The following is a 72089-nucleotide window of genomic DNA, read 5'->3' as shown; positions in this document are numbered from 1 at the left end:
ACTTTTTTTTTTTTTAATGTTTATTCATTTTTTGAGAGACAGAGACAGCATGAGCAGGGCAGAGAGGGAGGGAGACACAGAATCTGAAGCAGGCTCCAGGCTCCTAGCTGTCAGCACAGAGCCCGACGCGGGGCTTGAACTCACGAACCATGAGATCATGACCTGAGCCGAAGTCAGATGCCAACTGACTGAACCACCCAGGTGCCCCAAGATTTAGTGCAAATTTAAAGTGTGATTGAGAATATTAGTAAAATCTAGGCTATCTGAAAATCAGAAAATTAAAAAAAGCAATCCATCACTTTGGATAGGTGAGTTTTTTTATATTACTAAGTCACATTTCTTTAAGTGCCAAAATTTCCAAAAACTATTTGTTATATGATTCCCTGCTTACTAGAGTATCCCTGGGCAGGATTTTGATGTTTTGAGTTAGGGTCATCAATATAAAAACAAGGGATTAGACTCTGCTTGCTCTTGGTGATTTGAATGTGCTATAAAAGTATTAATTGCCATTCATTCATCCCATGTGTTTATTGAGTGCCTACTCTGTGCCAAATAGTTTATGAAAGTTAATTTTGATTATTTCAGGAACTCTGCCCCTGCAAAAAGTTTAGCTTTTTCAAGATCACAAAGTTGTTAAGTGGAGTCTGATAAACTGATTTCTCTCTCTTTTATTCCGACATGGCTCTGTGGCTGCACCTTCAACAATCAGTTATATGAGCTGGATATAATTTTAATCTTAAGTTATCAAAAAGTTAAATAATATGCCAGATATTCTATTTCAGGCCCCAGATTTTTGTTTTTAAGTACCTGGAAGTATTTTTTTTACTTTTGCAAGTTAGTGGGTGATCAGACCAGCTGTCAATTCTCACAGATATCAGCACGACTTACACGCTTACTCCACCTTGCTCCATTATGTTACAATTGACACTTGGGAATGAAAGAGCTTAGCTTGCCAGAATTGTGTGGCACCTAAGACTAAACCAGGTACAAAGTGGAGTCTTGCAGGATCCCACTGGAAGTAAAGTAAATAACCTTTATCTCGTATATGGACTTTGTGTTGTATATTTTGAATGCTTAGGATCCTTTTAAGGTTACTTCTTGGTTCTGGGGCTGTGTTCCTGCTTTGGAGTTACGAGGCACTCTTCAGGCTACTGGTATACACAGCTATGGGATACTGCATTATCGTCTTCCTGGCATGTGCCGAAAAAGTAAAAATGTCCTTGGTATTCTCATTTTTAAAAAACCTAACAGCACTGATTTGTAACTCAAGTTTTCTTCATTTGTTCCATAAAATTATGCTGTTAGGTTATAATTACAGTCCTAATATACACCAACTGCTGACACCTTTTTGCCTTAAATTTTCCATATAAAATTTTGTCTAATAGCACGAACTTTGTTCTCTTGGAATGAGGTCAATTCTAAATAATAGTAGAGCCTGGTCATAGTAGGTGGACAGTAAATATTGATTGACTCAATGAATGGAAAGATAGATTGAAGGAGGAATGGGTGAATAAATGAATGAATATGATTGCTATAATACATATGAATATGTAATAAATATATGAATATGATTGCTATAATTGACTTAGGTATTAGATATGGTAGTATCTGGCTTTTTTATAGCCACAGCTGGAAAAGTATCTTTGCTGCGTTTGCCTAGTCCTAGATGGTGTCATCTGTAGGGACCTAAGAAATCCTGTAGACAGCATACCTTAACTGTCACTGTTTTCTTTTTATATCTCACCCTTACTTGCCATGCTTATTCTGCTACAATGTAGCCCAAATTATTATTCCAAATGCAAACTTTCTAGATAATTTAAATAGGTAAAAATATCATGATTTATCTCAGATATTGATAATTAACCAGGGGAAAAATTATAGAGAAGGTAAACCTTATAATTCTTAGAATGGGGAGGATAGAGAAATGTTTGATGGCTAGAATAAGATGTGAGGAAAGTATAAAATGTTAATTTATGTTGATTCCATCACCTCCATCTTTTTTATATACTCTTTGTCTCTTCCACTAGCTCTAAGGCTCTTTGAAGACTGAAGTATGTCACTTATTTCTTTATATCATTTCATGGTGCCTACATACTTCTCTACAGTATATTCTCAATCAATGGTTTTCTTTTTTTTTTTTCAACGTTTATTTATTTGTGGGACAGAGAGAGACAGAGCATGAACGGGGGAGGGGCAGAGAGAGAGGGAGACACAGAATCGGAAACAGGCTCCAGGCTCTGAGCCTTCAGCCCAGAGCCTGACGCGGGGCTCGAACTCCCGGACTGCGAGATCGTGACCTGGCTGAAGTCGGACCCTTAACCGACTGCGCTACCCAGGCGCCCCTCAATCAATGGTTTTCAATGACTACTCTCTGTAACCTTATAGCTTCAAGATTAGATGAAGTGTCAGATGTATAAACTCACCTTTCCATAATTATAGCATTTCTGCTTTAAGGGAGGTGCCCTTGATTCCTAGCTTTCCCAAATATAAAAAAAAATAAAATGTACTGGATAACAAATCAGAGAAAATGTATCTAATATATAGTTCAAGAAGAATTTTTTTTGGACAAATATGCAGATTTTGGAAGTAAATTGATTGCAACAAGTATGTAGGTGTAACTTTTAGGTGTAATATTTTGGAGTTTCAAAGTGTAACACTGTTATATGTATTTCTAGAATATATTGTGAGGATAAACAGACCTTCTTACAGGACTGTGAGGACGATGGGGAGACAGCAGCTGGCGGGCGTCTTCTCCATCTCATGGAGGTAAGTGTAAGTTAAACCCTGGTAATCCTGCTCTCTGAGCTATAAAATTTTTCAATGAAACAGAGCCCCATTTAGGAATAAGTAAATCAGTTAGGCTACATGACATGAGATATATTTGGGATAACTAGTAGTTAATTTTTAAACCTTGAGAGAAACGTTTAACCACTTGATGCAGGGCAGAAAGCCCAAGGTTAATAACAAGTGCTGTGCTTGGAAGGTCTGGCAGTCATAAATGATAGAAGATTGTCTTCAACTCTAAAAAAGCACCTCCCTTTTGTTTTTCAACAATGTCGTCCCTGTATTTTCTCTGTTCTGTCTTTGTGCATTTCTTGTTAGTTGGGTATTATTGGACCATCTGGATAGACCCAGAATATTGCTTTTTTCATTAACTTGTCCATCTCCTCACCTTATGTTCTAAGACATTTTCTTACCTGTCTTCTAAGATTTCTGTTGAATTAAAATTTTTTTTTTAGCAATCATGTATTTAAGTTTTAACAGTTCTTTCTTCTTGGGGCATCTGACTGGCTCAGTCAGAAAAGCATGTGACTCTTGACCTTGGGGTCATGAGGTTTGAGCCCTTTTTTATAATATATTGTTTTGGCTTTATGAATGCAATTTCTCTGAGAATAGTAATTAGAGGATTTTTTTTAGATGTTCTCCCCCTTTAAATTTTTCCTGGTCCATTTTAGTTTGTTTATCTTGTCCTTTCTCTTTCATGCTGCTGGATTTTCTTCATCTGTATGGTGATCATTGATCTTAATTGTCTGTTAATTTTAAGAATAGATTGGTTTTTTTCCTAAGGTAGTTGTTATAGTTTCTTCTGTTTCCGTATGTGGAGGTTTGTTTTCTAACCAGGCCATTTCCATGATAGGAACTCTGTGTGGTCAGGCCTGTAGCCTGGTGGGCTTCATGTTAAGAACAGCATTTGACAGATACCCAACTGAGGAAGACCTTGCTGGTAGGCCCCAGCAGTTACCCATGCAGCCCGAGTTCTTTCCAGTGTTTTGTTCAGAAGCATGTTTTGGTTGTTGTTTGGCCTAGGGGCAAAAGACTGCTTAAACTGAGCTATTTTGGTTGAATTCATGAAGAACTGGGACACTACCTGCATGAGTTCCCCTTCATTCTTCCCAGTTGCCCCACAATTTGGAATTCGAGGACACTGTGGAGCACAGTGTTTGATTTCTAAATTCTGTCGCCTGAATTTTAGGAATCTCACTCTGCTCACTCGGGTGGTTCTGCCATTCAAGTCATAGGGAAATTGTATGTGCAGTTTAGAACTTGAATTTGTACATGTCTATGTGTATATCTAATTATGCTTCTGAAAATAACAGATTTTGAATGTGAGAAATGTCATGGTGGTAGTATCACGCTGGTACGGAGGAATTCTACTAGGACCAGATCGCTTTAAACATATCAACAACTGTGCCAGAAACATACTGGTGGAGAGAAACTACACAAATTCACCGGTGAGTGCTTATTGATACTATATAGAGTTTCTCACCATTGCCTGTGAAAGTAAAAAAAAAACAAACCCAGACAGAAAATTAAGAATGAATCAGAGTGTTTGTGGTACACTGGGAAAACCTTTGGACTAGGAAATTGTAGACTTAGGTTCTAGTAAAAACAGTGTGGCCAGTTAGTTGTGTAACCTTGGGCAGATCACTCCATCCCTTTGAGCCTTAATTTCATAAATTCATACAGAATTTTATAAAAACTTTTAAGACCCAATTATTCTTCAGTCCCTAAATTGAGGCCAGGGGAGGTTGTGTAGCTAATGCTATGAACTAGCTGTTCTTTAAACGTATGTGAAGTTCCGGGGCGCCTGGGTGGCTCAGTCTGTTAGGCGTCCGACTTTGGCTCAGGTCATGATCTCACGGTCCCCCGCATCAGGCTCTGTGCTGACAGCTCAGAGCCTAGAACCTCCTTCAGATTCTGTGTCTCCCTGTCTCTGTGTCCCTCCCCACTTGTACTCTGTGTCTCAAAAATAAATAAACATTAAAAAAAAAAAATTAAACATATGTAAAATTCTGATATTCACTGTTAGTGTCAGAGTCCCTTCCCTCTCCCCTGGCATGCATTTGGATGTCTGCCCTTAAACTTTGAATTTTTTTGTTTCATATTTTATAAACATGTTTATTTTATTTAAAGTTTTCTACCTTAACTTTGAAAAGTGCACAATAGATTAAATAGATTCAAACATAAATCTGTTAGATGAGTGTTTTCCTTGACTATCCTTGATTATTTTGGAAATATTAAAATAGACTATAAGTAAAAATGTCCCATAAAACAGAAAGATGATGTACAATGGAAGTAATTATATTTTCACTATTCTGTTTATTCTATATGATTAGACTTAAGGTTCCTAAGCCAGTATCTTGATATAAACTGGGAGATACTACATTGATTTATATCTTTTTTAGGAGGAATCATCTAAGGCTTTGGGAAAAAACAAAAAAGTAAAAAAAGACAAGAAGAGGAGTGAACATTAATACCTAAAATTATACAACAGGTTAATTTGCCTATAATTATACACAAATTCCACAGTCATCAAGGAATATTGTGCAGAGAGGATCCTGGACTGCTCAAGTCAGCCAATCCATTGTGGACACCAACGTTACCTTTTCTTCTTTGGTTATATCATCTGCCAAAAATAGAGAATTTGTGATATATTCATGTGTATTTCAGGCTGCTTCAGAAGAATTAATTTGAACTTAATTGCCACTTCATCTAATCTTAGGAAGGTAACAGTTGTCCAGGGCAGTACCTGAATTAACTGTCCATTTCAGTACATGTCAAGTGCCTTTGTTAGGTGGGGAAGAAATGTCTCGAGAGGAATATAAATACCTGATATCTTGTCATCGGGATTCTCATAATGTTAAATGAATATTGCCTTTTACTGCTCTTTATGGCTTATTGGAATAGGAGCTCATTGCAGATTGATCTTGGAGAGTTTCTTCTTGTGATTTTGGTTCATAGGAAGTCACCTTGCATTTCATAGTGTTCATCACTGAGTAATGATTAAGCAAAAATCCAGGAGTATCCATCTGCAGTTATGTGCTGAAGTGATAATTCATCTGACATATTTGTTAGCACAAGTGTTATGCTTTGATTTCTGTCGCAAATTGGTGATTGTGAAATTTCAAAATGTGGTTTTTTGGCTTTTACTTTTTTTGATTCTTGTAATGCAAACCAGTAGATATGGGGTGTCAGTAGTCTCTTGCCCCTGAAACGTGTTAGTGTAATATTCAAGTTTTGGGTCTTTTCATATCCTGGGAGTACCTTTCTTGTGATCTTCATTGAGGAATTAGGACTACTGTAGAAGCTCTTCTGCAGTTAACGGGGCCTTTCTAGAAGAGGATAGAGGTAGGAAAACAACACTGGTATGGGGTGGAGTGCATCATCGCATAGTTATGTAGGTATGCTCCAGCTGTCGTTCTCAACTCCTTGACTTTGGGGCGAAAAGGAGCAAACATTTTGGTTGGGAAAACAAAGAAAATCCCTCTTGTCCATTCTTACCAGATCTTCCTTAAGATCAATGTTTTATGTTCCTTTCATCTGCAAGTTATGCTGTTTACCTCTAGACAATACATTTATCTTTGAGATCTAACAGTAAGTCATTAACTGTTCCCCTTCAGATATGATTGCAAACAATTATTGAGAGTCATTAATTGATTGCAGATTTGCCCGAGATTCTCTTCCAAAGGAAGGGGCAGAAATTAGGAGGCAACTTGGAATGGTGCTTGCATTATGGAAAGCATTGCAGAAAAGCAGACGCAGATAGATAGCCTTTTCTGTTCTCTTGATGTCTTACCTTTAAAAGATCCAACAACCTTATTTGGTGTTTTTAATAAAAATTGAGTAAATAGCTTTCCACTAGGATGGATTCTGAGAAATAAAATCCAAGTCATATTTGTTGTAAATATGTCTGATGTTGCCAGTGATCAACAGTCATCGGAGGATATGCTATATATATTTAGAACACCTAGGTCAGATTCCATGAAAAGTATATCCAGTGTTATTAACTGTTAACTAAAGAAGTTGAAGACCATTAATTAACACTAAAATAATTTCACAATTTTAACACATTCTAACCTGTGAACAAAGGTATAAAATAGGAAGAATTTGGTGCTGCAGAAAAATTGAATTAATTTTTCTGTAACACCAAATGTGAATTTCTTTCTTGCTGTTCATCTCAGTTGTTTAGGTCTTTATGGAAGACCTTTAATATCTGTGATCTCATTTTCCCTTATTTAAAAAAAATCTTATTTTTGCATCTTTCTATAAAATTATTAATCACATTTTCCTGACTAAAAAACCTAATCTCCTTTGCCTAAAGTCAGTTAGCTGGGAAGAAGAGATCCCAAAGTCTCTAATTCTGGAACCTTAGTTATTTACACCCAACCATTGTGGACCCCTAGCTAATGAGAGCATCTTTTTCTCTATTTAAAATTTCTCTCTAGTAGAGGATTTTCAGATTCTCCATACAATAATTTTCTATAGCCAGATCTATGCTGTGGCATATTTTGTAGTATATTGTGTTAGTTAAAAATATTCTCCATATGCCAGTTATGTAAGAGCAAGTAGCATCTACTTTTTATGTGGAAAAGCAGTATGGTTTGGAGGTACATATCATGAAGCAGTCTGTTTGAAAAGAGTTACATCAAGCTAATCACACCCAAGAAAGAATAGCATGAAGCAGATACTGTTTGGCGGCAGGTGAAATTTACTGAGAAAATTGTATAATCACCTCTAATTGTACTATCTAGAGATAACCATTATTAACATTTACTATGTACATCCTTCTATTTTTTTCCTGTGCATGGTTTTGTATATATGGCTATTTTTCTTTCCATAAAAATGGTATTAAACTGTATATACTGTTTTGTATCCTGAATATTTCATATAGAAGCATATTGTTATCATTTTCCCATGTCAATAAATATTCTTCTATGGCTTAATTTCTTATGACTACATTGTATTCTGTCTTCTGAGTGTATCGTACTATACTAACTGTTCTCCCATGTTTCCAATGTTTAAGTTTTTTTCAATTTTTTCGCTTAAATATTTACGAAAAACTAAATCATCGTGTGCAGATTTTTTGGTATTTGTCTCTGATTATTAGGAAAAATTCCTAGAAATAGAATTTCTTGGTCAAACATTTATACATTCTAATAGCTTGATTGGTTTAGCCAAATTGCTCTCTAGGAAACGTTTATTGGTTAGACCTACATTAGCATTGTGTTAGAAGATACTTAGGATACCAAAGATGTGGGACAGTAGGGATTCTGGTAGAAAAAAATACCAGTATATTTTTAAATTGATCTTTTTTTGTTTTGAAATAATTATGGATTCACTAGAAGTTGAAAAATGCTCTCCCTACTAGTAACATCTTCTATAGCTATAGTATATTTATCAAAACCAAGAAACATATTCTGGATACAAGTTCTTTGTCAGGTAATTTGCAAATAATCTCCCATTTTGTTGCTTGTCTTTTCATTCTCTTGACTGTTTTTCACAGAGTAAAAGTATTTAATTTTGATGAGACAAAATTGACCTTTTGTTTTGTTTTTGTTTTTTTTTAATTTTTTTTTCAACGTTTTTTATTTATTTTTGGGACAGAGAGAGACAGAGCATGAACGGGGGAGGGGCAGAAAGAGAGGGAGACACAGAATCGGAAACAGGCTCCAGGCTCTGAGCCATCAGCCCAGAGCCCGACGCGGGGCTCGAACTCACGGACCGCGAGATCGTGACCTGGCTAAAGTCGGACGCTCAACCGACTGCGCCACCCAGGCGCCCCTTTTGTTTTGTTTTTAATCAAGAGTTTGGTGTTAGGTCTAAAGACTTTGCCCAAACCCAGGTCATAAAGATTTTTTTCTGTTCTCTTTTTAAAGTTTTAGAGGTTTTTTGTTTGTTTTTCATTCAGATCTGTTATCCATTTTTTGTTAATTTTTGTATAAGAGCTTTAATTTGCAGTTCATTTCCATATGGATATCCAGTTATGAGGGTGACTATTAAAAAAAAAAAAATTTTTTTTTAACATTTATTCATTTTTGAGAGACAGAGAGAGACAGAGCACCAGCAGGGGAGGAGGAAAGAGAGAGGGAGACAACAGAATCCAAAGCAGGGTCCATGCTCCGAGCTGTCAGCACAGAGCCTGAAACAGGGCTCAAACTCACAGAGTGCGAGATCGTGACCTGAGCTGAAGTCAGACGTTTAACCGACTGAGCCACCCAGGCGCCCCAGGAGTGACTAAGTTTTTAAATTGAACTTCTTAATGAGTTTTCATAAAATAAAGTTATATAACCAGCACTTAGGTTGGAAGGACACTACCAGCACTGCAGAATCCCCTTGCATCTCCTCCCACATTAGCTCCTCTCCCCCTCTGCCACCTAACCATCTCCCTGACTTCTGACCCCAGAGGTTAATTTGGTCTGTTTCGACTTTAACATGAAGTGGAGTCACACAGTATGTATTCTTAACGTTTATTTATTTTTGAGAGCCAGAACGAGCAGGGGAACGAGCCAGAACAGAGAGAGAGGGAGACACAGAATCCGAAGCAGGCTCCAGGCTCTGAGCTGTCAGCACGGAGACCAACGCGGGGCTCAACCCACGAACTGTGAGATCATGACCTCAGCCGAAGTCAGTTGCTTAACCGACTGAGCCACCCAGCCTCCCCTACACAGTATGTACTCTTGTTTGGACTCCTTTTGTTCCAACATTTTTTTAAATTCATCTGATTCTTGTATGTAGCAGTTATTTTATTCTTACCACTGTATAATATTCCATTGAGTGAGCATGGCAGTTTATCAATTTGTTTATGAGTATTTGGGTCTCCAGTCTGAGGCTGTTACAATTAGTGCTGTTACGATTATGCTCGTGCATGGCTTGTAGTCAACACATATACACATTTCTGAAACATATATACCTGGAAATGAATTTGCCAAGTCAGGATCCACGTATGTAGAGCTTTATTTATTTTTTTTTTAATTTTTTTTTTCAACGTTTATTTATTTTTGGGACAGAGAGAGACAGAGCACGAACGGGGGAGGGGCAGAGAGAGAGGGAGACACAGAATCGGAAACAGGCTCCAGGCTCTGAGCCGTCAGCCCAGAGCCTGACGCGGGGCTCGAACTCACGGACCGCAAGATCGTGACCTGGCTGAAGTCGGACGCTTAACCGACTGCGCCACCCAGGCGCCCCTGTAGAGCTTTAGAGTACGCCGCCCCAAGGTGTGCTGGTAAATTTTTTAACTCTCTCTGGGGTGGTTGCTCATCAATAACATTTGCCAGTTCCTGTGGTGTATATACTCCCACACCGTTCAATTCCAAGCTACCAATGTGAAATCAACCTGCGGCAAACTTCCTGAAAACCTAGCAATCGCTTCTTTGTGAGTTCCGGCACACATCACTCATGCTCCCAAGCAGTTTTCCAAAGCAGTTAAACCTGTTTACACTCCTACCAGTAGTGAACAAAGTTCTAGTTGCTGCACATCCACATTTGGTATTACCTGACTTTCAATTTGATTATGCTGTGTGGTACATTGTGCCTTCAGTTTGTGGTCTTAATTTGCATTCCCCTGATGACTAATGAAATTGAATGCCTTTGGTTACTATAATTTATACCTGAAATGACTGAGTAATCTTAAATGACACATGTCCCCCCTGCCAGCAGTGGAAATATTGGGGCTTGTTACCAAGTTGGTTCAGATACAGAGAAATCAGTTTACAGTTTTGCGTACCTGTGACATATTCTGTAAATTTCAGTACTCCAACACTGTCCCACTGGTATATTCTCTGTGAATTTATCAGGGAACTTCATCTTTTTTGCTCTTAGATTCCTAATTTATAAACATGTAGATTATGATTCTTCCCTGACTGGGATATTATGGAGATGGGATATTATGGATATTAAATGGGATGCCTTCCACAGTGCTTAGTATGTGATAAGCATAATATCACAACATATAAAAACTATTCTTAGCTCAGGGGCCAGACTATGGTCTGTGAGCAATGGTTTGCCAACCCCCTGGTGTAGACCAGGTAAAAAAGAGAAAGAAAGGCAAGTCAAAAATTGTAACGCTTACAGATAGGATTTTGGTTTTTGAACCTAGGGAAGAGTTTTTTTGTTTCATTTTGTTTTCCCATTTAGCCCCACTTTTGAGTTACATACTGTTTAGGGTCATGATAAAGTTAATTCATATATCAGGACCCACCAAATGGGGACTGCCCCAGTAGCACAACCCATGTCATAGATCTAAACATAGGTCTGTCTGCACTTACGGGAAATGCCTCTCAAGGAAACTCAGCTTATATCAATCATAGTCCTCCAACTCAGCTTTGGCTATCTTACCCTACTCTAAACAGTAGGGCCTGCTGGCCTTATAAGGAATCGGACCTCCTAGCCATGTTTCTGTCTTACCTCTCCTAATATTCTATAAACTCACTCTTGCCCAAAATTCCTTGCCAAGAATGCTTTACTGGTTGTCAGGCAGTGTACTCCCCTAATCTGTGGATTGTTCTTCTTTGAATAAAGGACATCAAACTCATTACCAGATTGTAGTATTGTCATTCGACAGTCAAGAGATAAATCCCAACTATGTGTTTGTAATTAAGGAGAATTAGATTTGCAAGTCAGAGTTGGATTTAAATTTTGGTTCTGTTCCTTGGGCATGGAAGCCATCTTGGACGGACAACTTACTTAACTTCTTTGAGCTTTATTTTTCTCATCTGTAAAATGGGGCAAATAATCCTTCCTCAAGGACTTTTGGAGGGTTGAATGAAATAAGATCGTGTGTGAAATGCCACTAAAGTTTCACACAAAGGAGGAGCTTAATAGATGTTTCTTGTAAAAGAAGTGAAATCAGATTTATCTGAAATCAGTAAGATATTGGTGCTGAAGTGTAGCTGAATATGCCACCCGAAATATGCCTCTTTGGCATAAGGATTAGTTTGAGCCAATTATTTCAGGAAACTGCAGACATAGCAGAAGTTCTGAAAACTAAGAAAAAGTTACCTTTTTGTAATGGAAATCTACATTTATAAAGGAAATTTACATTAGAAAGGGGGCCTGTACCAGAAAGAGAGCTGTTACCATATACAACTTTTCACCTGTGTCTTATCTGCATGTCTACCTTGCAAAGGGCAACCTTTGCTTACCAATCATTTCCTCCTCCCACCTTCCCGTAAATTACCTCCTCTCCCCTCTCCCCCCCAACATCTTTTTTGTCTTTAGATAAAGATGGCATTTAAGATAGTGGCTTGGATCGTCTTGGGAGTTTTATTTATTTTTCCTGGGTATCTCCCACACATATGTGAGGCGTACATGTTAATAAACTTCTGCTTGTTTTTCTTTTGTCAATCTGTTTTTTTATTACAGGAAGCAAAGTACTTGAACAGATATTTATCCAAAGAATATATACAAATGGCACATGAACAGATGCTCAATATCATTAATCATTAGGGAAATGCAAATCAAAATCATAATGAGAAATCTCATCATACCCATTAAGATGGCTGCTATGAAAAAAACAAACAAACACAAAGTAACAAGTGTTGGCAAAGGTGTGGAGATATTGGAACCCTTGTGCCCTGCTGGTAGGAATGTAAAATGGTACAGCCACCAGGGATAACAATATAGTGATTCCTCAAAAAATTAAAACAATTACCATACAATACCCCAATTTCAATTCTGGGTATATACCTCAAGAAACTGAAAGCAGGGTCTTGAAGAAATACTTGTACATCTATGATCATAGCAGTATTATTTACAAAAGCCAAAAGGTAAAAGCAACCCAAATGTCCATCAACAGATAAATAGATACACAAAATGTGTTATATACATTCAGTGGTATATTATTCATCCTTAGAAAGGAAGGCAATTCTGACATGTGCTACAACATAGATAAAACTTGAGGATATTATACTAAGTGAGTGAAATAATCCAGTCACAAAAGGACAAATACTGTATGATTCTACTTACATGAGGTACCTACAGTCATTGAATTCATAGAGACACAAAGTAGAATGGTGGTTGCCAGGGGCTGAGAAGAAGGGAAAATGGGAAATTGTTGGTAATGGGTGTAGAGTTTCAGTTTTGCATGACGAAGAGTTCTGGAGATGGGTTGGTACAACAGTATGAATATACTTAACACCACTGAATGGCACACTTAAAAATGGTTAACATAGCAAATCTTAAGTTATGTGTCTTTTGCCACAATTAAAAAAAAAATAGTAATAGGACCCTATATAGTATAGGGTAGACTTCACTTTGTTCTAACTGTTGTAAGGTGATGTGGAAAGCAGGAAGAAAGCTGCAGTGGGAGTAGCTGATGGAAGTTGTCCGGAGGCATGCACAGGGCTGATCGATGTAAGAAAAAAATACCAACTGAAATAAACGTTCTGGGGAATTGCATTGGTGGGAGGACCTACCCTTTATAGTTCATTGTTTTACTATAAGTTTATTGAAAACGTTTGTTTAGAGGAAATGAAAGGTTGGTGTGTGGGGTGCAGGGGACTGGAGAAAGAATCTTATGAGATGAAACAGAAAAGGTAGGCAAAATGAGTCAGGTAGAATCTTGTAGACCTTGATAAGATCTTTTTTTTTTTTTTTTCTTTTCTTTTTTTTTTTTTAAACATGAAATTTATTGTCAAATTGGTTTCCATACAACACCCAGTGCTCATCCCAACAGGTGCCCTCCTCAATACCCATCACCCACCCTCTCCTCCCTCCCACCCCCCATCAACCCTCAGATTGTTCTCAGTTTTTAAGAGTCTCTTATGGTTTGGCTCTCTCCCTCTCTAACTTTTTTTTTTTCCTTCCCTTCCCCCATGGTCTTCTGTTAAGTTTCTCAGGATCCACACAAGAGTGAAAACATATGGTATCTGTCTTTCTTTGTATGACTTATTTCACTTAGCATCACACTCTCCAGTTCCATCCACGTTGCTACAAAAGGCCATATTTCATTCTTTCTCATTGCCACGTAGTATTCCATTGTGTATATAAACCACAATTTCTTCCCTGATAAGATCTTAAAAAGAGCAACAACGAAAGTGAAACAACGAAAGGATTTTAAGCAGAAGAGTGACTCAATCAGATTTGTCTTTCAAGAAGAGAACCTTAGTTGCTCTGGTAGAAAATGAATTGAAAATCAACAAGAGTGGATAATGGAAAACATTTAAGATGCTATTGTAGTAATAAAGAGATAACGGTAGTTTGGATTAGGATAATGGCAATGGAGATGAAACTATGTAGATGAATTTGAAAAACATTTAGGAAGCAAACTTAGAATCTGCTGATGAATTGGGTAACAGGATGAGCCATTGGCATGGATCCATATTCTGATACTCTCATAAATATACCTCTTGAAATTTCTTTCTTTTTCTTTGGTATTCCTATTCCTAGGCTTTTGTGAGTTGCCCGTGATACACATGTTTGCCGTCCCTCAACACAGGGATGAGAAATGTATGGCATTGTTTCCAAAATGGGAATATTACAGAATTTCATTGGCATATGACAATTTCTAAGAATTATTTTTAACTTTAATTCATGTTTCATTTGACTTATTAATTTGTAAATTAGTTATATATCCTAATCAGGATGAACAAATAACTGGAGAAAGTATGGGTTTTGTTTGTTTTGATTTTTATAATTTGGATTTCCTTTGGCTGTTATTTTGAGGGACTGGAAAAACTAAATTTGGCTTTGCTAATATGATTGTATGGCACCTATCTACTGATAACAAAATCTATGTCTCGTTGAAACTACTGAGTGAAGTCATAAAACTGTGTTTACAATATACATTTACAGTTAATCCAACTCCGCTTTCAAATAACAGTCTAGTATTTCATGTACCCCTGGGTAGTATGAGTATTCTATAATAATAAAATAATCCTAATTCCTCCAATCTGTCCCTAATGTCATTGCTGTCATTCATTTCATTTACAAATAAGCATATATAAGACTGGATATGATATCTACATAAGCATACATAATCAAATATGTTATTGGTATTATTTTTTTAAAAAAACTATTATCTGTTAGATCAATTAAGAATTAGAAATATATGAGGTGTCTGGGTGGCTCAGTCAGTTAAGTGTTCCACTCTTGATTTTGGCTCCGGACATGATCTCACAATTTGTGAGGTCGAGCCCTGCATTGGGCTCTGTGCTGTTAGCATGGAGCCTGCTTAGGATTCTCTCTCCCTCTCTCTCTCTCTCTCTGTCCCTCCTCTACTTGCTCTCTCTTTCTCTCTTGAAATAAACATTTAAAAATGAATTAAAAAAATGTTTTGTTTTCTTTTTTTTACCTTCACTTATTCCTTCTTCAATGCTCTTCCTTAGCTTAGATAGATCCAAGTTTCTGACCTCTTTCTTTTCTCTAAAAAACTTTTTTTTTAAATGTTTATTTATTTTGAGATTGAAAGAGAGAGAGAAAGCAAGCTGAGGGACAGAGAGAGAGAGAGAGAGATGGAGGGAGAGAATCCCAAGCAGGACCCATGCTGCCCACACAGAGCCCGACATGGGGCTCGAACCCACAAACCGTGAGACCATGACCCGAGCCGAAATCAAGAGTCAGACACTCAACTGACTGAGCCACCCAGCCGCCCCTAAAAAACTTTTAATATTTCTGCAAGGCAGGTCTACTGGCAACAAATTCCCTCAATTTTTGTTTATCTGAGAGAGTCTATTTCTCCTTCACTTTTGAAGGATAATTTTGTAGGGTACAGGATTCTAGGTTGGTGGGTTTTTCTCTCAACACTAAAATATTTCACTCTCATCTTGCTGGCATGATTTCTGGGAAGTTGGATGTAATTCTTGTCTTTGTTCTTTTATAGGTAAGGTAGTTTTTTCCTCTGAAATTCTATCAGGATTTTTTCTTTACCTTTCATTTTCTGAAAGTTTGAAATAATATGCTTAGGTGTAGTCTTTTGAGTATTTATCCAGGTTGGTGTTCTCTAAGGTTCCTGGATCTATGGTTTAGTGTCTGACATTTGGGGAAATTCTCAGTCTTTGATGTTTCAAATATTTCTTCTGTTCCTTTCTCTCTTTTTCTGGTATTCTCACTATGCATATGTTAATCGTTTGTAGTCAGCCCACAGGCCTTGGATATTCTTTTCTTTATTTCAGTTGTTGTTCTTTTTGCTTTTGGTTTTCTAGGATTCTATTGACATAACCTTTAGCTCAGAGATTCTTTTTTCAGTCATCCAATTTACTAACTAGCCCAGTTTTCTACAGTGTTTTTTTTTTTTTTATCTCTAGCATTTATTTTTGGTTCTTTCTTAGGATTTCCACTTCTCTGCTCATATTGCTCATTTGTTCTTTTCTTTCTTTCTCTCTTTTTAAAAACTGCAGTATAATCAACATATAACATTATGTTAGTTTTAGGTGTACAACATTATGATTTGAAATTTGTATATATTGCAAAACAATCACCACAGTAAGTCTGGTTAATATATATTACTATAAGTATTTTTTTTCTTCTGATGATAACTTAAGATTTACTCTTTTAGCAAATTTCAAATATTATTAACTATAGTCACCATGCTGTACATTACATCTCCATGACTTACATAACTGCAATATTGTACCTTTTGACCTCCTTTACCCATTTTGGCCACCTCCTCCCAGTCCCCACCTCAGGAACCACCTATCTGTCCTCTGTATCTATGAGCTTGGCTTTTGTCATTGTTATTTTGTTTTGTCTTTTTTTTTTTTTTTTTTGGTTCCACAAAGAAATGAAAGCAGTACAATACAAAGTACAATACAAAGACAAATACAGTATTTGTCTTTCTGTGTCTTATTTATTTCACTTGACATAATACCCTCAAGGTCCATCCATAGTGTCACAAATGTCAAGATTTCATTCTGAATGATATTCCATTGTATGTATGTTTATACACCACATTTTCTTTTTTAACGTTTATTTATTTTGAGAGAGCATGAGTGAGGGAAGTGCAGAGAGAGAGGGAGACAGAATTTGAAGCAGGCTCCAGGCTCTGAGCTGTCAGCAAAGAGCCTGACATGGGGCTCAAGCTCATGGACCGTGAGATCATGACCTGAGTCAAAGTCAGACGCTTAACTGACTGAGCCACCCAGGTGCCTCTACACCACATTTTCTTTTTGATTCATCCATCAGTGGACACATAGGTTGCTTCCATATCTTGGCTATTGTAAATAATGCTTCTATGAACATGGAGGTACATACATCTTTTCAAGTTAGTGTTTGCCCATTTGTTCTTGCATACTGCCTACATTATCCATCAGAGCCCTTCTCATACTCATCGTAGTTGTTTTAAATTCCCAGTCTGATAATTCTAACATCGCTGCCATTTCTGGTTCTGATGCTCACTCATGTTATTCAAATTGTGTTTTTTGCCTTTTGGTATGTCTTGTAATTTTTTTTTTTTTTTTTGATAGCCAGACATGATGCATTGAGTAAAAAGAACTGCTTTATATAGGCCTTTAGTGATGTGACAATGAGGTGTCAGGAGAGAGGAAACATTCTATAGTCCTATGATTACATCTTGGTCTTTTAGTGAGCCCATGCCTCTGGACTGTGAACTGTAAAAGTATTTCTTACTCTCCTCCATTAGGTGGGACAAGATGGCTGGAGTGGGCTGGAGTTGGGTGTTTCCCTTCCCCAAGATCTGTTAGGCTCTGATCTAACCCCAACAGGTTGGGTTCTGGTTAACTCGCCCCCCCCCGCCCCCCGCCGAGGGCAGGCCTTGTTAAGAACAGAGTGCTCTGGCATATTTCAAAATGGTTTCTTTTTCTCTCCCCCTGTTGGAAGTATAAGGGATTTTTCTGGTATTTACACTGGGAACTTGGTCAAACTCTTGGAAACAAATCTCGTAATATTGTGGGGTCCTCCCTGTGACCGGATCCCTCTGGAATTTTACACTCTGAGTTAACTTGCCTGATCCTCTAACAATTCATCAATTACAGTTCATGGTTTTGCACCCTGGCACCAGTTCGTTAGTGTTTTCTGTTTTCAGACCTTCTGCTTTGATAACTCATAACTCTGTATATTTGCCCGGCTGTCTTTCCAATCTTGGCGACAGCAGTTTGCCCTGTGTCCCTCCCTCTCTTATGGATCCAAGAAGAGTTGCTTTTTCAGCCTGTTCAGGTTTTTCATCATTAGGATGGAGTGGTGAATTCCAAGTTCCTTACATGTGGAACCAGAAGTTCTAAGACCATGTTTGTATATGTTACCTAACTTATTTAAGTATAATCATAATGACCACATTTTAAATGAAGTTCTATGCTTAAGACTGAAAACTCATGCTGTTCAGTTTTGTCATCTGCCAGTTATGCTGTTGTGCTATTAAATTTTTTTTTTTACAAGAGCTTAAACAAATGTATGTTGTTTGAATGTTAAAATGTCATTTCATATTGACCTTAAATGCTGGTGAGTTTTCTTTTTAATATTGGCCTCCCTAGTGATTTTATGTCTTAAGCCATAAAATTCTATTTCACAAGCTTGAAATATACTTTATTTGATGTTTGAGATACAAAGATATTGTTAAACTGAATAGAAAATAAAGAAGAGTATGGTACTGGCATAGGAATAGACATAAAGATCAATGGACTAGTATTGAGAATCAAGAAATAAACACATACATTTATGGTCAATTGATATTCTACAAGGATTGCAAGGCAATTCAATGGGTTAAAAAGTAACTTTTCCAACAAATAACATCAACTTGATATTCACATGCAAAACAATGAAATTGCATCCATACCTCACACCATATATGAAAGTTAGCTCAAATGTATCAAAGACCTAAATATAAAGCTAAAACTATAAAACTCACAGAAGAAAACTAATAGTAAATCTTCATAACCTTGGATTAGATAATGGTTTCTTAGCTGTGACACCATGAGTGTAAGCAATTAAAAAAATCAGTTGGGGGCGCCTGGGTGGCGCAGTCGGTTAAGCGTCCGACTTCAGCCAGGTCACGATCTCGCGGTCCGTGAGTTCGAGCCCCGCGTCGGGCTCTGGGCTGATGGCTCAGAGCCTGGAGCCTGTTTCCGATTCTGTGTCTCCCTCTCTCTCTGCCCCTCCCCCGTTCGTGCTCTGTCTCTCTCTGTCCCAAAAATAAATAAACGTTGGAAAAAAAAATCAGTTGGAATTCATCAAAATTAAAAACTTCTGTGCTTTATTAAGAAAGTGAAAATAACACACAGAATGGGAGTAAATATTTGCAAATTATATCTGATAAGGATCTAGTAGCCAGAATATATAAAGAAGTCTTTTTTTTTTAATGTTTATTTATTCTTGAGAGAGAGAGAGAGAGTGAGCAGGGAAAGGACAGAGAGAGAGGGAGACACAGAATCTGAAGCAGGCTCCAAGCCTGATGTGGGGCTCGAACTCACAAACTGAGATCATGACCTAAGCCGAAGTCATACGCTTAACCCACCAAGCCACCCAGGCCCCCCTATAAAGAAGTCTTAAAATTCAACAACAAATAATGCAATTGAAAATGCAAAATAGCCTCAGGAAGAAAAGAGTCTGGTCCTTCTACTCCCTCTTCATCCCTAAATGTAAACCTGCTGGTAAGCCTCTGCATGGTGATGATTTTAGTCTCCTGTTTGTTAAAGGAGATGGGCTGTGTTGGAGACCGGCAGAATTCTGCAGGGTAAGGTTAAGTCTCTTGTTGGTCCCTCTTCACATTAGCAAGATGAATTTTTTTTTTTTTAGTTGATTTATTTATTTTTAGAGAAAGAGAGAGTGCACGTAGACTTGAGCACAGGGTGGGCAAAGGGAAAGGGAGAGAGAATTCCAAGCAGGATCCACACTGTCAGCACAGAGCCTGGTGTGGGACTCTATCCCACGAACTGTAAGACCTGAGCTGAAATCAGAAGTTGGATGCTTAACTGACTGAGCCACCCAGGAGCCCCACAAGATGAATCTTTAACAGTCACTACATGAGGTAAGGTGATGTTTATTTCTATTCTTAGCTATATAAGCATAATTAGTGGCTTAAGTTAAAGGATCTAAATAATTCCAAAAGACCTTAGATCACTGGTCATAGTTCACTAAAAAAAGTTACTTAAATTCATTATTTAGTAGCAAATTGCTAACTGATATATGAAAATCTCTAGATGTTTAACAATCTTGATTAAAAGGGTTTAATCATGGGGCACCTTGGGTGGCTCAGTCAGTGGAGCATCCGACTTTGACTCAGGTCATGATCTCAACAGCTTGTGATTTGAGCCCCACATCAGGATCTGTGCTGACAGCTCGGAGCCTGGAGTCTGCTTCAGATTCTGTCTCTGTCTCTCTGCCCCTCCCCCACTCACGCTCTGTCTCTCTTCCTCTCAAAAATAAACCTTAAAAAAAATTTTTTTTAAAGGGTTTAATCATGACTTTCTGAATGTCAAAGTCCGTGATTATTAAACAGTCTCTGTGAATAGGTTCTTTTGAATGGTGAACTCACCTGTGAAGATTACTGATGATAGCTACTAGGATTTATTTATATATATTTATTTTTATTTACAGAACTCGAATTTTTAAAGTATCATAAATACTTTAAAAAGAATCGTTGGACATACATCAGAAGGATAGAAAAGGAAGGGGCCTGCCACACAAGTTACAGCGACTTGACACCAGTAAATTTAAATAAGTGTAAACAGAGTACCTAGAATGGAATTCTGAGCTATGCACCTAGTCAACTCTCTGTTCACACAAGGTAAGAAAGGATGAAATTTTGCCCAACATAACTTGTCATTATTCTTTTTCTTAAATGTTACCTACCTGGCAGTCCACTTCCATGAAAGCAATTCCCTACAACCTCAGACCACAAGGCAAGCTCTCCAAAGTCTGTTGGATTGCTTTCTCTTCCCACATGAAATTACAAGAAAAAAAAAAAAAGTCCAGATTACCACACTTTGTCCATAAAATAAATCCTTGTTTACCTTATGAGCCAACCCACTCAGTGCCCCTTTACAATCTTATCTATACTGCTTATAGTCATCTTGTTTACTTTTGTACCTTATCTTCTACTACAAAGTCAGCAGTGTATTTATCAACCTTTCTTTCCTTCCCCCTTCACACTGAATGCTCTTTAGAGTCTCCAATTTAGAGACTGGAATTAAGAAATTACATTAAACCAGTGCTGCATTGCTTTTTTAATAGAAAGGCCTTGAACGTTGGCTAAACATAAAAACTGGCTAGTTTTGGGGCGCCTGGGGGGCTCAGTCAGTTAAGTGTCTGACTTTGGCTCAGGCCATGATCTCATAGTTTGTGAGTTCAAGCCCTGCATCTGGCTCTGTGCTGACAGCTCAGAGCCTGGAGCCTTCTTCGGATTCTGTGTCTCCCTCTCTCCTGCCCCTCCCCTGCTGATGCTCTGTCTCTGTCTGTCTCTCTCTCAAAAATGAATAAACATTAAAAAAAATTTTTTTTAATCCTGGCTAGTTTTGGAAGGGACTTTGTAATTGTGGAAGAATGTAAAAAGTCCTAATACCTTGGGGCGCCTGGGTGGCTTGGTCAGTTAAGCATCCGACTTTGGCTCAGGTCATGATCTCACAGTCTGTGAGTTCGAGCCCCACGTCGGGCTCTGTGCTGACAGCTCAGAGCCTGGAGCCTGTTTCAGATTCTGTGTCTCCCTCTCTCTCTGCCCCTCCCCTGTTCATGCTCTGTCTCTCTCTGTCTCAAAAATAAATAAATGTTAAAAAAAAAAATTAAAAAAAAAAGTCCTAATGCCTCTTGGTAGTGAATGAGTGAATGCAAAAAAGAATAAAGATTAAGGAGAGTGATGGGGAACATCATTCAGATTTTTTAAAAAGATAATTATCATTAATTTGCATGCCATGAATGAAAAACAATCAAATCAACCATATTTTAAGTCAAATCTCACTATGTAATGTGTATTTTATTTTTATCAGATACATTTTTTTTTTAAATCACAAGCACCATCTTGTACAGAAGACTTCCAGCTTATGTGCAGTTAAAATATATATATTGGGGTGCCTAGGTGTCTCAGTCGGTTAAGTGTCCACCTTCGGCTCAGGTCATGATCTCGCACTTCGTGAGTTTGAGTCCTACGCCAGGCTTGCTTCTGTCAGCGTGGAACCCTCTGTCTGGGACAGATCCTCTGTCCCCCTCTCTCTCTGCCCCTCCCCTGCTCATTCTCTCTGCCTCTTTCTCTCTGTCTCTCTAAATAAATAAAAGCATATATTACAGAGCAGCGGTGCAACGGAGTCCTATCTGATACTCCTCAACTCTCATCTTCACCTCCCCATCTCAAAGAATCTTCTGGGGGCTCCTTCTGGATGTCCACTCCTTGCTCTGTGCTTGGAAAGTCTCAAAAGACAGTAAGCTGGGGCAACGGCTGAGCTTGCCTCATAAACCCCTTTTCTCAGGGATCATTGTTCTTCATTGCCTGATGTCCAGTGCCTTGAAAACCATTGTTTCATATATTTTGCCCAGTTTTTTGGCTATGTCAGATAGGATGGTGAATTCAGCCCCTGTTTTTCCATCATGGTCAGAAGGGAATCTTTAACTAGTTCTATATTAGTTTAAAAAATGAATCTCACTGGAGCCCAATTTCTTACTTATATGATGAACCAATTATATTTCATATATATTACATAATATTGCTCTATTAAATGAAGATGGTTAAGTCACATTCAAATGTTTACAATAAAACATTTCACTGTCTTTTGGAAAAAACTTGTTCAGTGTCAGTTAAAGGGAAACTGTTATCACAAGTTTGCTTTATCAAGAATCAGGAAGTACAGTGAGATCAGCATTAGATTTTGAGAAATATTGTTATGAGTAGGAGACTATATGTATTAGGTATCCGATTGGAAAACATACTTGTCAGAATCGTCTTGCTGGATTCGTTTGCTCTACTAACTAGCTAGATGATGAGGGCCTCTTCATCATTTGATGAGATGTCAGCTTCTACTAATAGCACAATTGCTTTACTACCAAGCACTAACATTTTTTTAGTATTTTTAATGTGCTTAGTAGCATTTGCTATAATGCTAGGAAATGCTGTGGTTATTCTAGCTTTTGTGGTGGACCAAAAGCTTAGACATCGAAGTAATTACTTTTTCCTTAACTTGGCCATTGCTGACTTCTTTGTTGGTAAGTCACATATCTTTATTTCAGATAATCTTTTCCAATTATAATTTATTTCTATAACTTTAAAATAAACTTTTGTTATTTCAAGGGACTGTGTAGAATTAGGGATTTTAAAAACAAAAAGTTTAAGGATTAAAGTTCTGTGGAGGCTTTAGGGGAGTAGTATATATATATATATACGTGTGTGTGTGTGTGTGTGTGTGTGTGTGGGTGGGTGTTTGTGGGTTTGTAGGAGAATTTTCATTTGAAAATCGTTTATTTTCTTTTTATAGAATAAAAATGAGTCCAGAATAGTTCTAAAATTGTTTTAGTCTAAGAGTTACTTGTTTCTAGAGGTACCTTCCTTCAGTGTTTAGGTTTATAAGTATGTGTAGAAAAGTCAGCTGATGATATTGTTTTATAGGAACTTCTAGTATAACTTAACTTGTGGTTGTCTATAGCTACATAAACGCTTTTGCGTATCTCACAGTGAACCAAAACTCATAAAATATTTACTTTATTGCCTGGAACATAGGGTTGCTCAACAAATGTTAGTCCTCTTCTCTTTTGATTTCTCTGCAGATACGTGTCAATTCCACCCAAGGTCATGAATTCAGTAGATTACCCATCCATGTGTAAGGACTGTTAGGTACTCAAGTATGATTAGCTAATGAGGAGATCTATAGAAGACTAAGTCTCATTAGTAAGGTTTCATTGTAGGAGAGTGGATAAGAGATGTTCACCAGGGGCTGTAACAGTATAGAGCATTGTGAGAACCACAGAGACCTACCAAGTGCTATGGGTGCTCAGAGGAGAGAGAGAGCACATTTGGTTTGTGTGTGGTAGCATCTGAAGTGAACTTCAAAGGACAGGTAGAATTTCCATAGGCAGAGATGGAGAGGGGAGGAGTATTCCAAGAATCAGCAAAGACATGCTGGTAGAAAATCATTGTGTATGTCTTCCTAAGTGTGGGCTGCAGGCTGGCTGGCGTAAAAATGGCTACATGGGATCAGCAGGGGATGAAGTTGGAGTAGTTGGGATCTATATAATGAAGGCTCTTGAATGCTAGTGTGTCTGGATTGGAGGCTATTCAACAGGCAGTGTGGAGATCTAGATTTTTAAAACAATTGAGTGACTGGATAGAGTGAGGCTTTACCTCAGAGACATTAGCAGAGATGTAGCAGGTGGGAGAAGCTGGAATGGGGAAGTTTGGTTTCAAAAACAACCCCACAGCTTGCTGAGAGCAACTGGGCACAGGCCAGAATCTCTGTTAATCTGCCACTCTCCTCCTTCACATTTCCCATGCCCCTTGCCAGCTTCATCCAGATGTCCACTTATTTAACAGCATCTGCCATGACGATGGAAGAATTAGAACAGTTTCTGAGAACTTTCTGTAACAAGGTTGGCGTTTTGTGTCAAGGCTGTTCTTTTCCTTTGCCATGCTCAGAAGTGGGCTTTTTGGCTCAGCCTGTAGGCTCGTGACAGTTGTGGTGAGCCAGGGCAGAACTCATGTAATTGTAAGGCAGCAATTCTTAGGACTTGTGGTCAGGAGACCTTGAGCTCCAGAACCATGTGGCAATGGCTTGGAGTATCACATGTGCTAGATATTATGGGCTTTTGGTTGAATGCCCTTTTCTTACAGATTTTGAAAATGGCCTGCAGTCGAAAATCTAAATTCGTAGCACCTGAACAACTTCCCAGGCTGACTGTTGTGTTGGAAAGCAAAGAGTTATTGAGGAAAAACTCCAGTACCAGCTACATTGATAGAAATATATCTCATCTGCACACTATTCCAGAAACAAAGTACCATCAATGTATATATAGGGAGACGTCTATAAAATTGGTATCACATTTGTGGGTACCATCTTCACATCTGCACTTGTGGGCATTTATGGCCTACATGACCATGTGACAGATGGCCCAGGCAGGATCTGCAAGGACAAAGGTGGTTGGGGCTGACAGAGTCTGAACCTCATTTTCAGGAGGGCACAGTTAATCTTTAGTCGCTTCATGCCTCAGTTCAGGACTCTTCTCTTTTCTCGTGAGTTAGCTCAGGCTGCCACAACACAATACCCCAGTCGGGGTGACTTAACAGCAATTGACGTTCTTAAGGTTCTGGAGGCTGGGAAGTACCAGACCAAGGTGCTGGCTGATTCGGTTCTTGGTGAATGCCCTTGTCCTGATTTGTAGATGGTTGCCTTCTCCATGTGCTCTCACGTGTTGTTTCCCCTGTGTGTGCATGGAGAGAGAGAGAGCAAGCAAGCTCTCCAGTGTTTTTTCTTCTTCTTCTTTTAATGATTATTTATTTTTGAGAGAGAGAGAGAGAGAGAGAGAGAGCACACAACAGAGTGGGGGAGGGGCAGAGAGAGAGGGAAACAGAGGATCTGAAGCAGGCTCCACACTGACAGAAATGAGCCTGATGCGGGGCTTGAACTCACAAACTGTGAGATCATGACCTGAGCCAAAGTTGAACACCCAATTGACCGAGTCTCTGGTGTTTCTTCTTATAAGGACACTAATCCTGTCGGATTAGGGCTCCATCCTTATGACCTCATTTAACTTTACCTCCTTGTAGACCCTATCTCCAAATGCAGTGACCCTGGGGAATAGAGCTTCAACATATGAATTTGGGGGCGACCCAAAAATTCAGTTCATAACACCCTCTAGGCACTCACTGTTATCCACACATTTCTCTTTCGGCCCAAAGAATTCACAGGGACTTTTAGCTCTCTCCCCAACCCACCCCCCATTTTGACTGTCATTTTCTCATGGAAGATGCAGCGTCTTAGCTGGCTTTGGAAAGAAAGGACAATACCAGACTGGTGGCAATGTTCACACAAACTGGGCTTCCCCATTCTCATCTATTCATCCAATACTGGTTTCTTTTGAAGCAGGCACTCTTTGAAGTGCTGGGCATATGGCAGTGAAAATAGGGACAACATTCCCTGTCCTCGTGGTGCTTCTGTTTTTACTGGGGGAGGGACAGTGGGGGGGATACATAATAAGTATAAATAAGTCACTAAAAGTACGTAGTATTTTAGAAGGTGGTCATTGCTAGTGAGAACAGCAGCAGGGAAGAGGGAGAGAAAGGGTGCTAGAGATGGAGGTTGCCACTGAAATGTCAAGGGCAAGGCTCACGGGTCAGGACACTTCTGAGCAAATAGAAGGAGCTTCTGAGGGAAGAGCAGTTCGTGCTGAGGAAAGTGCAAGGGTCTGAGGGGTGTGTGTGCGGTGTTTCTGAGGCCCAAGAACTGGGATGGAGGGCGTAGCAAGAAGTGAGACAGGAAAGACGGGGCAGGCTGGGGTGAGCAAGTGGCCTGGGCTTTCCTCCCATCCTTCTTCTTTTTCCCTTCTCTCCTCCCCCTGTTCCTTCACCTCCTTGTTTTTATTTCTTCACCATCTTCTCTTAATACAGTTTTCTTTCCCTCAGCCCCCACGCCCTTAATGTGTCATGCCAAAGGCTTCTTGCTCCTTTCAAGAAACTGGCTCTTAGTTTTCCTTATCAAGTCCATTTGACCCAGAAGTATGCTTCCAGAGTGGAAGTTACAGAAACACTTCAGAGTGGGTGTATCCTAGAAATGTTTCCGATTCCACAGTGGTGGAATGAGCCACAAACATCTCCCCCACTCAACATGATAGAGGATCTGAGCATGACGTTTGTGCTAAAACATCATGTAGAACACAAGGGAACAGCGGGGTTTCACGAAAGCCAAAGGAATAGGCTACGGCCTCTTTTAAAATGCTATGTCAAGCAGCAACTAAAGTCTTGGACACACCCAAACACACCCTTCCTCTTTCATGTATTTCAGAAAATGTGTGGACAAGATTATTGAACTCACAGCCTTCCTTTAATGTGTAATGTTTATTTATTTTTGACAGGGAGAGAGAGAGAAAGAGAGAGAGAGAGCAGGGGAGGGGCAGAGAGGACCCCAAGCAGGTTCTGCACTGACAGCAGAACCCACGAACTGTGAGATCATGACCTGAGCAGAAGTTGGCACTTAACAGACTGAGCCACCCAGGAGTCTCCCTTCCTTTAACGTTTAAATAGACAGTGGTGTCTGTCAGGCAAAGAATTACTGGCGTTGTACTCTTTGCTGTCATTTCTGTGGAGGAAATGTGTGTGTGTGTGTGTGTGTGTGTGTGTGTGTGTGTGTGTGTGTGTAAAATATTCATGTTGGGAATATTAGAAGCCACAACTCTGGACCAAAATATATGTTTCTGTTTTGAAGATACTTTGACTTATCTCAGGTGATTTATCTCAGATACTTTGATTTATTTTATTTATTTACCTATTTTATACCACAGGCGTGTGTATGCATACGCGTGCGTGCACACACCCATCTTTGAGATGGGAGACACCATAGGGAAGCTTAGTTATCATTAAAAATATAATTGAAACATGAAATAAGCAGGCAATTTGAACTACATATAAGAACTGACTGGGGCGCCTGGGTTTCAAAGCCAGTCTTCCATTACTAGGTGAGTTCAGTGGGTTAAGCATCCGACTTTGGCTCGTGGTTTGTGAGTTCAAGCCCCACGTCAGGCTCTGTGCTGACAGCTCAGAGCCTGGAGCCTGCTTCAGATTCTGTGTCTCCTCTTTCTGCCCCTCTCCTGCTCACACTCTGCCTCTCTCTCTCTCTAAAGTGAATAAACATTTAAAAAAAACAACCACACAACTCTTCCATCTCCATGATGCCTCGTGTCTCATCTTTGTATGTGAACTTAGGTACAGAATGCTAAGTTCTGCATCCCCTTTCACTGGTGCTGAAACTACAGCATCATATCCTCGCATCATCTTGTTTTGGGAGAATGTAGGGTTGCCTTCCTCCTTCCCTTTCCTTCTCCTTTCTTTTTACCTTCACTATTGTTCTTCCTGATAGGCTTACTTGGTTCTCATATGAAAATGGGAAATCCTGCCAAGTGCCTGATGAAATATGAAGATACTCACTGAGCTTCCACTTACTAGATTATATTCTCAGTGAGTAGTGTCACCTGTCTGAAATGTCAATCCAGCGGAAAACTCCCAGCAAAGCTTAAGGAAAGGGAACCCAGGGTAGTCATTTTTTCTTAATTAGGCTATTTCTGTGCTAAGCTGAACCACTCGCATATTTGTTCATTCAGTGAAGTGTAGTGGTTAAAGTCAAGAGTCTTTTTTTTTCCCTTAATGTTTATTTATTTTTGAGAGAGAGAGAGAGAGAGAGAGAGGGAGAGAGCGTGCATACGAGTGGGGGAGGAGCAGAGAGAAGGAGACAGAGCACGTGAAGTGGGCTCCATGCTGACAGCAGTGAGCCCAATGTGGGGCTCGAACTCATGAATTGTGAGAGTAAAACTTGAGCTGAAGTCGGATGCTTAACTGGCTGAGCCAGCCGGGTGTGTCCCGGTAGGGAGTCTTGAAATCACACTGCCTGGTTTCAAAGCCAATCTTCCATTACTAGCTGAGTAGACCTTGGCAATCATGTCTCCCTCTGAGCTATAGGTTCTTTATCGTCTAACTCAGCATAGTTTCTGCCTTACACAGCTTCTATGAAAGTTTAATGAGGTGATATATACAGCAGACATAGCACAATGTCTGGCATATGGTAACTGCACAATATATATTGGCTGTTATTAACTTACCCAAGTTAAATGTGTGAGCCACTGGGCAACTCTAAGTGCTGTGAAAAATATAAAGATCAACTTACAACATGGTCCCAGGCCTCAGGAGAAGCTAGTTAAAAGATGACAGAGATACCAAGTAGCAAGTATTTCTACCTGAGAGAGGGAGTGAAGAGCAAAGTGCCAACATAGTCAGGGGACAGAGGGGTCCCTTCTGCTAAGGAAGTTCCAAAAGAGATGACAAGGAGAAAGTCATTTTTTTGAACTGCATGGAGAATGAGGAGGTAGACTTCTCAGTACAAGAGAGGAGGATATTCTAGGAGGAAAGAATGCTGTCAGCAAAGGCAAAGGGGATATGAAACTACAGGCTGTCTTTGGGGGAAGGCTGGCCCATCCTGTGTGGGTTGCATCACGAACGTGAAGATGGCTTGTGCTGTATGTGGCTGGAAATGCCGTCCAGACCTGTGCTTCATTTGGAAAGCAATAAGGAAACACAGGATATTTATGACAGCCATTGTAAAAATGGTATTTAAAGAACACATAGGAAATCAGTCCTGAGTTTGCTGATGAAGCACTATGAATTTCTAAATTATCATCAAGCCATTTTTGGTCATGTCATATATGTCATTGTGTTGTGTACCTATGCCTCTGGGTAGTCATTGATATGTGCTTTTTTTTTTTTTTTAACCTTTTTTCCTTGTACAGGTATGATCTCCATTCCTTTGTACATCCCTCACACGCTGTATGGTTGGAGCTCTGAAAGTAAACTCTGCATGTTTTGGCTCATTGTTGACTATCTTTTGTGTACAACATCTGTGTATAACGTTGTACTCATCAGCTACGATCGATACCAGTCAGTCTCAAATGCTGTAAGTCGAAACATTAATTTGCCTTCTTTAAACATTATGTGCTTGTAAATTTTGGGTCCACAAGCAAAAATTTTTTAAGTGTAATTTTTTCGTTTAGTTGGCAAACCGTAGAGGAGCCTGATTATCCTTCAGTTAACTGGCACTAAGTTTTCATTGGCCCTTAGTGAACAATTTCTGTGTGTGATTTGGCTAAGTCACTCCCCTATGTGCCACTGAAATGGGAAGACATCAAAGAAAATCTAAGGCGAGTTGTCAGAAACGGTATGTACCGAGTCCATAGGAGATTGGATAGATGTGGGGGTCGCAGTACGTTTATCAGTTTCTTTTTTTCCTTTTTTTTTTAATGTTTATTTATTTTTGAGAGAGAGAGAGAGAGAGAGAGAGAGAGAGCGTGCATGCGCATGCACGCGAGTGGGGGAAGAGCAAAAAGAGAAGGTGACAGAGAATCTGAAGCAGGCTCCACATTGTCAGCCCAAAGCCCTATGTGGGGCTTGAACCCATGAATTGTGAGATCATGACCTGGATCAAAGTCTAACATTCAACCAACTGAGCCACCCAGGCATCCCTATCAGTTTCATTCCTTACACAAACTAAGACCTGAATATTTTCCTCAGGTGGGATCTAGTGAGCAAGTAGAAAGACACCCACACTTTTGAATGTCATGAGAAAATCAATTTTCAATGGCCAAAGGAAAAAGACAGTGTACAGGGAAGCTATAGCTTAGACGGTGAGCCCAACCTGAAAGATCAGCTCCTAGTGCCAGGGTAGGACCCATGCCAAGAAAGTCTGAATTGACCCAGGATTTGGAATAGCCTCATTAAAAAGTTAGTGGCAGTTCATAAGCCAGCTAAATTGATCAGCAATAGAACAAGGGAGCAAACAAGGGCAGATGCAAGTAAAGACAGAGGGTGAAAGGGGTAGAGAAATAAGGGGCAGTAATCTGATGTCTAGGAAACCTAGATGGGAAACTTCCTTCATTCTTGAGTCCCAGGACCCCAATCTTTGGGGGATGCTACTCTGTGCAAGGGATTTTGCTGAGTGCTGGGAAATGAATTAGCAGAGTCTCTACTTTTTTTTTTTTTAAGTTTATTTATTTTGAGAGAGAAAGAGACACCATAAGTTGGGGATGGGCAGAGAGAGAGGGAGAGGAAGAGAATCCCAAGCAGGCTCCATGCTGCCAGTGCAGGGCCAGATGCAGGGCTCGAACCCATGAAGCCATGCCTGAGCCAAAACCAAGAGTCAGACGCTTAACCGCCAACCAGGCGCCCGCAGAGTCTCCACTTTCGAGGAGCATAATAGTCTAATATGGAGACAGATCCAGGAACAAATGGGTTCAGTACAGTATACTAAGCATGGTGTTGGAGGTGTTGAGGGGACAGTGATAGTTCTGACTTGGGAGGTCTGCACAGCTTGCAGTAGACAGGGTTGGGAAGGTATATTGCAGAAGGCAAGGGTAAGCTGTGGGAACAAAGATGAGGCTCAAACAAGATAGAAATTGATTTTTCTGTCACAGAACAGTCCAGGAAAGGTGGGAGCCTCTGTTCCAGAAACTCATCCAGGGACCTAGGCTAACAGGGTGGCTGTGCATCCTCTAGGGGAGGGATCAGCAAACTTTAGCTAGAAAGGGACCTATGGTCTCTGTTGCAACTGCTCGAGTCTGCCATTATGGTACAAAAACAGCCATACATACTATGTTAAAAAAAAAAAAAAAAGAATGATTCATTCATTGTGTTCCAGTAAAACTTTATTTATCCAAGCAGGTGGTGGGCCACATTTGTTTCATGGACAGTGGTTTGCTGACCCCTGCTCTAGGTCATTATTCTCCTCTGCATGGTCAAATTCAGGTTGTTGTCACTCCAGGTTCTAGAAAGGATGGGAAAAGAGCAGAAATCCAGGGCAAGGGATTTTGTCTTAACCACATGGTTCAGAATCATACAATCATTTCCGCTCACATTTTACTGGTGACATTTACTAACACCCATCTGCTAGTAACATCTTGCAGTAACATCGCACTGCAAGAAAAGCTGGGAAACGTGGTCTCTAGCTAAGCTACCGTATTGCCAGGAAAAAGGGGAGAATTAATGTGTTGGGACATCCAGACACTTGGCCTTGGGTACTTCATTGACCCAGGGTCCACTGCAGTTTGTACTGGACAAACTATGGAGAGAGTGCAGATCAGCTTGGGAGAACAATTTAGATGCATATAAGCTCATGTTTTTCAAATTGCAGGTTATGACCCGTTATTGAGTCATGAAGTCAGTTCAGTGGGTTGTGACCACTTTTCAAAAAAATGTTTAAATGTTTTTGAGAGAGAGAGAGAGAACATGAGCAGGGGAGGGGCATAGAGAGAGGGAGACAGAGAATTCCAAGCAGGCTCTGCACTGTCAGTGCAGAGCCCAACATGGGCCTTGAGCCCACGAACCATGAGATCATGACCTGAGCCAAAATCAAGAGTCAGATGTTTAATCGACTGAGCCACCCAGGCACCCCCACTTTTTTTTAAATGAAAAAGTGCATAGAAGAACATACTAAAACAATTTTTAAAAATTAGAGTATAAAATATCAGAGTACTTTGTACATAATAAATGTGTTATTTTATGAATACCTCTGTCTATGGACTTAGTTATGATGTAAAATGTATTTCTTTTTTTTATTAAATTTTTTTAAACATTTATTTATTTTTGAGAGAGAGACAGAGGCAGAGAATCCGAAGCAGGCTCCAGGCTCTGGGCTGTCAGCACAGAGCCCAATGCAGGGCTCAAACTCACGAATCACAAGATCATGTCCTGAGCTGAAGTCGGAGGCTTAACCAACTGAGCCACTTAAGCACCCCTAAAATGTATTTCTTATTTTAAGTCAGTCAACATGTTCAAAAAAGAGTGTTCTAATTCACAATCTTTCCCATTTGTACTTAAACATTTCCTTGTTTTCTGTGTTAATATTTCTTTTGTAGCCTTTCCTGGGTGTTCCCACTTAACATTCATTAGGACATCCTTTCACTGGATGTCTAAGCTCTTAGGTCTACCCCAGGTGCAGTTAGGAGAAGTGTGTAGAAGTTGCAGAGACAGGGGTGCCTGGGTGGCTTAGTCGGGTAAGTGTCCAACTTCAGCTTGGGTCATGATGTCGTGGTTCATGAGTTCGATCCCCACATTGGGTTCTGCGCTGACAGTATGGAGCCTGCTTGGGATTCTCTCTCCCCCTCTCTTTCTGTCCCTTCCCCATTTGTGCCCTCTCTCTCTCTCTCTCGAAATAAATAAATAAACTTAAAAAAAAAAAAGAAAAAAAGAAGTCACAGAGACAGAAGGAGTGATGTCCACAGAGAGAAAATGAGTAGGTTTGTTTTCTAGTCTTGCCCTGAGGAATTCCTCTGGCCACATAAGCTGTCCCTGTGGTGAGGGCTGGGCCAGCTGGATCCCAGATCCTTAGCACCTAGCACAGAGTCAACTGTGTAACACCAGTGCATGGATGTTCGCGAGGGGCACTCAGGCAGCTCTTGCACCTCTGTTGGCTAATACTTCAAATACAGCTGTGTAAGCCAGGAAGCCCTCAAAGACCACTGAAACTTGTGGGAAGTAGTTGTGGGGAAGCTGAGCTCTTGCTGTAGTACGAAGTAGTGTGATAGGGCAGGGTCATGAGCTGAGCCTGAAAGATGGAAATCTGATAATAACTTGGACAAGGAAGGCTCAATGCAGATGGCAGTGCATGATTACAGTGCTCAGACACATTTTCTGGAGAGCCGATTTCTGTATGGCTGAAGTAAGGGTGGGTGAGGGAAAGTAGAACAGTGTCATTGGAAGGAGTGGGAATTAACATGTATGCAGAGTTAAGATGGTAAGTGGAGAGTATACTGAAGATGAAGGAAGCTTGACAGGAAAATCAAGACCATGAAAATATTGTTGCTGGTTTCCTAGGACTGCTGTAATAAAGTGGAACACATTGGGTGGCTTAAAACAACAGAACTGTTCTCTGGAATAAATTTGATATTTGGAGACTTGAAGTCCAAAATCCAAGTGTAGGCAGGGCAATGCTCTCTGAGGCTTCTAGGGCAGCTGGTTCCATGCCTTTCTCTTAGCTTCTAGTATTACTGGCCATCCTTGGCTTTCCTGGCCTTCCTCAACTTGTAGATGCATCACTCCAGGCTCTGCCTCCATTGTCCTGTGGTATTCTCCCTGTGTGTCTGTGTGCCTCTTACAGGGAGGTTCACCCTAATCGAGTATGACCTTATCTTAACTTGATTATATCTGCAAAGACCCTCATTGCAAATGAGGTCGTGCACGCAGACACTGGGTGTTGGGACTTCAGCGTATCTCTTTTGAGGACACAGCTCAACCTGCAACAGGCACTCAGAAGGGCTCTGCAATCCCGTCTCATTGTTACCACCAGTGTGTTCTGTAGGCTGCTCTGCCTCATAAAGGAAATCTGATTGATGGAACGTTTGGATATCTTATTGGGGTGGGGAAGGCATAAGAGGCAATATTCTGAATAATGAACGGATCCTGTCGTGGGTGAGGACTGGGCCATTGACTGATGTCAGGAAGGCCATGCCAACTGGCTTGGGCCTGAATTCAAGAAATGCTTGAGCTACCTGTCAAAAATGCTACCCAGAGATGAAGAGATGGGCATCATCTTCTCAATTCCCTTGGATGTCCATTATCCCATTTGACCTTATGCATAATAGAATAGAGATCACTTCCTAGCATATTGCATCACATCATTACAAAGGCTGAACAGAGCAATTAAAAAACTAAATGCAGTTTTATGACCATCTGGGTATTGTTACCATCTTCATAATCATTAGATTTAGTGCAAGAGATATATTAATTAGTGGCATGAGAAGCAGAAGGCAAAGAAGCGTATTTTATATGGGAACTTGTGGTCAGCACCATATGCATTTTAGCTTAGCCTAAGAAATACTAGTAATGTAGGAAAAAAAACCCCACTTCCCTGCAGTTTATAAAAATAACCTTTTTTTTTTTTTTTTGAAGCCAGCTTCTTCTTACCTCCAGCCAATTGGTGAGCCCTTCCCAGCCTGCACAATCCATCAAAGAAAGACAGTGCTGGGCATTGTTTCACCTTTTTAATAAAAATGAGTAAACACTGTAGCACGAGACTTAGAAACTCAGAGAAAATAGTACATGAACCATAGTGGAAAGGGAGGCATGTTCCAGTTTCATGGGGAAATAATTTCCTTTCCCTTGAGTGAGGAAATCAGAGAAATATGGAATATATGAGCTAGAAGGAACCTTACTGATCTAAAAGAAGCTTAGGGAGGTTGTCTGTTCCAGGTCCCCTCAAAAAACTCTTGGTTCATGTGTTTATCTCTCATAGAGGGTGGTTGACCTTTTAGATTACATACCCAGTTACTCAGGGCCAGGTAACTTCCCTACCTCTTGCATATCCCTGAAACTCCTGAGGGTCTATGATATGCCGTATGCAACCAACATATGTTCATTATAATGGAAATAACTTATTTCCTCTCTTTTAGATATCTTACAGAACTCAACACATTGGGATCTTGAAGATCGTAGCTCTGATGGTGGCTGTCTGGGTTCTGGCCTTCTTAGTGCACGGGCCAATAATTCTAGTTTCAGAGTCTTGGAATAATTCCAGTGTCAGAGTCTCGGAGAAAAAGGACTGTGAACCTGGGTTCATTTCCAAATGGTACATCCTCGCCATCACTTCATTCTTGGAATTTGTGGTTCCAGTCTTGTCAGTGGCCTATTTCAACATATACATTTACTGGAGGCTGTGGAAGCGTGGTAATCTCAGTCGGTGGCAAAGCCAGCCTGGACTCACTTCTCCTACCCCTCCCAATAACTGTGGACCCTCACTCAGGGGTGGACTGTTTTCAAGAACATCTCTTCCTGAACTGAAGGAAACAGCAACATCTGTTCCTTCGAAGAGACACGGTAGAAAGAGCAGTCTCTTGTTTTCTCTAAGAGCCCAGACAAATAGCAATATAATTGCTTCCAAAATGGCCTCCATCTCCCATTGTGATTCCCTATGTCTTCACCAAAGGGAACACATTGAACTGCTCAGAGCCAGGAAATTAGCCAAGTCACTGGCCATTCTCTTAGGTGTTTTTGCCTTTTGCTGGGCTCCATATTCTCTGTTCACGATCATTCATTCATTTCTTTCACCAGAGCAGCGTCCTCAAACAATTTGGTATGAAATCACCTTTTGGCTTCAATGGTTCAATTCCCTTGTCAATCCTTTTCTGTATCCATTATGTCACAAGCATTTCCAGAAGGCTTTCTTGAGAATATTTCATGTGAAAAAGCAACCCATACTAACACAAAATCGGTCAATGTCCTCTTAAAGATGATTTTATCATTTACAAAAATTTTAGTCTTAAGCTCACCTACATGAATTTGATCTGACATTTAGTTTTCCCTTTCCACTAGGCAGGGCAAAATGAGAAAAGTCCATAATATTGTAACACTTGCAAACTTAAAAGAAAAATCAGAAACTGAAAGTCAAGGGAAAATAACCAGAAATAGACAACAATCTTTTTTGCAAACTCACAGCCACAAATGCACTGTACTTTTCTTACTCGTTGCCTCTTCCTTGTCTTTTAGATCTTGATATAACATTGATTGTGAAAGTCAAGAGTTCTTGTTTTCTATGTTCAGTGTTTGCTATAGTGTTAAGTGAATTTCCCTTTTATTTTATAGTGATGAGAAATTGTCAAGTTGTAAAGTCATTTTTTCCTAAAGTATACAATAGAAGAGGGAGATATATTGTCCTCTTCGCTGGAAGTGGGAAGGCATGTTGGGGTTTGAGCTGTCAGGAGCAGGGAGCCAGGGTGTGCCCAGATGGAAAGGTAGAAGGCACGTGTACGTCCAGGCTCTATGCTACTGATTCCAGAAAAGAAGAAAGTGTGGAGAGGGAAGAGCAGGTAACTGCGGTTCTCAGAGTTCCTCAGAGGGCCTGGCAATCATAGGATAAGAGAGTAAGTGAGAGACAAGATCACCAACTGGTTGAAAGATGGCTTTCCTTTTGTCCTTCCTGCCCTCTTCTTCCAACTTCCACATCAGCTAAAACATCTGTGAAAAAATATGTAAGAGAAAGGCTACGAGATGGCAAAAGGACTCTATGATTAAACTTGATGTAGCTGTTTAACATTCTCAGAACTAATAGATGTCAATAATTATTAATAAAATATACTTCTGTATTTATTTGACGTCTTTAACGTGTGTGTAGTGCTAAGAGTGATTTCTTTATGTGCCATTAGTGTAAGTTATACCTTGCTGATGAGTCACATTTTCTTAGTCTGGTGATGTTTTATTTATTTATTTTTTGTTATTATTAATTCTTCTTCTTCCTCCTCCTCCTCCACCTTTTCCTCTTCCTTCTTTGTAATAAAATTTTATTTTGATTTCATTGTTAATTTCATCTCTCCTATAAGGTTTTATTAGTGTTTCTTTGGTAACTTCTCAGAGTTCCTTAGTCATTTCCGTATTTTTTAGATCTTTTAAACCTTGGTTAATTTCAAACACTAAAATATGAAAATCCTTTAAGTACATAAATGCTTAGATATGCCTATGATTTTTATATGCAATTGTGCCTTGCATTAAGTTCAAAAATAGGAGACACATGTTTAACATTCAATAGTATCACCTCATGCCAGTCACAGTGGCTAAAATGAACAAATCAGGAGACTACAGATGCTGGCGAGGATGTGGAGAAACAGGAATCCTCTTGCACTGTTGGTGGGAATGCTAACTGGTGCAGCCACTCCGGAAAACAGTGTGGAGGTTCCTCAAAAAATTAAAAATAGATCTACCCTATGACCCAGCAATAGCACTGCTAGGAATTTACCCAAGGGATAAGGAGTGCTGATGCATAGGGGCACTTGCACCCCAATGTTTATAGCAGCACTTTGAACAATAGCCAAATTATGGAAAGAGCCTAAATGTCCATCAACTGACGAATGGATAAAGAAATTGTGGTTTATATACACAATGGAATACTATGTGGCAATGAGAAAGAATGAAATCTGGCCTTTTGTAGCAATGTGGATGGAACTGGAGAGTGTTATGCTAAGTGAAATAAGTCATACAGAGAAAGACAGATACCATATGTTTTCACTCTTATGTGGATTCTGAGAAACTGAACAGAAGACCAGGGGGGAGAGGGGGAAAAAGAGGTTAGAGAGGGAGGGAGCCAAAATATAAGAGACTATTAAAAACTGAGAACAAACTGAGGGTTGATGGGGGTGGGAGGGTGGGGAGGGTGGGTGATGGATATTGGAGGAGGGCACCTTTTGGGATGAGCACTGGGTATTGTATGGAAACCAATTTGACAATAAATTTCATATTTAAAAAAAACATTCAATAGTAATGTTGAAAATTTGAGAAATGAACCCTTACAAATACACAACTTTTTATAAAGTTGTTACTTGTCAGCTATTGGCTTTGACATTTATACATTAGTAGTTGGGATTTCATATGATTACTGTAGCTGTGAATGTTTATTGAATTGTGTGGCCCCATGAAAACTTTTTCTGGTTGAACCCTAGGGGAAACAAGCATAAATATTCATAATGTATTTTCTAAACTATAGAAAATATGTCTCATTCAAAGATGTGATCAATGTAAAACATACTGTTATTTTTTTTTGCCACTTCAAAGAAAATGCTGCAAACTGTCTATGAAATAATATTTGTTGTTTTAAAAAATGTTCATTTTTATAATATTCGTTTATTTTTGAGAGAGAGCACACGAGCAGGGAGGGGCAGAGACAAAGGGAGAGAGAGAATCCCAAGCAGGCTCCATGCTCTCAGCACAGAGCCCGACATGAGACTTGAACTCACAAACCATGAGATCATGACCTGAGCAGAAATCAAGAGTGGATGCTTAACTGACTGAGCCACCCAGGAGCCCCAATGAAACAATACTTTAAAAATCACATTGATAGTAAGTCCCATTCTGATTTCAGAGTTGTTGAAATGTGAGCAATGTGTGTCTTGGAAGTGATGAAATATGATACATGTATGATGAATGAACAGAACAAGGCCAAGCCTCCGTGAAATGAGTGTTTGAATAAATAAATACTTTTGATGGTACCTTCATGTATTCATTTAACAAATATTTATTAGGAGTCTACCGTGTGTTAGCTACCTAACTGTAAAGATGCCTATGAACTTTGTTGATTTAAATTCCATAGGGTAGGAGTTTTATTTTGGGGTTCTCTTACTGTAGTGTTAGGCACCCCACAGGTGCTCAGTAGATATCTATTGAGGAGGAATTCATTAGGCATTTTCCTTAAATATGGAATATAAATTCTAGGTTTAAAATCCAAGTCTTTTAAATTTGCCCTGGAGAAACTTCAAAATATATTTTGCATTAGAAGTAAAGTAGTATGTACTGATCATAAAAAGACAATAATAAAACAATTCCTGTAACCAAGAAACAGTCATAATTATTAGTTTGGTGTAGGTGTTTCTAGGGAAAAAAAATAATGTAATTCCATTTTTAGAAACACGCGTTTGTATATCTAAACTTCTCACAATATCCTCAGGTGAATTTTTCCCTGAAGTTTCCTGTTCTAGATGAGTAATTATTGTCCCTTTCTCCACATATAGAGCTGACTTAAAAATAGTTATTAAATTTTAAATAGAAATACCTAATTTCAAATTGATTTAAAATACTTCAATATGTAATACTTAATTTTAAGTATTTTAAAATACGTATTTTTCAAAATTTAAAATACTAACACATTTTAAATCCAGACCCAATTTCACTGGTATAATTAGCAGAACATTTCTTAGAATGTTGTTTCCTGAGCGTTGGCTTTGGTTGACCTGTTTAGAAATAGAGGAGGGCACTTGTCGGGATGAGCACTGGGTGTTGTATGTAAGCAATGCGCCACAAGAATCTACCCCCAAAACCAAGAGCACACTGTACACACTGCATGTTAGCCAACTTGACAATCAATTATATTTAAAAAAAATTAAAAATATATACATATTTAAAATTTTAAAAGAGAAAGAAATAGATTAAAGAAGGAGCACCTGGGTGGCTCAGTCGGTTAAGCATCTGACTTTGGCTCAGGTCATGATCTTGCGGTTCGTGGCTCCAAGCTCCAAGATGGACTGTGCTGACAGCCTGGAGCCTGCTTCAGATTCTGTGTCTCCCTCTCTCTCTACCCGCCCCGCCCAAGCTCTCTCTCTCTCTCTCTCTCAAAAATAAATAAACGTTAAGAAAAATAGATTCAAGAAGAGCGAAGACAGATTTAGGGATATAAATGCTAATTATGACTGACACTTCAGGTCTAGTCTTTTTACGAATCATGAGGGCTTTGCTATAAGTAACAGAACAATCATAACTATTCTACAGAAGTCTTTTTTTGTGGCTGGTTGGTAACTACTTTCTTGTAGCAAGGATCTTGGCATTTGAAGAAATTATTTTTCACATTATGATTTCAGAACAAGAAATTCTAGCATACAAAATAAACTTGGTGTTCTAATGATTGTTATCAGTCAGGGTTGAGTCAAGGAAACAGAGGGTATGTTAATTATTTCAAACAGAAGGAATTTAATACAAAGACTTGAGTAAATACTATTGGAAAACTAAATGAGAAAGAAGTAGATGTTGACAGAGCCCATACATAAAAACTTAAGCGAGCAATAACCATCTTTAGGGACAGAGGGAAACAAAAGAGAATCAAAGAGAATCTGGGATCCCAGAGGACCAATACTTGGAGTTCTAACTGATGCTTCATGCCCAATAGTTAGGGCTTAGATGCCAAAGGGGTGGGGTCGCCAGTGCTCAGACTTCCATGGTGGGTGGGGCAGGATACTTTCCTTCATTTAGTTACTTCCATTTACTGGTTGTTTCCTTCCATCATGGGAATTACAACTCCTGCTCTATATGTAGAAAGAAGAGTGATTCATGAAACTAGTGAGTACCCCAGAAAGTACAAATGTGGCCTTTTCTGTTTGAAATTTTATGTTCTGGGGCTCTTTCAGTTAGGATTCCTTAGGTTACAAGTGACAGAAATACCATTTGAACCACCTGGGCCAAAGTGAGTGTCTTGGTTTCTGTTGCCAAAGTGCAGAAAGACAATGGTATGAGATAGTCCAGGGACTCTGTGACAACTTTATTTTACATGTGGCTTCTCCATAAGGCTGGGATGATGAATGCTCATGTTCTTCTTGATCCGATGGGGACAGCACCTCTCTCCTAGTAATGATGAGAAAAAAAAAAATCTTGGAAAATATCAATTGAGTGCCCAATGGTTATCTTGTGTTAATATCTCAGCACCAATCCCTGTGGGGGAGAGTAGATGCTAGTACTGCCCTCTTGGGCTAGTTCCTCCTTCAGACTAATCTCTGTGGCAGGGAAGTAGGGTCAGCCCATTCAAACTATGTGACCTGGAGAGGGAGAAACCGTTTCCTTAAATGAAGAGAGGTACGGTTACCAAAAGAAGAGGAAAGAGATAATAAAAATCTATTCCAGGGGATATTCAGACATTGGGGACATCATGAAGATCTGATTGTCTTCCTTATACATCGTGTGAGCCTGCCCAAATGGACACAATTCTCTATCCCTCCCTGTATCCCCACCCTTTGCAATGTGACTTTGCAGCTCTTTTCATCAAGAGGGATTTGCTGTGGCCAATAAACTGCTACTAATAGGCAGCAGAAGTGACAAGGCAGATAGGTCTCAAGTGGCCTGTGCATGTCTGTTCTCACTCTTAGAACCTTGCTCAGCTGTCAGGTGCACATACACAGGTTGCACGACTGGAGGATGCGAGACCATGTGGAGCAGAATCAAGCTGTAGTAGCTGAGCCCATCTTGGAGCAGCTGGACCCAGGCTGACTCAGCAGCCCATTGGAGATTCATGGGCAAATGCAGGCTAACCAAGACCAGCTGAAGGGAGCCTAGTGTGGCCCAGACAAGAAGAATCACTCGGCTAAGCCAGAGACTCCTGAGCAATGGCAAGACACTGCATTTTGGGAGTGGTTTGTATTCAGCAAGAGGTAGCTGACATGGCAAGCGCTTACCCTACCGTGTTGATTTCCAGAGAGATGTAGATATTTACGTCACTCGTTCTTTTGTGGGAGCTGAGAAAAGAGACATACACATTCTTATGTAATGGGACAGACATTTTTTAAGGGCAGACCTACTTCTCCACAGAAACATAGTCATTGCAAAATGACTTCATAGCAAGGGTAATTGATTTTGAACCATCATAAACGAATAGGGTAGATGCACCCATGAGGGTAAAGTTGCGTTGTGGGGATGGAAGAGAAAGGGCATCACAAGTTTCAACAAGCTGTTCTTAGCTATGTACGTCTCTCCCTTAATTGCCTCCTTCAGTTTCTTCAAGTTTCTACCTTAAGTCAGGTCCTGCAACCTAACTCCAACCGCAACTGGTTGTGCGGTTTGTATTAAATAGTCTGTCTTTTTTGAATGCTTTTCTCCTTGCTCATGCCTGTAGTGATTTCTTTCTATGCCTGAACTTCTACTGAGAAGAAGAGGGGAAAGGAGAAGACTTTAAATAGAACCAGCCAGTCTGGTTAGTGATAAGTAGCTCTATGAAGGATTAGCGGAAGAAGCCGAACTTATCTTGTTCAGATTGCAATTCTGCCTTTCTCTGTTCTGTTACCACAGATCACAAGGAGTTGACCATAAAAGGAAACATCCTGCAGGAAAAGTTTAGGTAACTGTTGGTTAACCAGAGCAGGTTAGTTAACCTGCTGAGGTATTACAGAGCCTAACTGACCTTGGGGGAAGAAAGTACCCAATTCCAGCTGGCAGTAGCCATCCTGACCCATTTAACTGCGGAGAAAAAAAATCCAGAAAGTTTGTGGAATTCACAGTTCAGAGTCAAGGGCTCCCTAAAAGACCTAGACCTAATCACAGGACTAAAGAGCACTTCCCCTCCACTCCCCTCCCCATCACATTATAAAGGCCTATTGACAGCAGGTCCTTTTATTCAGTACATCCAGTCTGGCTAGCAGAAAAAATGACAAGGCATACCAAAAGGCAAAAAAACACAATCTGAATACATCGAGAGAGCATCAGAACCAGACATGGCAGAGATGTTGGAATGATCAGACTGGGAATTTAAAACAACTATGATGAATGGATAAGATCAACAGCATGTAAGAACAGATGGGCAACATCAGCAGAGCAATGGAAATCCTAAGAAAAGTTTAGAGAATTGTTGAAACCTTTTTCTGACGTTCAGCCTTTCCTGAAGCTTTTAATAGTCAAAGTAAAGACATAAAAGGTATACTTTTTCCTTGATAGAAAGGCTTTTATCTGGTCCTTCTAAGAACCTGGAAGACAAATGTTTTCAGAATGATTGCTCTATCCTTCCTGTGCTCTTGCCCCAATCTAGGCTGTCTGGATAATGGCCAAGGTCGCAGTTAAGCAACTTGTTGGACGTTCTCTTTTCTGACTTCCTGTTTCTGGAAGACAACTGTTTTGAGTTCAACCTTTGTTTTTGGGTTTTGTTCCTCTAATTTCACTGGCTCAGGCTGGGCTGAAGTTCACAATTACTGACCTATGAATAGCTCTCAAGGGCCTGTAGTCCCCCTAGTATGGAGTTGGACACCCTGATCTAGTCCTCAGTATTCCTTACTCTCTAGCATTCATGAGGACCCAGAAGAGGGTCGCCTGGAGTTCTAAAGCCCACATCCTTCTATATTGCTCTCCAGACTGAGGATAATGTATGCTGCTTTGAGAAAATAGCTCCAACAGTGTTCCCATCAGATAGTGGGCACTGGGTGGGGGGCAGGTTAGGTGGAGTCCATCCTTGCCTTTAAGGGTTACATGTCAGCTAGCTCGGAATCAACAGGGACTTGCACACAAATGTGCGTAGCCACGAAGTGACACAGCATGATGAATGGTTCATTTATAGTGATGTTTGTAGGGAGGCAAGAGAGGGCAGTGCCCTACAGCTGTGCTGTTGCAGAATTACCCTGTCTGGCTCTGTCTCTCCAAGCAACCCAGTCCCTCCATGGCAAGGCCATGTAGCTGTTCTCTCTGACCAGCATAGACAAGGCTTTCTTGTCTATGTACCTACAAGGTACAATAGGATTTGCATGGATAATGATAACGTGGAAACTTGTGTACGTGACAGACAGGATTAATTGCCTTATCCCTTAGAACACCTGTGTAAAACAGACACCATTGTTATTCTTCTGCCGTGGACAAGGAAACTAAAGAACGAAGAGAGTAGATGACTTGCCCCTGTGATATAATCAGCAGGTAACGTCACCAAACTTGAACTCAGGGAGTCTGACACTAGAGCCAGGATGCATTAAGCCCCATCCCACACGGCCTCTCCACACTTAGCAAATCTCTGCTTACTCCTCCCACACAGGAACATTAGTGAATCAGAGCTTTTATGAGGAAATGAGTGTAAATGAACTCAACAAAACCCCAAATCAAATCAAATAAACACAAAACAAATCCAAATCAAGGAAACCCAAACATAATGGTCCTTTCCCCCACTTTCACAACAGTTAGGCTCTATTTTCTCCACAAGATGGCAGTAACTCCACATAGTTTTTCTGCTTCGCGTTTCTGGAGGAGCGGCCGCTGAATAAATACATAGGCAATATGGTTTTGTGTTACAATTCAAAGAAATCTGATAACAGCCATCTCACTTGTCAATATTTTAAATTGAATTAAGCTCATAAAATCAGGGAAGGCTGTATAAACTCTGTGAAAACAAAACAACGACCCCCCCCACCCCGGCCCCCACTAGAAGGTATGACTGAGCCAAGGCGCTCCCATAAGGGCACTAGTGTGCACACACATCCACAAACACACACGCATCCACCTTGTCTCATACATCTTCCCACATCCACCCACACACATCCACAAACACACACATATCCACACACCCACAGCAACCCATACACACATCTATACACCCACACAGATCTACTCCCTCCACAGCCACACAAAAACACAGACACACACACACACACACACAGACACACACACACACACACACACAGACATGCATATTCCAAGAAGAAGAATCTTTTCTCAAGGAATCTCTTAAAAACCCCTTAAGACTAAAAGGAAAGTATAAAAGTTTTTCTGTGCCTATTTCATTTGTTTCATCTGCTAATCTTTCCTTTGTTAAAACATGACAAACTATTGCTTTAAAAAAAAAAAATCACTGCAAAAAAATAAATAAATAAAATCACTGCATTACAGGATCTCCAAAGCCTATGAAAAAATTTTCTTCCCCCCCAAAAAGCTTCTGCAAAAAGAAACTATCAACAAACTGAAAAGACAACCTATGGAATGGGAAAATACTTGCAAATCATGGGTCTCATAAGGGGTCAATACCCAGAACACATAAAGAACTCACATAACTCAATGGCAAAACCCCCAAATAACCCAATTAAATAATGGGCAAAGGACCTCAATAGACATTTTTCCAAAGAAGATACATGAAAGAACATGTACTTGTTGTACACAAAAAGATGTTCCACATCACCAATCGGTTAGGGAAATGCAAACTAAAACACAGTGTGATATCCCATCATGTCTGTTAGAATGACCATCATCAAAAAGACAAGAGATAACAAATGCTCACGTGGATGTGGAGAGAAGGGAATCCTAGTGCACTGTTGGTGGGATTGAAAATTGGTACAGCCACTATGGAAAACAGTATGAAGGATGCTCAAAAATTTTAAAATAGAACTAACATATGATTTAGGATTTCCACTTCTGGGAATATATCCAAAGGTAATAGAGGATCTCTGTGTCCCCATGTTCTCAGCAATTGTATTTACAATAGTCAAGACATGGAAACAACCCAAGTGTCCACTGATGGATGTACGGGTAAAGAAATTGTAGTATATGTATACAATGGGATATTACTCAGCCATGAAAAAACAAGGAAATCCTACCATTTGTGACAACATGGATGGTCCTTGAAGGCATTAGGCTAAGTGAAATAAGTCAGACAGGGAAAGACAAATACTGCGTTATCTTATTTCTATATGGAATCTTAAAAAAACCCCAAAACAAAATAAAAGAACCCCAACAAACTCACAGATACAGAGACCAGATTGGTGACTGCCAGAGGTGGAGAGCAATGGTGGGGAATTGGAGGAAGGTGGTCAGAAAGTACGAGCTTCCAGTTATAAAAGAAATGAGTACCAAGATATAGTGTATAACATGATGACTACAGCTAATGCGGCTGTATGATATATAGGAAAGTCATTAAGAGAGCAAATCCTGAGAGTTCTTATCAAAAGGAGAAAAAATGTTTTCCTTTATTCTTTTCTTTTTATTGTATCTATATGAAAAGATGGATGTTAGCTGAGCCTATTGTGGCCATTTTTTCACCATGTGTATAAATCAAGCCATCATGCTGGATACCTTAAGTCTATATGGTGATAGATGTCAATTATTTCTCAATAAAACTGGAAAAATCTTTCTTCTCCAAAATGCACTCTAAACAGTAATTCTCTTCTTATTCTTACACATACACAAACCTATGCACATCTTTCCTAAACTATTATTTTACTGGCATTTCTTTTTCATCTATTCTTTACATTTCTTGGTGACCCCCCAAAGTAGCTGTGTATTTATAAGATTGGTATGCCCAAATATCCAAAACTTTAATAGTCGGAGGCAGCTGTGAACTCATGATCCTCTAACTTCGATTATCTTCCTAAAAGCAGTTTTCAATATTGTTTTCTCCTTTTAAGACAGCACTATCTACTGGCTAATTCTGGTATTGCAGCTCAGGTCTAGTTACTGTCCAGCCCCAAAAGCAGCTTGTATTATTAGGAGGTAAAAGGAGAAATTATTTTAATTATGTAATCATTTATAATTTCTTGTTACACTGTGTTCTATGAGTCTAAGCCAAGTTTAGAATCTTTATCTTGCCCCCAGTGTTCCATTCCATTTAGTTGGGGCATTCCTCAGTGTTGGTAGGTTTTTTAGATTTACACAAAATTTTGACTAAGGAGAGTCCCAGATCCTGTTGATGCAGATTATACTTTCATTCCATCTCTATCAGTCAATATACATTTCATTTATTAAAATTCTGTGAAGTTTTGTTTTGCAGTTTGGGAAAGAGAAATTTTATCTTCCTGGCTTGTATTTGAACTTCTCTGGAGGCAGGAATGAGGACCACAAGTTGCTAGAATTATTTTACTTGAGGACTCTCTTCCAGGCAAAGGGTGATCCAGAAGTTGATAAAAAAATCTCCAGAAAGACTTTGTGATTCTCTTGGCATAACAGAACTGCCTGGGTGACCAGATGTCAGAGTATGACACAGAGCTAGGAAGGATGCGTTTTCCTCCATGTTGCCAGGAGCCCAGCACTGTTCTGAGAACTCGGTCTCCACATCGTTTGGACTTCAATATGACCACTGGATTCTCCTGCCAGGCATTGGCAGTACTGTGCCTTTCCCATGCAGGAGACTTCACGTGTGGTGGGCAAGGACAAAGGAGAGCTGGAGATGGAAAAAATGGTGGTTGCCTCATGCTGACTGCAGCTGACAGTTTGGCTTGTGGGCATGTGCAAAGGGCATCTGTCAGAAACGACAGGATGGGTACAAAAAAGGCCAATGTCTGGGGATCAGACAGGTGTAGGCTTAGTCTATTATAATTTCTTTGAAAATTAAATGCTTCTTTTTCTGTCTACATTACAATAAAATTATGTATGTATGTGTATATACATATATATTCATGCTTAAAGTAATCACAGGCTGATGAAGTCTGGGATATTTGGGCAACATCCATAGGCACAAACAGCAGCTTCATAGTAACCTTTGTTACCCATGGTGCAATTCGAGCAGGTGTAATTTGGACACTTAGCACCTCTGGCGGAAGGGTGTGGGGCACAGAACCCACTCTGGCTTCTATATTCCCATGGCCTCCAAGACTGGGTGGGAAGGAGAAGGAGAGTCCCTTGGGGAGAGAGGCTGAGAAGATAGTGTTTTCAAACTGGGGCCTGTAAGCGTAACTGTTTACTTCTATTAGTTACTAGGGCATTGATCAGGGTTAACTGGGAACTTGGCTCATTCCATCTGAAAAGCACACATTAGTTTTCACAATAGCGCGTCAAATGTCTGAAGCCATAGAAGAACAGAGACAGGAAATGAAAGGTGATAAAACCGCAGACCCTGGCTGCCTCTATTCTCTCCACATCTGCGTGGCTTCTCCACACAGGCGGACTTCAATGGAGGCTCTGTGCCTGCAGAACTGCCCGGGGACCTGGCCTCCTCACCCCTCATCACATTTTGAGGTGGGCAACACCAGCTTTTGAATCAGGAAGCAATTTTAAAATCAGTCATGTTTTGATCCCGCAGGCCTGGTTTCATCTGATTAATAAGCTGTGCGTTCAAGGCCCGATCGGTTGACTTCCCCTGGGTAGCTCACCTCCCCAAGCCCACCCTCCAAGTGTCTGCAAACAGGACCCTCTTTTCCCCTGTGACCGAGCCCCGCAATCGGATTCAGCGCCGCCTTACCCAGAAGGACCAGCCCAGTGCCGGCCTGACCTTGCCAGGAGGAATTTCTCTCTCCAGCTTGAATTTCCTTCCCGTCTATCTCCAGGCCTTTACTGCTGGCCGCTCCCCTTTGACCACCCTGAATAAATCTTCCCTGCATCCCTGACAGCTGCTGATTTGGCTTCTTTCTTCTTCTTATTTTTTTTTTTTAATTGAAAGTAAACCTTCAAAGTGGCCCAGCCACCTGAGAAGCTCCGCTCAGCACTGCAGCTGGGCTAGTGAACCTCAAACAGAAGAGCTGCGTTGTCTGGTGTCCCCCTCCTGCCCTGGGGGGAGAGGGGGATCACGGGGGCTTTGTGTGCTGCCTCCGCCACTCAGCTTTCAATTTAGCTTTTGCATTAGAAGAAGGGAATTTGGACGTGAGTAAAGTGGTTGTGGCGAGGTTTTGAAAGTGGCTGTGTAAACCTGAGGGAGGTGTCTAGAGGGGGTGGCAGAGAGAGAGAGACAGACAGAAAGTAAGGAAGAAAAGGAGAGAGAGAGGGAGAGGAGGAGAGATATTTGCAGAGAGAGGTGTAGGTCTGCGGGCAGAATGCAAGTTCAATTTATTTTGAAAAGAAATCTGGGGTGTCTTTGTGTCATCTGGTTAGACTATTGGGGGTACCTTGCAGAAGGAAATTGATATAAAAAAAGCATGTTCATATTTAACAATCGGTTTGTGACACCGGGAAGAAACAATGTCCTGGAGGGCATAGAATTAGAAGTCAAGATTCCTAGATTTTGTCCTAGGGTCTTCTTTGTTACTTTGTCATTTTCAGGTGGTCACTTCAGGTTTCTATATTCTCCCCCACCCCACAAGTTTTTATTATAGAAATTTAAAAATATTCGGAAAAGTTGAAAAAAAAATGTAACAGACCCCTTTATACCCACTACCTCAATTCAACAGTGGTTAACATTTTTTCCATATTTGTTTTCTTTGTCTCTGTGTGAATACATTCCACCCTCCTCCCACACAGGCATATTTGTTGAACCATTTGAAAGTAAATTGCAGACATCATGACACTTCACCCCTAAATACTCCAGGGTACATTTCCTAGTAAGAACATTCTCCTACACAACCGCAATACAACGATCACACCTAAGAAAATGTAAAATAATTCTCTGATAACATTTAACATTTGGTCCACATTACCACTTCTTCAGTTGACTCCCAATGATCTTTAATAACTGGTTTTCGTTTTGAACCGGGAGTCGGTCCAGACTCTGCCATAAGTTTGCTTGTTAAGGCTGTTAGTCTCTTGGTCTCTCTTCTCTCATTGATGTAGAACCCACCTACAAAATGCACAGATCTCAAGTGTGGACCTTATTAATTTTTTAACAATTGATTTTTAAAAATTTTTTTAATTTTATTTTTTAAATTTACATCCAAATTAGTTAGCATATAGAGCAACAATGATTTCAGTAGATTCCTTAATGCCCCTTCCCCATTTACCCATCACCCCATCCACGAACCCTCTTTTTGTTCTCCATATTTAAGAGTCTCTTATGTTTTGTCCCCCTCCCTGTTTTTATATTGTTTTTGCTTCCCTTTACTTATGTTCATCTGTTCTGTGTCTTAAAGTCCTCATATGAGTGAAGTCATATGATATTTGTCTTTCTCTGACTGACTAATTTCCCTTAGCATAATACCCTCTAGTTCCATCCATGTAGTTGCAAATGGCATGATTTCATTCTTTTGGGTTGCTGAGTAATACTCCATTGTATGTATATGTATATACATATATATATATATATATATATGTACATATGGTATATATGTATATATATATGTATATATATATACCACATCTTCTTTATCCATTCATCTTATCCATTCATCCATCAATGGACATTTGGGCTTTTCCAAAAAAGCCATTGTTGACAGTGCTGCTATAAACATTGGGGTGCATGTGTCCCTTTGAAACAGCATACCTGTATGCCTTGGATAAATACCTAGTAGTGCAATTGCTGGGTTGTAGGGTAGTTCTATTTTTAGTTTTTTGAGGAACCTCCATACTGTTTTCCAGAGTGGCTGCACCAGCTTGCATTCCCACCAGCAGTGCAAAAGAGATCCTCTTTCTCCGCATACTCGCCAACATCTGTTGTTGCCTGAGTTGTTAATGTCAGCCATTTTGGCAGGTGTGAGGTGGTATCTCATTGTGGTTTTGGTTTGTATTTCCCTGATGATGGGTGATGTTGAGCATTTTTTCATGTGTCGGTTGGCCATCTGGATGTCTTCTTTGGAGAAGTGTCTATTCATCTCTTTTGCCCATTTCTTCCCTGGGTTATTTGTTTTTTGCATGTTGAGTTTGATAAGTTCTTTATAGATTTTGGATACTAACCCTTTATCTGATATGTCATTTGCAAATATCTTCCCCCATTCTGTCAGTTGCCTTTTAGTTTTGCTGATTGTTTCCTTTGCTGTGCAGAAGCTTTTTATTTTGATGAGGTCCCAGTAGTTCATTTTTGCTTTTGTTTCCCTTGCCTCTGGAGACGCGTTGAGTAAGAAGTTGCTGCGGGCAAGATCAAAGAGGTTTTTGCCTGCTTTCTCCCTGAGGATTTTGATGGCTTCCTGTCTTACATTGAGGTATTTCATCCACTTTGAGTTTATTTTTGTGTATGGTGTAAGAAGGTGGTCCAGGTTAATTCTTCTGCATGTTGCTGTCCAGTTTTCCCAGCACCACTTGCTGAAGAGACTGTCTTTATTCCATTGGATATTCTTTTCTGCTTTGTCAAAGATTAGTTGGCCATACATTTGTGGGTCCATTTCTGGGTTCTCTATTCTGTTCCGTTGATCTGAGTGTCTGTTTTTGTGCCAGTATCATACTGTCTTGATGATTACAGCTTTGTAGTATATCTTGAGGTCCAGGATTGTGATGCCTCCTGCTTTGGTTTTCTTTTTCAAGATTGCTTTGGCTATTCAGGGTATTTTCTGGTTCCATACAAATTTTAGTTCTAACAAATTATTTGTTCTAGCTCTGTGAAGAATGCTGGTGTTATTTTGATAGGGATTGTATTGAATAGGTATATTGCTTTGGGTAGTATCGACATTTTAACAATATTTGTTTTTCCTATCCAGGAACACGGAATCTTTTTCCATTTTTTGGTGTCTTCTTCAATTTCTTTCATAAGCTTTCTATAGTTTTCAGTGTATAGATTTCTCACCTCTTTGGTTATATTTATTCCTAGGTATTTTATGGTTTTTGGTGCAATTGTAAATGGGATAGATTCCTTGATTTCTCTTTCTATTGCCTCATTGTTGGTGTATAGGAATGCAACTGATTTCTGTGCATTGATTTTATATCCTGCAACTTTGCTGAATTCATGAATCAGTTCTAGCATATTTTTGGTGGAATCTTTTGGGTTTTCCATATAGAGTATCATGTCATTTGCGAAGAGTGAAAGTTTAACCTCCTCCTGGTTGATTTGGATGCCTTTTGTTTCTTTGTGTTGTCTGATTGCAGAGGCTAAGACTTCCAACACTATGTTGAATAACAGTGGTGAGAGTGGACAACCCTGTCTTGTTCCTGACCTTAGGGAAAAAGCTCTCAGTTTTTCCCCATTGAGGATGATATTAGTGTTGGCTCTTTCATATATGGCTTTTATGATCTCAAGACATGCTCCTTCTATCCCTACTTTCCTGAGGGTTTTTATCAAGAAAGATGTTGTATTTTGTGAAATGCTTTCTCTGTATCTATTGAGAGGATCATATGGTTCTTGTCCTTTCTTTTATTGATGTGATGAATCACATTGATTGTTTTGTGGATATTGAACCAGCCTTGCTTCCCAGGTATAAATCCCACTTGGTCGTGGTGAATAATTTTTTTAATGTATTGTTGGATCCAGTTGGCTAATATCTTGTTGAGGATGTGTGCATCCGTGTTCATCAGGGAAATTGGTCTATAGTTCTCCTTTTCAGTGGGGTCTCTGGTTTTGGAATCAAGGTAATGCTGGCTTCATAGAAAGAATTTGGAAGTTTTCCTTCCATTTCTATTTTTTGGAACAGCTTCAAGAGAATAGGTGTTAACTCTTCCTTAAATGTTTGGTAGAATTCCCCTGGAAAGCTATCTGGCTCTGGACTCTTGTTTTTTGGCAGATTTTTGATTACTAATTGATTTCCTTACTGGTTATGGGTCTGTTCAAAGTTTCTATTTCTTCTGTTTCAGTTTTGGTAGAGTATATGTGTTTAGGAATTTGTCCATTTCTTCCAGATTACCCATTTTATTGGCATATAATTGCTTATAATATTCTCTTATTATTGTTTCTTTTTCTGCTGTGTTGGTTGTGTTCTCTCCTCTTTCATTCTTGATTTTATTTATCTGGGTCCTTTCCTTTTTCTTTTTCTTTTTTTTTTTTTTTATTTAAAAAAAAATTTTTTTTTCAACGTTTATTTATTTTTGGGACAGAGAGAGACAGAACATGAATGGGGGAGGGGCAGAGAGAGAGGGAGACACAGAATCGGAAACAGGCTCCAGGCTCTGAGCCATCAGCCCAGAGCCCGACGCGGGGCTCGAACTCACGGACCGCGAAATCATGACCTGGCTGAAGTCGGACTCTCAACCGACTGCGCCACCCAGGCGCCCCTTTCCTTTTTCTTTTTGATCAAACTGGCTAGTGGTTTATCAATTTTGTTAATTCTTTCAAAGAACCAGCTTCTGATCTGTTCTACTGTTCTGTTTTTTTGGTTTCAATAGCATTAATTTCTGCTCTAATCTTGATTATTTCCTGTCTTCTGCTGGTTTTGGGTTTTATTTGTGGTTCTTTTTCCAGCTCTTTAAGGTGTAAGGTTAGGTTGTGTATCTGAGATCTTTCTTCCTTCTTTAGGAAGGCCTGGATTGCTATATACTTTCCTCTTATGACTGCCTTTGCTGCATCCCAGAGGTTTTGGGTTGTGGTGTTATCATTTTCATTGGCTTCCATGAACTTTTTAATTTCCTCTTTAACTTCTTGGTTAGCCCATTCATTCCTTAGTAGGATTTCTTTAGTCTCCAAGTATTTGTTACCTTTCCAAATTTTTTCTTGTGGTTGATTTTGAGTTTCATAGCATTGTGGTCTGAAAATATGCATGGTATGATCTTGATCTTTTTGTACTTGTTGAGGGCTGATTTGTGTCCCAGTATGTGGTCTATTCTGGAGAACGTTCCATGTACACTGGAGAAGAATATATATTCTGCTGCTTTAGGATGAAATGTTCTGAATGTATCTGTTAAGTCCATCTGGTCCAGTGTGTCATTCAAAGCCATTGTTTCCTTGTTGATTTTCTGTTTAGATGATCTTTCCATTGTTCTAAGTGGGGTGTTGAAGTCCCCTACTATTATGGTATTATTATCAACGAGTTTCTTTATGTTTGTGATTAATTGATTTATATATTTGGGTGTTCTCACATTTGGAGCATAAATGTTTATAATTGTTAGGTCTTCTTGGTGGATAGACCCCTTAATTATGATATAATGCCCTTCTTCATCTCTTGTTACAGTATTTATGTCAAAGTCTAGATTGTCTGATATAAGTATGGCTACTCTGGCTTTCTTTTGTCAACAATTAGCATGATAGATGGTTCTCCATGTCCCTACTTTCAATCTGAAGGTATCTTTATGTCTAAAGTGGTCTCTTGTATATAGCATATAGATGGATCTTGTTTTCTTATCCATTCTGTTACCCTATGTTTTTTGATTGGAGCATTGAGTCCATTGACATTTAGAATGCATACTGAAAGATATGAATTTATTGCCATTATGTTGCTTGCAGAGTTGGAGTTTCTGGTGGTGTTCTCTGGTCCTTTCTAGTCTTTGTTATTTTTAGTCTTTGTTTGTTTGTTTGTTTGTTTATTCTTCTTTTCTCCCCTCAGAGAGTCCCCCTTAAAATTTCTTGCAGGGCTGGTTTAGTGGTCACGAACTCCTTTAATTTTTGTTTGTCTGGGAAACTTAATCTCTCATTCTATTTTGAATGACAGCCTTGCTGGATAAAGAATTCTTGGCTGTATATTTTTCTGATTCAGCACCCTAAATGTATCCTGCCACTCCTTTCTGGCCTGCCAAGTTTCTGTGGATAGATCTGCTGCAAACCTGATCTGTCTTCCCTTGTAGGTTAAGGACCTTTTTTTCCCTTGCTGCTTTCATGATTCTTTCCTTGACTGAGTATTTTGTGAATTTGACTATGATATGCCGTGTTGATGGTCAGTTTTGTTGACTCTGGTGGAAGTCCTCTGTGCTTCCTGGATTTTGATGTCTGTGACTTTCCCCAGGTTAGGAAAGTTTTCTGCTATGATTTGCTCACGTAACCCTTCTACCCCTATTACTCTCTCTTCCTCTTCTGCGACCCTTATGATACTGATGTTGTTCCTTTTTAATGAGTCACTGATTTCTCTAATTCTTAAATTGTGCTCTTTTGCCTTAAAATGTTCAGACATCTTGCTTGTATCTATGTTGGTTAAGTCCCTGGATGTCGTTTCTTCCTGCTCTTTCTTTTGGGGTGAATTCCTTCATTTTGTCATTTTGAAGGAAGAAAAGGAATTAATGAGGTAAAAAAATTAAAATTAAAAAATTAAAAACAAACACACACAAAAAATCAAATAAATGATGCTAGATCTTAGGTGTGTTTTGGTCTGGGTGTTGAAAGGGGCTTGATACAATAGAGAAAAAAGGGAAAAGAAGAAAAGAAAAAAAGGAAATCATTTGAAAATTTGAAAAAATGAATACATTGAAGTAGACTAAAATGAAATGATGGAAGTAAAACAGAATTTGAAAAAATTTACACCAAAGTAAAAAATATAGTAGAAAAAAATTAAAGAAAAATATGTTTAATAAGAGTTGAAAATAAAAATGAATTTTTTCTCTTTCTGTATTCAAGAAAAAGAAAAGAAACAAAAATAGAAAAAAAGAGAAAAGAAAAAAAAAGAAAATTGAATAGATGGGCTAGTGAACAGACTTACGTATGACTGAAATTACTTCATTTTCCCCTAGAAGTCAAACTATGAATCGCTTTATGGTCCATAATCTAAGCAGGGGCAAGGACTTGTGTTCCTGAAGAGTGAGGTTGGCCCAGTTGGGCGGGGCTTAGTGTAATGGCTCCGTTCTCCACTAGATGGCGCTGCTTAGCTTACCGGGTTGGATTGTCCTAGTGCTTGTAGATGCGTATGCGCATGTGCTGGAGCGTGAAAATGGTGTCACCCAGGTATTCAGTCTCTAATATCAGAACTCTTTTCTCCCTGATTAGCAGTCACGCACCCATCCTTTGTCTTCGGCTTCCATCTACTCCCGGCTTTTACACGATCCGTGACCAAGCCCCAGGTAGCACCTCCCTCCCGAGTTTTGTCTCAGATGCGGCTGTTTTTCCCGACCCCTTATTTCTGAGGGACTGCGGCTTTGACCTGATCTGCCCGTCTGGGGGAGGGTCTCACTGAGCAATGGCTGGGTGCCGGCCGCTCCCAGGAATGCTCGCGGGCTGTGCTGCTGCCGACGCCCAGAGACCGTGGCCGGGTGCGAGCCCGCCCCGGAAAAAGTTTGTGACACAGTGTAGCAGCAGCGCCTCAGGGATTATGGAAAATCACGACACGCATCTGGCGTCTGGCTTCGCCCTTAATGACCTTGTTCCAGCACCAGGGAATGTGGTTGTTCTCCCGGGTCCGCTGGAGCCTTGCCTCTGGGGGCTCACACAGCCTCTACCAGGTGTCCCCCCAGCAGGGGAACCGCTTCTCCCCTGTGTCCTGAAGAATCCCGGACACTACTCTGCTCCTGGGGATTCTCCCTTCTCACCAGAGCACCGCCAGGTATGGAGCTGCAGAGTTTCAGACCCTGCATTCCCCCTGTTTATAGTCTTAATGGAATTTAAACCCTCTCCTTTCTCCTTTCTCCCTTTTTAGTTCAGTCCCTGCGCTGATTCCACTTTTCCACTTTCTCTCTAGCTGCTTTTGGGGGGAGTGCTTTTCCCGTATTCTCCACCCCACCCCCAACTCTGTCTCCGTCCTCTCTTGGCAGGCAAAAGCGGCTCCCTGCCTTCCGCACTTCTCTCTCCCCCAGTTCACCTCTCTGTGTCACGTACCTGCTGAATTCTGTGGTTCAGGTTGTGCAGATTGTTGTGTTAATCCTCACATCAGTTTTCTAGGTGTGCAGGATGGTTTAGTGTTGGTCTGGCTGTATTTCATGGACGTGAGACACATAAAAAACTTCCATGCTGTTCCGCCATCTTGGCTCCTCCCTCACAATTGATTTTTTAAAAACTGCTTTAGACCTTGACGAATTTTTATTAAATATATTCCTATGTAAGTACTAACAGATAAATAGAATATTTTCATTGCCCTGGAAGGTTTTCTCATAGCTTTTCCTGGTCAATATTTCTTCCTCCCCATCTCCCAGAAGGGGTGAGGATCTGGAACTCTCAGATCCTTTGGCTGGATATATAAATTGGTTCAGCCACTTAGGAAAATTGTTCACCAGAATGTAATAAATTTCAACTTATAATGACCCTATGGTCTGGCAATGCTGTTCCTCAGTGTATACTCGAGAGAAATGATTGAATGTGTCACTAAAAGGCATTTTGAGAATGCTCATAACAGCTTTCTTAATTTCTTCAAACTGGAAATATCCTAGATGTCCATCAACAATAAAATGGATAAATAGTGAGTTATTTGTGCAAAGGAATATTACACAGCAATAAAAAACAGAGCAATACTGAATCATGCAATAGCTTGGGTGAATCTCAGATGTTATCTTTTTTTAAAGGTTTTTTAAAGTTTATTTATTTTGAGAGACACAGCAGAGGAGGGGCAGAGAGAGAAGGAGAGAGAGAATCCCAGACAGGCTCTGGGCCATCAGCAGGGAGCCTGATGCAAGGTTTGAACTCACAAACCATGAGGTCATGACCCGAGCTGAAACCAATAGTCAGATGCCCAACCAGCTGAGCCACCCAGGCACCCCAGACATTATCTTGACACAAGCTTGATACAAAGAGGATATATTATATAGAAATCTTTGTAGATAAAGGTAAAAAATACACAAAAATCATCCCTTGTGAGAGGTCATTAGTCTCCTTTAATTAACAAATATCACTTTTTTGTGACATTTTCTTTTTGAAGAGACTAGGCAAATTGTTTTGTAGATTATCTCATGTTCTGGATATGTTTGATTATTTCCTTGCTTCACCTGATTCTTTGCAACTGAAGATCCAGGAAAGAATTAAGCTGTAATGTCTGATGACACCCATCTTATGTCATGAATGAACTTCTATCCCAATGCAGATAGAATGGTACTCGTTATGGTTTGTTCTTGGGAAAATTGAAGAAATCATTACTCAACTCGTTTTCTGTGTTCTAAGGTTCAGTGGAGGAACTTCCTTTGAGAAAGGTGTCCTGAAAGTCAGGTGTTGAGGCTGATGAGCGTCAACTTAAGACATTTTCTGCAGGGCTATTTTATAAGTGGTACTGTGTCCTTCCCCCTGTATCATGCTGAGAGGCATTTAATGGCAGATTGTTCCACTATTAGTGATGTGGATGTGGAGTTTGATCACTTGGTTAAGGTGGTGTCAGCCAGCTCTCTCCATTGTAAAAGACGTTTTCCCAAGTCTCCATGGCTTAACAACCTCATTTGTCAACATGAAGCCCTCATAGGTCAGTATCTCCCACTTGATGGAGTAGTTTATTTCCAGCAAATTTGGCTGCATGGTAGGATTGCTCAAAGCAAAATGGTTTTTTCACCTACAGAGCTTCATCCTAAAATGGGAACTTCATATCGTGAAAATGACATCTTAACCATAATAGAACAGTTTTAATCTTTGAGATTTGTAGGTGACGTAAAATAAATTCCCTTGCTACTTGAGATAATTTGGTAAGCATGACAGTTTTGATATTAAAATTGCTCAGATTTAGGACACATGATACTGCATTTGTATGCATTTTGGTGGTGATAAATATTATGTGAGGTCGTGTTTAAATCATTGGCAGACACCACATTAAGGATTTCGTGGTATACCTAGAACTCAGACCTGAAAGAGATGTGTTTCAAAGCATTTTGTATTTTAAAGAGTAACTTAAAAAAATTTTTTTTAATGTAAATTTATTCTTGAGAGAGAGAGGGAGAGAGAGTGCGTGCGAGCGGGGGAGGGGCAGAGAGAGAGGGAGACAAAATTTGAAGCAGCCTCCAGACTCTGAGCTGTCAGCACAGAGCCCGACGTGGGTCTCAAACTCATGACTGAACTGACTGAGTCACCCGGGTGCCCCAAAAAAGTAACTTTTAAGAGCTTACTTCAGTACTTTCACTTGAAGGAGGAAAAGTGGTTTAAGCATGATTATTCACTGACTTCATGGGAAAGAAATAATCTCAAATGGCTTATATGGATTTTGGTGCAATAATCAGCATACTAATCCAGAATAGTTTGGTGGAGAAATCTGAATGGTTGAGTCTCACTTGCTACCTGAGTAACCATGGCCAACTCACTCCAAGCCTTGACATCTTTGTGGCAGAGTAAAGATGCTCACAAATTGGATTGTCGTTCCTTCCTTCAAGAGGTTGGGTCCATGTCTGCTCCTCTTGAATATTGGTGAACAATATGCCCACTTTGACCAATAGAATGTACCTCAAGTGACGATGTGCCAGGTTTGGAACCCAAGGCTTAAGAGACTGGGAGCTTCCATTTCCTATCTTTTGGGACGTCCACTTTTGAAACCTAACGATCATGCTCTAGGAAGCCCAAGCAGCCTTATGAAGAAGACCATGTGAAGAATAACCCTTAGCTGACATCCCTGACTCAGCTGCCAGCTGCCAGCCAGCACCAGCTTGCCAGCCATGTGAGAGAACTACTCTTGGAGGTGGACCCTCTAGTCCTCGGTGAGCCACTCAGAGTGATGGTGTGTGGAGCAGAGACAGCCAGCCCCACCAAGCGCTGTCCACAATTGCAGAGTGGTGAGTAACAAATGAGCGCACCTCTTAAGCCACTAGTTTGTTATTTAGCAAAGATAATGGCAACAATCTTCATTTGCAATATGGCAATAAACCCACTTGTCTTGTATACGCAAGGAAGGCCAAGTGGGATAGGGTTTTTGAGAGTGCTTTGCAAACCAGAAAGCAATTCTATGCCAATATAAGTTGACGGTCTCTGAAGTAACCCGTCAAATGGAAGGATTCTGTAAATATTACCAATTTGAAGTTGGCATACTGCTCTAATTTCTATTGATCCCATCTCCCGAAGTTAGAAACAGTATGAGTTACTTATTTTTACTGTGACAAGATATACATCCCATAACATTTCACCATTTGAACAGTCTTTAGGTGTACAGCTCAGTTCATTCACATTGTTGTGTGGCCATCACTACCATGCATCCTCCTTCAAAACTCCAGTTGCTTTGATAACAGGAAATCTATGTTCTTAACAAGTGTATTTTTCTTTTTTTAAATTTTTTTTTTTCAACGTTTATTTATTTTTGGGACAGAGAAAGACAGAGCATGAACGGGGGAGGGGCAGAGAGAGAGGGAGACACAGAATTGGAAACAGGCTCCAGGCTCTGAGCCATCAGCCCAGAGCCTGACGCGGGGCTCGAACTCACGGACCGCGAGATCGTGACCTGGCTGAAGTCGGACGCTTAACCGACTGCGCCACCCAGGCGCCCCAACAAGTGTATTTTTCTATTATAAACATGAAGTGAAGCTAAGTCATCTTAGCACTGTATATAATGATGCTAATTTCAGGAATGAGCCCACGTGCCGTAAAGACAGATAGGTTTCCAGAGAGACCGTAAAGAATGGCAGCCCACAATCTGCAATGGAGCCTCTCTTCCTTCCCAGAGCCTGTTCCATTGCTGTAGAACTTCAATTAGTCATTAGTCAGTGTGGGGATGGGGGAATATTTAGAGAGAAATGAGCACTTATTAAAAAGGGCCAAGAGAGCAAGTTTTCAAAGATAGAACACTCCAATGAAACCATTTTATATATAAGCAGGCCCTCCGGAGTTAGCACACATACTTGCACCTGGACCCCACCTGGACATAATTAGTTTCCCTGTGCTCAGAGCAGAACAAACACCAAAGAAAATGATGTCAAAAAACTGAGCAATCTGTCATGATCTGTGCTGCACAATTAAAGCGGCGTGCTTCCTGTAAGAATTATGTAACACAGATGACATGGTATTTAGATAGCCAGGACTGGAAAACCATCTGGTTATGTCTGACTTCACAAGTATTATGTCTGTTTCCTGAATCGTTTTGTGCACTTTGGGGTGGAAGTCATACGAAGGAAGGATGAAATGCTCTTGGTTGATCTGTAAGAAATATTGTTTATCTGATTGCAAATTAAAATGTTCTGGGCAGGACTTTTAATTCTAAGCAAGTAGAATCCTCAGGGCTTGAGGACCAAAATATAAGGTAGACAAAGATGGGGTGGACCTTTAAGTCATAGCAGCACATTCAGGGCTGGAGAATAGTTAGCATATCTTGAAACAAATGGGAAAATGTATTCTGTAGCCTTATGTGAGCCATCCCCTGACTCTCTCCTTTTGGGACCTAAATGCCCAGGATAGTACCCCATCTCCTCTGCATTGCATCTGTTTTGTCAGACTGTACACCATCATCCTTTGGTATGAGCTGGGCTGTTGAAACTAGGCTGGAGTTCCTCTCACTAGATGATTTCGGTGGTAACTGAATCAGTGCTTACTGACCAACTACAGAGTGCCTAACAGTCCTAGTTTTTCTGGGGGTCACATAGGAATAACTAGAAATAATTCACGAGCGAGTCGACAGAGCTGTGTTCATGGGCAACAACATGGGTAGAACAATGAGTAGAGTTGCTAAGGTCAGGAAGAATGGACCACTGGTGTCTGAGATTGAGCCGCACTCACTGTGAAATTGTCCCTGCCTTTCCAGGAACATTACCTCACCCTCACCTCCACCAGAACATTCCCTGCAGTAATTTTTTATTGTCTGCCCCAGGGGTGGGGGGGAGGGAGTGTGGGGGGAGCTAATGGTCAGATTCCAGTGTTTAGTGGGTGCCTATTAGTTCCCAGAAAGCTGGCTAAATGCTGTCACAGGTCTTCCTTCACGACCCTGGGAGATAACTTCATCCCCATTTCAGAGATGAGGAGAACAGGTCCCTAAGACAACACATACTTGGTATAAGGCCAAATTATGAGCCAGGGCATCAGATGCATGTGATTTATTGAGGGTGTGCATTTTAGGAAGACCAAAGGGAAGGAGGGGAGCCAGGGAGGGATGGGAAAGAGTGAGCGAAGTGTGGTCTCAGGTCAGATCTAACCTGCAGTGGCTGGAGAGCTGGGGAGATGTCCTCTGGAGCCTGAATCTGACTGAAAAACCCATACTAATTGCTTTATTTTCTCAGCGAAGAGATAATTGGCCTTATTTGTTATGATATTGGGTTTGTATGTGGGTTGGGAGTTTGAAGAAAGTGCACATATTTGATTTTTACTGTCTTCAGTTTCAGAGGTTGATTTCCTCTCCCCTGCCCCAATATTTGTCTTCGACTTTTGGAGACTTCCTTATACATGGCATATAAAATATACTACTATTATATATACTATGTCTATTCTTTATTGTCTTCTATGGGTGACTTATCAATTCACTTGATGTTGTCCCTTAATAGGAGCCAATTAGCATGTTTGCAAGTAGGAGGATTTGTATGACCTTAGGGTCCCCCCTGCCCACCATCAATGTCACAGGACATAAGATGAAGCCACCAGAAAACATCTGGAATTAAAACTGACCTAGATTAAGTTCCTTAAAGTGTGGAGGTGTAGGTATATTTTCAAACCCCAGTTGGGCAGTCTCCTTCTCCCTTCCCACTACTGCTTGTGAAAATTGCTACCCCAGACTGTAAGGATTAAAAAGATGTTAGGCACACCTACTAGAATGGCTATAAAAACAAAAATGGGAAATAATCAGTGTTGGCGAGGACGTGAAAAAATTAGGACCTAGTGCATTGCTGGTGGGAATGTAAAATGATGCGGCCATTATGTAAAACAGTTTGGTGATTCCTCAAAAAGCTAAACATAGAATTACCATATGACCCAGAAACTCCACTCCAATGTATATACCCAAAGGAATGGAAAGCATGGACTTGAACAGATAGTTTATATCCATGTTCATTGCAGCATTATTTACAAAAGCCAAAAGTTGGAAGCAATTCAAATGTCCATTAACAGGTGAATGGATAAAAAAATGTAATATACATACACAATGGGGTATCACATGTATTACTCAGCCATAGAAAGGAAGGCAATAGTGATACATGCTATCACTATTGATATGAATCTTGAACACATTATGCTAAGTAAAATAAGACAGTCACACAAAGGCAAATATTGTATAATTTCACTTATATGAGGTACTAAAATAGTCAAATTCATAGAGATAGAAAGTGGAATTGAGGTTACTAGGGGCCAGAGAGAGGATAATGGATGTTATTGCTTAATGGTTTCAGAGTTTCTGTCGGAGTGAAAAAACATTTTGGAAATAGTGGTGAAGGTTGTGTAACACTGTAAATGTAATAATACCACTGAACTGTATACTTAAAAATGGTTAAGGGGCGCCTGGGTGGCGCAGTCGGTTAAGCGTCCTACTTCAGCCAGGTCACGATCTCGCTGTCCGTGAGTTCGAGCCCCGCATCAGGCTCTGGGCTGATGGCTCAGAGCCTGGAGCCTGTTTCCGATTCTGTGTCTCCCTCTCTCTCTGCCCCTCCCCCATTCATGCTCTGTCTCTCTCTGTCCCAAAAATAAATAAACGTTGAAAAAAAAATTAAAAAAAAAATGGTTAAAATGACAAATTTTTACATGATATGTATTTTACCACAACTTAAAACAATGAATACTGTAATATACCAAAGTCCATTTAATTCTACACTTAAAAATGGGTGAATTGCATGGTATGTAAATTATATCTCAACAAAGCCATTGGTTCTACCTTAGGGATATTCACTTTTCCTTCACTCTGCATTCAGGGCACAGGGACCATGAAAACCTGAACTGGAAAAATAATATAGTGTGAATCATGAGGGAGAGAGATCTCTTCACAGCCTAAAGAGATTCAGATAATTAACTCAGTAACTTGCCTTGCTTAAGAGGCTGAAGGCCATGGGAAAGAGTGGGTGGTTCAGGATCCAATGTTGTATTGCGCTGTATTTTGTGTCGTGGTGGGTAGGGTTTTTCTACTGAAAGGCAACTTTTACTGGCATAAAGCTCTTCAGAGAGAAATCACCGTGTGTAACAAATGCATAGATTCTGGTTTGCAGTTGAAGGATAGCCACCTTTTGAGTATCAACCTGAACTCTCACTGGCTTGAAAAACAACGATAGGAGTTTGAGTTGAGTCTGATGAGCCATTTCATTCTGCTCTTCTCTGTGATGTTATGTCTGCAATGGAGAGTGATCGATGTTTTTAAAATGTGCCTTTGGAGTTACAGGAGAGGCCATCCAGAGTGTCCACAATGTCACTGGAGGAGACAAAACCATCCATCCATTCAGCAGCAGCACAAAGCAGTCTACACCAAGAAAACAATACATCCCCAAACAGATCAAACAGCTGCTCATCAATCTGGTGCAAGCTGCAGGTTGCCTGACTAAATTACTGTCGGATAGGCAGACGAGCACAATTTGTCAGTCAGCATTGAGTTTAAATGAGCAGAGATGCACATAAAGCCAGCAATGCAATTGTAATTAAGAATTATAGGCATCAAGTTTCAACCAGTGCTTTCTTAAGGTAGCAGTGACTAAGCTCTGAGAAATATATGAAGGATCCAGGGCGGATTTAAAGCCAGAGCATGGTCTACCTAGAGCCCTCTACAGTTTAAGCTGCATACCATGTGTAAACGTGATGTGTAGATGATGGGGAATACATGAGACCTCTATTTTTCCTGTTTTCTTAAAAAACTGTATATCACACATGTTAAAAGAATTGGTAATAATTATACTAATATTATAAAATAATGCTCTTGATCCCACTACCCAGATTAAGAACTAGAACATCTTGATTTGTTTTAATGGTGGTTGAAATCATTGTGACAATTGACAAATTTCTGGGTGCTGAGTTGAACGAGATTTAATACATGTTGAGTGCCGACAATGAGTTGGTGTTGAAGCACGTGAAGATGAATAAAGCAGGCTCACTTCAGGGAGTTTACAGTCTGGAAGGAAGATGAAGGTGACAGCACAATTAGCCCCACACCCCATGAATCCACAGGAAAAGTAGAGGTGTCGTAGGAGAGGCACACAGCACTATAGAGGCTCAGAAGAAGTTGGATTGGGTAAGATGGGGGGTGCTGTGAGGGCAGGAGCTCAGGGAAACCTTTGTGAAGAAAAACCTTTGTGAAGGAAGTGGCATCTGAGCTGAACATCAATGGGAAGCAGGAGTTTTATAAGACATGAGAGGGTGGGAGGGAGGGCATTTTGGGTGGACAAACTTAACACAAGCAGAGATAAGAAAGTCTCAGGCCTATAAAAGATAATAAATTAATTTGTCTAGAATAAGAGAATAGTGGAATATAAGATTGGATAACTGTCCTGATTTAATTTCTTATAAGATCCCTATGTCCTTAAGAAACATTCCATCCTTGAAGGGCTAACTTTCCTTGTCACCTGACACACCCAGACTCAATCCTACTTATGGTCAGACTAACACACCCAGAATCAATCCTACTTATGGAATATAGGAGGGAAAATTGTTGGTTTGGACATTCATCTCATTATCTATTCTGTCTTTCTTTTTTTTTGGTGAGTTTTTTTTTAATATGAAATTTATTGTCAAATTGGTTTCCATACAACACCCAGTGCTCATCCCAACAGGTGCCCTCCTCAATGCCCATCACCTGATTTCCCCCCTCCCACCCCCTATCAACCCTCAGTTTATTCTCAGTTTTTAAGAGTCTCTTATGGTTTGGCTCCCTCCCTCTCTTTTTTTTTTCCTTCCCCTCCCCCACGGTTTTCTGTAAGTTTCTCAGACACATAGACCAATGGAATAGAATAGAGACTCCAGAATTGGATCCACAAAAGTATGGCCAACTAATCTTTGACAAAGTAGGAAAGAATATCCAATGGACTAGAGACAGTCTGTGATATCATGATCTGAGCTGAAGTCAAATGCTTAACTGACTGAGCCACCCAGGTGCCCCTAAGATTTTTTCTTCATAGTTTTCTTAAATCAAGAAATAAACAAGGTTATGGCATAGAAAAAGGATTCTTTATGTTGGAAACTGTTAGAAACAACCAACATATAAAGTCAAGGGTTCAAATCCTGACTCCTCCATTAGCTATGCCCTCAGACAGTCCATTTAACTCTTCAATTATCTCAGTAATACCTAATTTAGAAGTTGTTGGAAAGATTCTGTGAAATAGAAAATTATCAGTCTGTGGGAATAAAAGAGGTTACTTTGTGTGATGGTTATTTATGTATGTATTTGATTGAGCCACAGAGTACCCAGAGATTTGGTCACATTAAGGTGTTTCTGAGAGGATATTTCTGGATGATATTAACATTTGAAACAGTAGACTAAATAAGGCACCCTGATGTGGGTGGGCCGTGTCCAGTCAATTGAAGGCCTGAATAGAACAAAAAGGCTGCCCTTCCTCCCAGTAAGAGAGAATTCTTTTTGTTTCAGGGCCTTCAAACTGGGATATTGTTTTTTTTCTTTTGTTGCCTTTGGACTCACACTGAAACACTGGTTCTTCCTGGGTCTTGAACTTGCCAACCTTTGGATTGGAACTACATCATTGACCTTCCTGTGTCTTGAGCTTCACGACTCACCCTGTAGATCTTGGGACTTGCTTGCCTCTATAATTGCATGAGATAATTTCTTAAAATAAATCTCCTTACACACACACACACACACACACACACACACACTCATTCACTCACTCACTCACTCATTCACTTTCTGGTTCTGTTTCTCTGGAGAACCCTGACTATTCACTTTGTAAGAAAAGCCCACATTTCTATGGCCAGTGTCCCCCATTGCTTCAGGACATCATCCCTTCCATCTTTCCTCAATTTTCCTCCATTATTTCTGAGCTCCTGAGGGGATTATCTGATTTGGGCTTATGAAGACTCTTCTCACAGACCTCTTCTTATCTGACTTCTGTCTAGCAAACCAAGACCCCACTGTAAGTGCACTTGCTACACGAAAGGCACAGAATCCCAATGACTCCAAAGACTCACCACTTAAGTCTTATATCTCACAAAGTCTCTCAAGAAAATAGCCCCAGCCAGCTTCTGCCTCCAGCCTCTTAGTGTGGGGCTCAGACCTAGTCCTGAAGGTTGGGTTCCTAGCCAAACCTGTATCCATTCATATCAGCTGCTCCTCACTTCTGCTTGGCTACAGTCTCCATTCCACTGGACAAAAAGATCCTTGGGACTGCTTGTGGGCCAGCTAGACACTTATTCCTCATTTCAACTCAACTGTGACCTTGGCTCTAAGTCCCTAACATAGAGGGAGCTCATGTTGGAGCTCAACATGTATTAATCTTCTTTTTCATATGTTTAGAGGTGAGTGATTACAACAATGTCAAGACAAGAATATAATCAGTCTTACTCCTGTTATGAGTATGTTCGGGACTAGATCTGGTTACACAATCTAGGGAATATTTTGTTTTATAAGCACATTTTTGGGTAGAATCCTCTAACTCTCTGAACTTAATATAACTGTTTTTATACTCTTCTATTTTCACGAAAAAATTTTTAAATGTTTATTTATTTTTGAGAGAGAGACAGAATAAGAGCAGGGCAGGGGCAGAGAGAGAGAGGGAGACACAGGCTCTAGGCTCTGAGCTGTCCGCAGAGAGCCCGATGTGGCATTTGAACCCACAAACCGTGAGATCATGACCTGAGCTGAAGGCAGACATCCAACCAACTAAGCCACCCAGATGTCCCCATAGACCAGTCTTCATCCTTAGGACGATAGCAGTCTAAGCTTTTCTTGCACTTAAGATGTGAATGACTGATGGCTTTATTTAACATTCTGTAGTATCATTAGTGTCATTCACAAATAATCAAATTCTCTTCTCTTCTTGGGCATGTGGTTGGATCACTTCTCCAATTTTTCCATTTTAGATGTAGTCATATGCCTTGACTAAGCAAATAAAATGTGAGTGGAAAGGACACATCACTTCTAGGAAGAAGCTTTAAGAAGGGCACTATATGAAATACATCCTTTCAAAAGTGGGGGTGATTGCAAAAATGTGTGCTAAGATAATGCCTCTGTTGGCCTGGATTCCTAAGGTAACGCCTCTGTTCTGCCAGGAGCAGAACCCCATGCTAGCCTGTCACGCATGTCCCAGCCAATAAGGTCAATACAGAGGAGGAGATGGTCTGATCCACATGGTTACTCAGGACCCAAAGATCCTTGCATTGAGTGGTCCCCCTGGAGCAGAGTTTGGAAAACTATGGCCTATTGGCCAAATCCAATGTGTTTTTGTAAATAAAGTTTTATTGGAGCACGGACACATTCATTCATTTATATATTGTTGATGGGTGCTTTCCTAATACAACAACAGAGTTGAGTAGTCACAACAGAGACTGTATAACCTCTAAAGCCTAAAATATTTACCCTCTGGCCCTTCATAGGAAACACCTTGCTGGCTTCCACTCTAAGGCTTTGAAAATTTCCCCTGAATTCTCAGAGTCTGGCTAGCAGAGGAAGAAAGAGAGATAATAGAATTGTATGAAAAGGTTTATAGCCCATGCTTGAAGGTGGAGTATACCACTATGATCCATATTCCAATGTCCAGAACTGAATCACCAGGCAACATCTCATCATAAGGGAGATTGGGATATGTAGTCTAGCTGTGTGTCTAGGGGGATAAGTCAAATAATTTGGTGGACAATCTCTGTCACATATGCCTACATGTGTGGTCAGCTTGGCTGCTGTGCTGTCTCTAATTAACAGCCATTGGGGCAATAGCTTTTGAAAATCAGGAGTCATTCCTCTGCTCTTGCACTAAGCTTCCTTGCTCTGATCTGATATAGTAGTGGAGATTCACTCTTCAACTCTCACTCAGTGATTACCCACACATTCCAGTTCATAGTGAGCAGTGTTGGGTAGGGTCTTGATGAACCATAGACTTCACTCTGTTCTGAGGAATGCACCATTGTTAAAGCAAGTTCTGCATCACAGTGCAAGAAACTGAAGTCTGGTGCTGGAAATGTTTTGATCTCATACTTGAAATGCAGAACATAATAGTATCAATCTCTGAAAATCAAATGAAATCTTGTGGGAGTAGGTTAGGTCCAATGAATAAAATTATATAAAACAATTTCATACTTGACATTTACTGAGAGGGGCTTAACTTTCCCTACATATTTTAGTCTGTTCAGCTGGCATTATTTATTCATGTCTCTTTCCCCATTTGGTTCACAATTTATCTTTTGGGAGCCCAGAATTAAACTGTAAAAATGTATATATGCTAGACACTGTTTTATGTTCCATCAATGGAGAAGTCATCAAAATCTCTAACAGAATAAGATTCAGCCTATTACAGGGGTGATTTAGCTGAAATAAAATGTAATGTTTAACTCAGAGAAGCTGGAAAAAATGAGATTTAGGAATATGGAATTGAATAATCACTCAGTGAAATGACAGTGGTTTCTCTGTCAATCTCCCAGTTGAAAGAATATTAGGACATCAAGATTATGAATGGCCAGAGCCAAATGAGGATTCACGATAACCCAGCAGGACAAGATTGGCTTCTGATTCCAATGATAACACATTGTTCCCTAATGCTGACAGAGTTAAATAGAAGAAATTCAGTGTTCTGTGTCATAGCCCTTTGTTGCACTGGGGTATTTTGCGGTAGGGAAAGAATTAATGTATAACAAATTAAAAAAAAAAAAAACTCTAGAGAACAGGACAGTTTCTGATACAGACCACTGTGACTAAATATTTCATCAGGTATTTCATAAGATAAGGGAGAATTCATGCACCAGAACTTGAATGAGAGACTTTGGGGAGGCAAGTTAGAGAAGGAAAACACATAAAGTGAAAAGCAAAGATCAGTGGATCAGTTTCCTGGGGCTGATATAACAAATTACCACAACCTGAGTGGCTTAAAACAACAGAAATTTATTCTCTCACAGGGGTCTATTCCTTCTGACAGCTTTAGAGGAGGATCCTTCCTTGCTTCTTTCTAGCTTCTGGTGGTTGCTCAAAATCCTTGGGTCTCTTTGGATTGTGGATATATCACTCCAATCTCTGCTTCCATTGTCACGTGTCATTCTCCTGTGTGCATATGTGTGTGTGTGTGCATGCATGCACACATGTCTTCTTTTCTTATAAGGACAGTGGTTGTGTTGGATTAGAGTATACCCTAATTCACTATGGCTTCATCTTAACTTGATTATATCTTCAAAGACCCCATTTCCAAATAAGGCCACATTCATGGTTTCTGGGGCCAAGGATTTCAACATATTTTGGGGAGGACATAATTTAATTCACAATCAGGAACTGAAGTTATCTGTGATAGTGTCATGAGATGGATGGAACAGTCCACAATCCATCAGGAACAGCCACTTGGAACCATCACACAAAATGCAAAATGAGGGAACATGGATTTTCAGTTTGTGATAATTGCAATAGCAATGGACACTTCCTAGTGCTCTACACCAGCCATTCCAAGAACTTCACAAGTCTTATTTAATTCTCCTAATGATCCTATGATGTAGGTGACTTAATTAGCCCATTTTACAGATAAGGAAATTGAAGCATAAAGATGCAAATGTGGTATTGAGGAAAAAAAGAAACACAACTAATCTAATGGGAAGGGAGAGTTTTGGGTGGCAGGAGATCTCAGGTGAGGCCTGAGAAATGCAACAAGAATAAAGATAGCTGCCCATCCAGAGCAATTTAAGGTACTAGCAAACATTTTTTTGACTGGAGCATTTCCACACTTAGATTTTCCTACATACTTGAGGCTGTCTGACATTCCATAGTAGAAAATTTATTCATTGAACCAAAGGTGTAGATCCCAGTCTGTTTTGAAGATACGTTGCATATTCTTCATAAACTATTTGAGTCTGTATTCAGGAATCTCAGAAGCTTGGCATATATTACTTAGACCACAGAGAATGACAAATGACTTGTCAATATATTTGCTCTTCCCTCTCGCTGAAATTGTGTTGAAAGAGGGATCTTTTGTGTGTGTGTGTGTGTGTGTGTGTGTGTACATTCTAAGTCCAAAGACAATAGATTGTCAGTAAATTGTTACTATTAAGATCTCACTTCTAGAACTGGATGGTCTACGTTCAAATTCTAGCTTTGGCCTCTAAGCCTTGCGACCTGGATGAGTTATTAAAACTTCTCTGTGCCTTAGTTTCCTCATCTATAAAATGGGGATGATAATAACATTACCTCATAGAGTTGTTGGGGGGATTAAATATGCTAATATATGCTTTTAAAAACAGTGTCTAGCATATATTAAGTGTCTATAAGCACTTGCTTTTATTATTACATATGTGTTATAGATGAGATGAGTAACATATGAACACAGGGAGAAGGTTCTAGAAAACGCATGTTAGGGACAAAAGTTGAGAGGTCATTATTTTCATTTTATATGAGGGAACTGTTGTTAGATATGCCTTTAGTTTATCTGAAGCTCGATGTAATTTCTGGTGCCTAAAGGTATCTGCCAGCCCCTCAGGACAAACTCATCACTCTGTATTGCTGCTTTTTATCTTTGATCAACATATCACAAATTTTTATGCCGCCTAAGAAACAGAGTTCAAAATATTTTTCTCTTCTATGTCACCAGGTTTTCAGGCTGCATTTAACATTTCCCTTCCCTTGCAAAGACCAAAGTAGGCTAAGGATGGATGTCCCTGGTGCAGGCTTGATCTCCTCTGAGCTTATCAGCTGGTTATTGATTGATGACAGTACCATAAGAGGATGTGATTCCTTGATAAAAAAATTTTTAGCTCTGCTTCTCTTAGATGAGTTTGCATTTATTTTTTATTTTTATTATTATTTTTTAAGTTTATTTATTTATTTTGAGAGAGAGAGAGTGGGTGCGTGGGGGAGGGACTGAGAGAGAGAGAGAGAGAGAGAGAGAGAGAGAGAGAGAGAGAGAATTCCAAGCAGGCTCTGCCCTGTCAGGGCAAAGCCCTATAGGGGGCTAGAACTCATGAACTGAGCCAAAATCAAGAGTCGGTTGCTTACCTGACTGAGATATCCAGGAGCCTGGATGAGTTCGTTTTTAAAAACTGATCATCTGTGGGGTGAGTCCTCAACCCCTTGCCACCCTGAAATGGGAAGCCTATCATTGCAGTGGGTGCTGAAGAGCTCCACATCACTGGCTGTCATTGAATGGTAAGTGACAGGGCACGGATGTCAATAACTGAGTCAATTAAATACCCATGCACTAATCTTTGAACATGGCACAAGTTAAGAGTCTATGGAATGAGTATGACACACAAATTATCGGCAACAGCGAATAAAGAGATAAACTGGACTACATCAAAACAAGAAACTTTTGTGCATCAAAAGACGCTATCAACAGAGTGAAAAGGTATCCTGCAGAAAGTATTTGCAAATCATAGAACTGATAAGGGGTTAATATCCTGAATATATAGAGAACTCCTATGACTGAATCACAAGAAAACAATCTAATTCAAAAATGGGCAAAGGGTTTGAATAGTCTCCAATGTAAATACAGTAAATGCACATGAAAAGAAATTTAACATCACTCATCATTAGGGAAAGGCAAATCAAAACCACAATGAGATATCATCTCATACTCATCAGCAGGATGGCTATTATACACACACACACACACACACACACACACACACACACACACACAGAGAGAGAGAGAGAGAGAGAGAGAGAGAGAGAGAGAGAGAGAAAAACAAGTGTTGATGAGGATGTGGAGAAAATGGAAACTTTGTACACTGTTGGTGGCCTTTCCTTCTTTCCTTCCTGCCTTCCTCCCTCCCTCCCATTAGTATGTAGTTTTGGAATTTTATTTTATTTTAAGGATATCATCCATTACTATTGTTATTTATTTTGACGCTCAGTGGGAGCACCTTCAAGTTGACTTCTGTGTTCCTTTGACGGGTCCTTATCGTTTTTTGAACACTTCCTTAGTTTCAGGCACAAAACAATATTCCAGGAGCATCTTTTCCTTTTCCTGCCTCAGTCCTGGAAACAAACTTTCTTTCAAATAGCCCTTGACTTCTTCAACGTTTATTTATTTTTGGGACAGAGAGAGACAGAGCATGAACGGGGGAGGGGCAGAGAGAGAGGGAGACACAGAATCGGAAACAGACTCCAGGCTCCGAGGCATCAGCCCAGAGCCTGACGCGGGGCTCAAACTCACGGACCGCGAGATCGTGACCTGGCTG

The 72089-nt window shown here is 40.1% G+C and overlaps 2 protein-coding genes across 7 annotated transcripts in view; both read left to right on the top strand.

Annotated features, from left to right (window-relative positions):
* Positions 1–7724, top strand: part of IMPACT (impact RWD domain protein) — a 30529-nt gene extending 22805 nt beyond the window's left edge. For 5 of the 6 annotated variants that reach the window (XM_040479199.1, XM_040479197.1, XM_040479202.1 and 2 more), the window contains exons 9-12: positions 2676–2766; positions 3550–3567; positions 4098–4232; positions 5187–7724. In XM_040479199.1, the coding sequence (XP_040335133.1) occupies positions 2676–2766; positions 3550–3567; positions 4098–4232; positions 5187–5255 (313 nt within the window). In that variant the 3' untranslated portion in view covers positions 5256–7724. The remainder of the gene's footprint in view (positions 1–2675; positions 2767–3549; positions 3568–4097; positions 4233–5186) is intronic. The other variant, XM_040479198.1, reaches the window with a different exon arrangement.
* Positions 7725–22593: 14869 nt separating this feature from the next.
* On the top strand, positions 22594–36480 carry HRH4 (histamine receptor H4). The gene is made up of 3 exons (XM_040479196.1): positions 22594–22857; positions 29134–29297; positions 34783–36480. The coding sequence occupies exons 1-3, from the start codon at positions 22632–22634 to the stop codon at positions 35614–35616; spliced, it is 1224 nt and encodes a 407-aa protein (XP_040335130.1). The 5' UTR covers positions 22594–22631; the 3' UTR covers positions 35617–36480.
* The last annotated feature ends 35609 nt before the right edge of the window (positions 36481–72089 follow it).

This window comes from Herpailurus yagouaroundi, unplaced genomic scaffold, assembly GCF_014898765.1.
Source record: "Herpailurus yagouaroundi ecotype Mexico unplaced genomic scaffold, PumYag 142, whole genome shotgun sequence".
Lineage (NCBI taxonomy): Eukaryota > Metazoa > Chordata > Mammalia > Carnivora > Felidae > Herpailurus > Herpailurus yagouaroundi.
This window is presented reverse-complemented; position numbering and strand designations above follow the sequence as displayed.

Excerpts from the sequence above, each read along its gene's own strand:
- HRH4 (XM_040479196.1), top strand. The coding sequence starts at position 22,632 with ATGATGAGGGCCTCTTCATCATTTGATGAGATGTCAGCTTCTACTAAT. Across the intron at positions 22,858-29,133 it reads CATTGCTGACTTCTTTGTTG|GTATGATCTCCATTCCTTTG; the intron begins GTAAGTCACATA and ends TTCCTTGTACAG. Across the intron at positions 29,298-34,782 it reads ACCAGTCAGTCTCAAATGCT|ATATCTTACAGAACTCAACA; the intron begins GTAAGTCGAAAC and ends CCTCTCTTTTAG.